General features: G+C 43.9%; 1 long non-coding RNA gene, 1 other non-coding gene and 1 pseudogene across 3 annotated transcripts; 2 read left to right on the plus strand and 1 right to left on the minus strand.

Moving 5' to 3' along the window:
• Positions 1-22,731: 22,731 nt before the first annotated feature.
• trnas-cga (transfer RNA serine (anticodon CGA)) lies at positions 22,732-22,813 on the plus strand. Its single transcript has one exon. It is a non-coding gene; the product is annotated as a tRNA-Ser (tRNA).
• Positions 22,814-32,718: 9,905 nt separating this feature from the next.
• On the plus strand, positions 32,719-47,932 carry LOC132208737 (uncharacterized). Of its 2 annotated transcripts, XR_009444869.1 has the most exons (4): positions 32,719-32,946; positions 34,586-34,761; positions 38,144-38,242; positions 43,817-47,932. It is a non-coding gene; the product is annotated as an uncharacterized LOC132208737 (long non-coding RNA). The 2 variants fall into 2 exon arrangements; XR_009444870.1 differs by lacking the exon at positions 38,144-38,242.
• Positions 47,933-48,760: 828 nt separating this feature from the next.
• On the minus strand, positions 48,761-48,941 carry LOC132208772 (U2 spliceosomal RNA; annotated as a pseudogene).
• Positions 48,942-72,089: the final 23,148 nt, after the last annotated feature.

The following is a 72,089-nucleotide window of genomic DNA, read 5'->3' on the forward strand; positions in this document are numbered from 1 at the left end:
TTAATTTTGGAAACAAAAACCATGAAATTGTTTCAGAGTTGATTTATTTGAGCTTTAATCCACAATCTCGCTTCTTTAGAGCCAAACAGTGATGTTCCCACAGTCCAAAAATGCAAGTGAGGTGGATAGGCCGCACTAAATTGTCCCCGAGTGTGCAGCTTACGTGGTTGGGTTAGCTGCGGTAAATGTGGGGTTCACGGGAGTAGGGTGGGATAGAGAGCTAGTGCAGACTAGATGCACTGAATGAAGTCTTTCTGCACTGTCGGGATCCTGTGATCTTAACCATTTGTGATCATGGTCACACTTTCCTCATGACAGGCCACACATCCCCATGTTCACTCAGCTCAAGCTTTCATGCTACCTTTGTGTTTTGAGAAGCTCTGTTGTTGGAATGGGAGCTTTCTTTGACGTGGCCTCTCCTCATACTTCCGCCCAAATCCCAGTTCCATGCGTTAATTCCAGCTTTCTCTCATTTTCCCAAATGGGGTTTTTGAAGAGCTCAAAAGGCGAGTGGACGGAAATTGATAAATTAAAGAGTCAGAATGAAAGAGGAAGTGGAAATAATAAACCGGTTTGGTAGATCCCAGGGAAATGAGGAAGGGTCACAGATGCTTCTAGACTTGCTGAGCTCTTCCACCAACTTCCATTTTGTTCCAGGTGTGAGAGATTAGAAATGTTGCTTCTGCAAATAAGGATGAATGGTGAGGTCTTGCAAAAGAAGAACATTATAGTCACAAGATTTCGTAGCAGAAGTTTATCATTAACCAGAGATTAGGTTCTGCAAAGGCGGCAGTTAGCACGACCAGAAATATTGTTTCTGCAGACAAGGACGTGATAGAGATAAGGGTGTTGTAGCAGAGGCTTATTTCTGCAAACCTGACGATTCGCATGTACAGCATGCCTAGCGCTCTTTAGGATAGCAAATAAGGATTGCAGTAAACAAGGGAATGGGGCCTTCGGCCGGCAGAAAAGGGAACAATAAACAAGGGCTGTCCGACAGGATGGGGAATGATAGGATAAGAGAAGACCAATGGGAGCAGGGAGGCATGATTCCGCAACTTGTAAACTGTATAAGAATGTTTAACATGCTTTGTAGTGTGTGCCTGTCTAGCAGACACCCTTTCTTGCAAGATCATACAGAATAAAACTATTTTGTTTCCAAGACTTTGTCTCAGGCTGAATTTGTGAGCAGGTACTGTTTCTCACACAGGGGAATGAGACTCCAGGATCCTCCTGTTGCAACTGTTCACACAGTAGTTTTTTAATTAATGTGTGGGATGTGGGTGTTCCTGGCTGGGCCAGCATTTCTTGCCCATCAGTAGTTGCCCTTGGGAAGGTGGTTGTGAGCTGCCTTCTTGAACTGCTGCAGTCCTCCTGATGTGTGGTGACCCGCAATGCTATTAGGGAGGGAATTCCAGGGGTTTGACCCAGCAACAGTGAAGGAATGGTGATATATTTCCAAGTCAGGATGGTGAGTGACTTAGAGGGGAACGTGGAGGTGGTGATCTTCCCATATATCTGCTGCCCTTGTTCTTCCAGGTGGAAGTGGTTATGTGTTTGGAATGTGCTGCCTGAGGATCTTTGGAGAATTTCTGCAGTCGAGACAAAATTCTGTGATGAGAGTCAAACCTGGGCAGGCGAAGAAGGGGCACCGAATAGTAACAGACTGAGTTCAAACACAGGAGATTTGCTCAGCCAGTAATAGCACATAGTGTAACAGTCAGGGATGTGAAGTGAAGAGTGAGGAGACATAACGCCACATGCTGCAGATGGAAAACTTTTATCGGAACAGGAGTAGACCATTCGGCCCCTCAAGCCTGTTCTGTCATTCAATTAGATCATTGCCTGATCTGTGGCTTAACTTTCAATTTCCAAAACCGACCAAACCTATCAATGAGGCTCCTCTGAAACAGACAATGTGGATATTGAAAAAATAAATTACAAAAAAAATTGCAAATGCAGGAAATCAGAAACAAAAACAGAAATCGCTGGAAAAATTCAGCAGGCCCAGCAGCACCTATGAAAGAAATCCGTGTTACCCTTTCAGGTCCAGTGACCTTTTTTGAGTGACTAGATACAGTTGACCATTCCCTCTTTCCTGTAACACTCTCCGGAACAGGTGATGGTGTGAGGGCCATGAGGTTGCCAATAACTACTGAGAAAACAGCAGGGCATGCTAAATCAGAGACAGAAAAAAAACATTTTGGTCTTTCACTTTTAAATCAATTGCACCAATTTATTCACTATTGTTCCAGAAACGGGACAAGAGACCAGAAAATCAATTCAATGCCATCGGGTCTGGGAACCATTGTTATTCTGACCTCTCTGTGAATCCGTCCTATAACCATTAGTTTGATTCTGAACCATCCTCTGGGCAGTTAGAACGGATGATAAAAGCTTGCTGATCTTCTGATGGCATGATCCCATGAACAAACAAAAGGAATGTCCAATTACTGAAGTTACTTGTGAACCCACTAGTGTTTCTTCAAGCTGTATGACTGAGTGAATTTTCTCCCATACACAGAGTAGGTGAATGACCTCTCCCCAGTGGGTATTTTCTCCTGTACAGTGAGGGTTGATGATGCCCTGAACCCAGCCCCACAGTGAGAGCACTTGAACGGTCTTCCTTCAGTGTGAGCATGTTGAAAGTACATCGGTTCCCCCTGAGCTTTTATGGCACTTCCCACAATCTGTACATTTAACTCTGTTCAGAGTGAACCTGTTGGGGTTTCAAAAGGCTGGATGACCGGGAGAAATCCTTCCCACACACCGAGCAGGTCAGTGGTCTCTCCCCAGTGTGGACCAATTGGTGTGCCAGCAGGTGGGATGGCTGAATGATTTCCTTACCACTCCCACACAAGGGAAACAGCCCCTTTCCAGTGTGAAACCGCTGTGAATGCCTTCTCACACATCAAGCAATTGAACAATTTCTTCCTGAGATGATTGCGCCGATGTGTTTGCAGCTTGTATGGGGAATTGTGACTCCTCTCACAGTCCCCACGGATCCACAGTTGGATGAAGGAAAATCCCAAGGCATTCTATATTTATGTGAGGAACAAGAGGATGGTCAGAGTAATGGTGGTGCCTACCAGGGATAGTGGGAGGGAACTTGCGCTCAGAGTCAGACATGGTAGGGGAGGTCCTTGAAAAAATAGTTTGCTTCAGTATTCACCAGTGAGACGGGCCATAACATTTGTGAGGATGGCATGATAAAGACAGATACGGTCAAACAGGTTGATGTTCGGAAGGAGGATGAAGCAAGGGAAAGAATGCTTTGCCTTTGGTGATGACTTTTGCGTCCTCACTGCCTCCTGGAGTAATACCAAATGATTGGAGGGTGGCAAATGTTATTCCCTTGTTCAAGAAAGGGAATAGGTATAATCCTGGGAATTACAGAAGAGTCAGTCATTCTGTGGTGGGCAAATTGGTGGAGAGGATTCGGACAGACAGTATTTATGATTATTTGGACATGCACAATTTGATTAGAAATAGTGTGGCTTTTTGAGGGGCATATCATGCCTCAGAAGCCTTACTGAATTCTTTGAGGATGTGGCAAATGACATTGATGAAGATCAAGCAATGGATGTGGTGCATATGGATTTTAGAGAAGCATTTGATTTGGTTCCCCAAGTTAGGCTCATTTAGAAAGCTAGGAGACATGGGATTCATGGAAATTTGGTTGTATGGGTACAGAATGGAAGCCAAAGGATTGTAATAGATGGAAATTATTCAGCCTGAAGCTTGGCGATCAGTGGTGTTCTGAAAGAATCTGTTCTGGGATACCCACTCTTTGTGGTCTTTATAAATGACTTGGATGAGGAAGTGGAAAGATGGGTTAGTACGTTTGATGATGACACGAAGTTTGCTGGCATGGTGGGTAGTGTGGACGGCTGTTGGAATTTGCAATGGGTCATTGACAAGATGAAAAGCTGGGCAAAGAAGTGGCAGATGGCATTCAACCTGAAAAAGTGTGAAGTCATTCATTTTGAAAGGTTGACTTTAAATACAGAATTTAGGGTCAACCGAATGTTCTTGCTAATGTGAAGAAACAGAGGGATGTTGGGGTCCACATCGATAGACCCGTCAAAGTTGCTACCCAAATTAATAGTGTTGTTGAGAAGGTGTATGGTATGTTGGCTTTCATTGGCAAGGGAATTGAGTTTAAAAGCCATAAGGATATATTGCAGTTGCTTAAAACACTCGTTCGACCACACTTGGAATATTGTGTTCAGTTCTGATCGTCTCATTATAGGAAGGATGCGAAAGCTTCTGTGTGGGTGCAGAGCAGATTTACTAGGATGCTGCCTGAACTGGAGGGCAGGTCTTATGAGGAAAGGTTGAGGGAGCTCGGGCTTTTCTCTTTGGAAAAAGGATGAGCTGTGACTTGATATAGGTAAATAAGATGATGAGAGACATCGATAGCATGGATACCCAGAGACCTATTCCCAGAGCAGAAGTGACTATTATGAGGGGGCATACATATAAGGTGTTTGGAGGAAGGTATTGTGGTGATGTCAGAGGTAGGTTCTTTCCACAGAGAGTGGTGGGTGCATGGAATGCTCTGTCGGCGGTGGTATTCAAGTCAGATACATTCGGGACATTTAACCGAGTCTTGGACAGTTGCGAGGATGATCGTAAAATATAGAGTAAGCAGGGTAGTTTGATCTTAGAGTAGGATAATATTTTGGCACAACATTGTGGGTGGAAGAGCCTGTGCTGTACTCATCTGTGTTCTATGTGTTCAATTCAGCCAGCCTGCATACGTTTAGGCCATGGGAAGAAATAGAAGCACTGAGACGCAGACATGGTGAGAATGTGCAAACTCCATGCAGACATCAGCTGAAGCTGAAATCGAAGCTGGGTCCGTTTTGCTGAATGGCCCCAAAAATGCTTGGGTCGGGTCCAGTAGGAAATTGAACCCTGGTCTCCTTCGTGAAAGGTGGGGAGACTGACCACAATGCTAATGAGAGCATCAGGTGCAAATGCCCCTTAAGCCCTTTACATGTGCACCAATCACATACAATCGCTTCAGTATCCAAATTCTATTCCTATTGCTTCGCCCATGCTCATCAATGCCACAGCATCACAAATTCACATCTGAATGCTTCTTAAAGTCATGAGGATCTCTGCCTCTCGGACACTTGCAGGCAGTGGCTTCCACATTCCAAATATCCACTGGCTAAAAGCGATTTTTTATAAATTTACTCAAAACTTCCTTCCTCTTACATTAAATCTATGGTCCCCGGTGGTTGATCCCTCCCTCAAGGGGAAGCGTTTACATAGTCTACCCTCATTATTTTGTACATCTGCTCTGCTCTGAGGAAAACAACCACAGTCTATTCGATCTCGCTTCGTAACGGAAACTCTTCAGCTGGGACAATATCCTGGTAAATCTCTTCAGCACAGTTTCTGTTGCTACCACATCCCACAATAATGTGAATTAATGAACTGCCCCCAATACTCTCGCTATAGCGAAATGAACAAATACAATGAATGTTGCAGAAAGCCACTGAAACTGGTCTTTTCCGATGCAGTCCATGTTGCTCATTATTGCCATGGGTCATTTTCCTAGGCCTGATGTTCCAATAATCACTGGTCCATGTCAGTAAAAGCTGCTCCATGAGTCTTGATCTTACCGTCCTAGTATCTAAATATTTCATCTGGTTTAGAGTTCCTGGTGGTGAGACAGGCCACGTTCACTCAGCAATGCAGACTACAACAAGACAGAATGAACAATGTCAACGTGGAAATGGATGTTAGATTGTGCAGTGTCTCAGTGAAGTGGAAGGAGGGACGTAAAGGAGATTTAGTGATTGTGGGAGGGAGAAAATTCTGTAAGTGGTGGGTTTGAATTCTGACACATCAAATGCAGATACGTGAGAGAGCCGGGGTTGAGAAATGATTGTCACCACCTCAAAGAATATTTTCACGTAAAAATGTTTGATACTTGCTGCATTTCTGTGGCCCGTGGCACAAGGAGTAAAGCAAAATACAGCAAGCACCCACTGCCATGTCTCAGATTCGAACCGAGGTTGCTGTGGCCACAACACAGAGTACTAACCACAATACGACCACCGCACCACATGAGTTCGCTGGTGTGCAACAAGCAATAACTACAGTGGCAGAGGATATGTTAGGAACAGCACCAGATCGACAACTGGAATTCTTTCCATGCAGTGCGCTGTAATGTGGAGATTCACAGAGGGCTGGAATCTGTAATTACGATGCTACCAGGGACTGTGGAGATGCCATCAATGATTATATTGAAGACTGAGATTGATAGGTTTCTACGAAATATCAAAGACTCAGTGTATAGTGCTGGCTCTTGTTGAAATGTACCTTTCAATAGTAATCTAGTTTAACATTGGATATTTCATCAGCTCCCTCACACAAGGAAGTAACCAGTGCTGCATACAACCATATAATCCCAGTTCCTGGGACAAGAACCAGGGAAACTCAGTGATCCAGCCATGAAGATATAACCGGAAATGGGGGTGTCAATGAGCGTGCAGACATACGCTGTGATAATAGATGACGGGATAGTCTGTGCATTATGAGCCAAGGCAATGTGACAAAATTGAGATAGAGCCACGGGGATGATGTGCAGAAGGATGAAAGATGCAATGGTGAATCAGACAGTGACCATGGGGATACAGATAGAAGTGATGCAATCGGTGCGCACGAGGCCATTCAATGGCCATAGAGGCGCGTGAAATGCCGAGTCTGTGAGCTCCAACCTCACCCGGAGCAGCTTCTGTTGACATGGAGCAGGGATAATTGGAACCTCAAGCTGTATGAAAAGATGCACAGCAATTTTAATCTGAGGCAAAATAGTTTTTGGAAGCACAGTTGTTTGTGGGTTGAGTGAGGATCTGTCCATGAAAATGTCACAATTATAATGAAAAATGCTGCAAATATTCAATTCATCAAGAGAGAAATCTGTGCTGGGAGAAATAGAGGTAACGTCTTTCCTCTCTTAGTTTTGTCATATGGCTGACCCTGCACTGGGTTGAATTGTGGGAAGGGCTTTTTTTCGCTCATTTCATATTATTCAATTTCATGCAAACATGCACAGGTCACTGAAGTCATCTAAACTTCCGGATGTTGTGATTAGGTTTGGGTTTACCTCAGGTTATGGAGGAAAAGCAGGAAAGCGGAGTTGACATTTATCAGATCAGCAGCGATCTCATTGAATAGCTGAGCAGACTCGATCAGGTGAATTGTAGCTTCCTGACGACAAATGGCAGTGAAACTCACTGCGTCACAAAGGGGAGACAATTGAATTGAAGTGGCGACTGTGATTATCTTTGCTGGTTGTGTACCTTGTGAATGTTACCCTCACTGCTGATGTCCCTGCTAACAACACAACACAAAGGTGAGTAGCCTGACTGAGCAGTGACGGCTAAGGCACCTTTCCCCTCTTCGAGCGGCTGGAATATGGACCCTGATGTTCTCGGGGTCAGGAACTGTCATTGAAAGGATTGCAGACAGAGTTGCACTGCCTTTGCGTTGTCACCAGAAGGAATAATAAAACTTGATTCCCTGACCAGGAATCGAACCCGGGCTGAGGCAGTGAAAGTGCCGAATCCTAACCACTAGACCAACAGGGATAGCGGCAGACATGTGTGCATCGTTTCTTAATGGCACAACTCTTGGCTTCTTTTTTTTTTATTTCTTCAACAGTTGTTTTTCCTCCAAAATGATTGAATCATTGTGTTTTTACAGCAGAGAAAGAGGCTCAACATCCCAGTTTCCAGCCTTGGCCCATAGCCTTGTGTGCTACAGGGTGATGGACTGGCTGTTTGAGATGTTCACGTTCCCTTGGGGAACTGGGCCACACTTTCACCCTCAGAAGGGAATACACAGACACATTTCCCAGAAGGTGACAAAGGCCTCAGCAGAGACCAACCCCGAGAAAGTAGGATTTCACCCATTTGGGTTCTATAGTCCCATTTCACACTTCAAAACCAGAATCTGACTACAGCAAAGAAATAAAGCATTCGGCCGCTCCCCTCTCCGTGTTGGTCCCCCATTGTTTCCTTGTCAACCTACAGTTTATAATACCTCACCTCACCACACTGCTGGCCTGTGGAGGAAATGACACTGGCATAATTTCAGGCAAGATTGAAAACCCTCCTTCGGATATTGGATGCGGCAGTTGTACAAACATTCTCATCTCCTCCAGTTAGAAGTAAACTCATGACTGGTGCTTAACAAGAGCATTTGTTTCAATACTGCGCTACAGAGCGAAGGCTGTGCCCTGTCAGCTAGGGTTTCATGCATTAGAAACTGCAATGTAATAGATGGCAGGATAGTCTGTGCATTATTAACCAAGACAATGCGACAACAACAAGATGGAGCTGAAGGGATCATGTGCAGAAGGATGAGAGATGGAATGCTGAATCAGGCAGTGACCAGGGTGGTAGAGGTATACGTCTTCCCTCACAGTCTGCTGATAAGGATCCAGTGCCTTCACTGCCGCGCCATGTTCATGGTTATTATTTGCAATAGTAACTATGAAATATTGACTGTTCTTTAGATGTAGAATTATGTCATAGACCAGGCGGTGTCAGTTCAATCTATATTACAGATCTGCATCAGCAATGTCAGCTACAATTTCCTGACGTGCAATTGTTTAAGACAAGAACAAGGGGGAGGCCAGGAAAAGTGAAGGGCAACGGTGGTTTGTGAGAGGTGACTGTGGGCCTAATGGAGCCAGGCTCAGTGTGGGTGCTGTTCTGGCTTTTCCTGTTTACCCTGGCATACAGGTCACTCTGGAGCAGCCAAGGTGTGTTGGGATGGCCGAGTGGTCGAAGGCGCCAGCGTCAAGAAATAGACTCTTTCCACTGTAAAGCTGGCTGTTCTGGTCAATGACTGGTGTTGTGCGTTTGAATCCCACTTCTGACAATGACTGCCCTTTTGTTTGTTGTTCTTTGCAAATATCACTGAGGTTCAGTGTCCCGATGGGATCTACCCGTTTTTAAGCAAAATTTGCTCCGGTCAGTTTTGCAGCTTTATATTAACATGATGCAGTTTTGGAGGAGAAGGAGACAACTCAGCCCATCAAGTCTGCTCTGCTATGAAATGAGCAGATAATCAGGGAATTCCTACAGTGTGGAAACAGGCTCTTCGGCCAACAATCCTGACCTGATGATCCTGAACTGCATTTTCTTAGATTTCTCTTTAACCTCTGGTACCCTTGCTGCTAAAAATCTTTCAAACTCAGCCTTAAATCTACTTTGTGGCCCAGCTTCCACAACCTTCTTCTGTAAAGGAATCCACTGATTCACAACCATCTCAGAGAATAAATTTTACCTCGACTCTGCGTTAAATGTGCGCCCTCCATTCTGATATTAGACACTCCGTTCCCAGGCGGCCCCAGAAGGGAACGGACCTTTCTGCATTCAATCGGTTACATCGCCAATAACACTTGTATGTTTCAATAAAGAACATTTCTGTAGTACTGTTTCTGAGCTAATGAAAGCAATGTATTTCAATGCTTCTTCCATTTAATTCACCTCTGATGTGAAACTCTCACTGATTGTGATAGAGATTATCATTATCACTGAGGAGGCTGTTCTGGGCAAGGTAATGTGGCTAACAGTAGACATGGGGGTCTCTTGGCCCTGATGAACTGTATCCCAGGATATTAAAAGAGGTGATTGGGGACAGAGCAAATGCACGAGCAACTATTTACGAAAATTCACTGGACTCTGGGGTGGTTCCCGCAGATTGATAACAGCCAATGTGACATCACTGTTTAAAAAAGGAAGTAGGCAAAAAGCCGGTAACTTTGGTCCAGTTAGCTTAACTTCGGCAGTGGGGAAAATGCTTGAATCTATATTCAAGGAGGAAATAGCAAGACATCTGGATATAAATTGTCCCACTTGGTTTCATGAGTTCATGAAGGGTAGGTCTTGTTTAACTAATTTGGTGGAATTCTTTGAGGACATTACTTGCAATGTGGACAATGGGGTACCTGTGGATGTGTTGTACCTGGATTTCCAGAAGACAAGTGCCACACCAAAGGCTGCTCCATCAGATAAAGTTGCACCATATTACAGGTAATGTATTGGCATGGATAGAGGATTGGTTGACCAGTAGAAAACAAAGAGTAGGGGTAAATGGGTGTTTTTCTCATTGGCGTTCAGTGGCTAGAGGTGTACCTCAGGAATCAGTGTTAGCATCACAATTGTTTACAATTAATACCGATGATTTGGAACTGTGGACTAAGTGTGGTGTGTCAAAATGTGCAGATGACACTAAGACGTGTATAGAGCAAAGTATGCAGAAGACACTAAACGTCTGCAGAGGCATGTAGATAGTCTAAGTGAGTGAGCAAAAGCCTGGTAGATGGAGTACAATGTTGATGAGTGTGAGGACATTTATTTTGGTAGGAATAACGCAAAATGGACTATGTTTTACATGGTAAAAAAATTGCACATGCTGCTGTGCAGAGGGACTTGGGTGTCCTTGTGCATGTATCGCTAAAAGTAGGATTGCAGATGCAGCAGGGAATTAAAAAGGCAAAGGGAATTTTGGTGAAAGGGAGAAACTGATCTGCAGCCAAAATGGTACAAAATAAAAAGTCAGAAGCAGTGTCGGTGAGAAAAGATACAAGAGCCTGAAGTACCCTTCCTGGTGGTGTAGCGGTTAGGATTTGGCGCTTTCACTACCGCAGGCTGGGTTCCGTTTTCGGTCAGGGAATGGGAGCTCTATTCTGCTCGTTTATTGTGATGACTGATTTTCAGGAGCAGGAAAGAAACTCTGAAGCTGATAGATGGACTGTTTTGTCCCAGAAATTATTCAAGTTAACAGAAGTCAAAGAACTGCAGATGCTGAAAGTCTGAAAGAGAAACAGGAATTGACCAAGAAACTCAGCAGGCCTGGCAGCATCTGTGGAGCAGAAGAGAGGTAACCTTTCAGGTCCACAGATCATTAATTGGAACTAGATTAGTTATGCATTTCAATCATGTCATCTCCGGCAAAAGTTATCAGGTTTATCTGTCAAATCGGGATATTTATCAAAATTTCTCTCTCTGAGTGGCTGATAAGTGTCAATTGTTACAGATCACAAAACAGCAACAAACAAAACAGCCAGTTGGGTTAAGCTCAGGTAACTGGAGTGGGAGCAGAGGAATAATAATGCATTGAGTTTAAACACAAGAAACAAGCCACTTCAGCTTTCAGGAACCAAGCAACTGGCACTATTTACAAGAGGTTTGGACAAGATACTGTCAGTCTAAGCCATAGGCACCTGTAGGACTCAAACCACAGCTATGCTGATTGTCAGAAAGGCACATTAGCCAACTAAGCCACAGCACCACACAAGCTGCTTCAGCACCACACAAGCTGCTTCAGCTCCACACAAGCTGCTTCAGCACCACACAAGCTGCTTCAGCGCCACACAAGCTGCTTCAGCGCCACAGAAGCTGCTTCAGCACCACACAAGCTGCTTCAGCTCCACACAAGCTGATTCAACACCACACAAGCTGATTCAGCTCCAATCCATATGTTCGTGAACTTCAACACCCGAACACAGAAACTTTTTTTCTATCTCAATGTTAATCAGTGAGAATTTAACTCACACACCGTTTTTTTAAAAGACAGATAGTTCACAGCTGAACATTTCCAGTAAACATGCACAGAAAGATACAATCCCCTCTTACACTGCTTTAAAACCGATATTTTCACAATTTAAAGTGGTGGGATAAAGGGGATGTGTTCATCCTCTCTGTACCCACTGACCACGTTAATACACACAGACGAAACTTCGCAAACTGCATTCAATCCTCTTCCCCCTGCTCAAGGAAAGATGAAAGGGTTTACAGCGATGTTGCCAGGGTTGGAGCAGATGATCCGGAAGGAGAGGCTGAATAAAATCGAGCTCTTTACACTGGAGAATTGGAGGCTGAGGGGTGACCTTATCGAAATTAATAAAACCATGAGGGGTAGTGATCAGGTCTTTTTCCCAGGGTAGGGGAGTCCAAACTTGAGGTTATAGGTTTAAGGTTTGAGGGTAAAAATTTTAAAGGGACATAGGGTGTAATGTTTTGACACGCAGGATGGTGTGTGTATGGAATGAACTCACACAGGAAATGGTGTAGGCTGGTATAAACACAACATATAAAAGGCATCAGCATGGATACATGTACAAGAAGGGTTTAGGGGGATATGGGCCAAATGTTGGCCAACAGGACGAAATAAATTTTGGAAATCTGGTCGGCATGGACGAGAAGGACCAAAGACTCTGTTTCTGTGCTGAATATCTCTCGGACTCGATAATTGCTTTGAGTTTAGAAATGGTTCGCTCAAACATCCTACCTGCTACACACCAGTGAGATCACACTTAGCAGATGTCAATAAATGCTCCAAGTGTTGGAAGAGATCTAGCCAGTCTTTCCATCAGGTCTCACACCAGTGAATTCACACGGGAGAGAACCCTTGCATTTGTTCTGAGAGTGGGAAAGGATTCAATCAGTCATCTCACTTACTGAGACACCTTGGTAGCCACACAGATGATAAATGTTTTAGTGGCCTTGACTGTAGTTGTTCATTTATATTAAATATTATGTACACATTCTTTGGTGACTGGAGAACTAATAACAAGACACTTGCAGACACAGAGCAGAGTAAGGAACTACACACCCATAATGCTGAAGTCTGTAAATAATCTGTGCCAAGAAAAGAATGGCTTCCGATTTTTCCTTCACTGGAAAGCCCCTTTTTTATGAAGGTGATAAATTTCAGAGAAAAATGTTTCCATAACTGTTCAACGAGGCAAAAGATGAATTTGGGGTAGGATGTGGTATGTGGCTAATTTAGATCTGGTAATGTGCAATGTGGCAGGTTTAATGAATTACATCAAGTTAAAAGATCTCTGAGACAACAGTGCCCATCAAATAGTGTACTCAAGAGTACAGTGGGTGAGTTGTGGGGTGTGGGTATTTCAACATGAAATATACCCTTTAATCCCGATTCTGTGTTTTCTGTTCATTAAACAATAGGAAGTCCATGCTCATTTATTACCCAACACCATGAACTCTGACCTTGTGCTATGACCTTTTTTGAACCCCTTTTGCGTGCTGTGGAAAATTCAAGTAGACTTCTTCTGCGGGCTCCCTTTATGAACTCTGCTGTTAATATTAACAAGCATCTCTTGGTTAATGGCTATGGCAATGGATTTCAAATCCATTTGTGTGTTTTTGCACAGATTCATATCCTGCTGACTGTGGGCAAAAGCTGGGAATGAATGCAAGGGCTGTTTGCTTCCTCCGTTTTGCTTGTGACAGGAATCAAAACAGCAGGAAAAACACATTTCACTCAGACTACCAACAGTGGGAAAAGGTAATTCACTGCCTGTCATAGCAGAACCAGCACAAACCTTCATAAAAGTTAAAGAGCTTTAAGATATCCACTTGCCGGGCCAACAGGTGAGGCTGTGAGCCATGTCCTGGGAAATAAGTCTAAACAGTCAGTTCTGAGAAAGATTCACCCAACCCAAAACAGTAACCCTGATTTTCCTTCACAAATACTACCAGACGTATTGAACTTTTCCAGCAATTTTGGTTTTGTTCCAAGAACAATCAAGGTCAAGGGATAATATTCGGGAAACTGTTTGATCCTTGGAATTCCTGAAGCATTGTGGGATGTACGTCACACGAAGCGAGTCCCAGCTGGTTGAGGATTGGCCCCTGTGGTCTACAGGTGGCTCGTTGGTCCAGGGGTATGATTCTTGTGTTGGGCCTTACAGCATTTATAAATGCCAGAAGTCCCAGTTTTACATCTAAACAACCACCCGTGTTTTGCCAAAGTACCCAATTAATTATCTCAAAAAGTGTCTTCGTGAAATGAAGTTGAAATGCTTGACTTTGGGATAGGGTAGAGGTCCCATTGCAGCGATCACGGCCAAGGGATACACTTGTTCAAAGGAATAACAAGAGTTTTAGAAGGTTCACACGGGCAATCCGAATCTGAATGAATTCTTAGGCTGAAGCGTTGCTCAATCATGAACATGAAACTTCAGAAAGTGGGAATGTGAAGTGATTGGGGATAGTGCTAAACAGGCTCATGCGAATCATAGACAAAGAGGAGACTGGAAGTACAAAACAGTCCAGGCCGCATCAAAATAATTGTTTCTGGAGGCATTGAAGGTGTTGTGAGTAAGGAGTATCGAAGATAGGTCCAAATATTGAAGGTTTAAAATGTACCTGTATGCCAGAAATGAAAATGCGTTGGAAAGTTGAGACAGTTCTCCTTGGGGAATAGAAGGCTGTAAAGTGATCCGAATGAAGCTTTCCAAGTCACGAGGGGTCTGGACAGTGGAAATAAATGCGGGAAAGTTCTACCACACCATGCCTGAAGGGATTGAGAATGATTAGGCAGATATTTGACGGCATGAGGAAAACGAAGTGAAAGTGACTTGAGGAAGAACGTTCTCACACAAGGAATGGTTCGGGTCGGTAAATCACGATCTGACAGCGACAGAGGCAGATTCAAACAACAAAAATGCAATTGGACTGTTATGTTAAAAGTACCTGTGCAGATGTTACAGGGAGAAGGCAAAAGATTGATCCTGAAAGTGATAGTCAGTTGCTTACTGGGGAGACGTGGCATAACTAAGGTGCGGTGTATGGCCTCCATCTGAGCTGTGACAAGTTTTGTGATTCTGAGTGAAATCGACCAAAAGAATGTGTGAAATTAGGCAAACCTTATACTTACACAGCTGTGACAAGTCTGTGCAACAACACAACAGTGAAGATCTTTTAACATCTTCATCGAATGGAAATGTTGCACTCCAGATGGAAAGCTGAATACTTGCCTGAGACACACATGGCTCATGGTAGCAGAGTGGCGCAGTGGAAGCGTGCTGGGCCCATAACCCAGAGGTCGATGGATCGAAACCATCCTCTGCTATTTTCTATTGGTCAGTGCTGTGGCTTGCAGTGAACTGCACTGTGCATTTTCATCAACTGTCTGCTTCCCTCAGCTTCATGTATCTGAAATAAATACCTCACGTTGATGCACTGGCCAAGGACACACAGGAGAGCTGATACACTTGTGAAGGTCTGAATGGTCTTCTCCTGTTCTCAGTCAGCCTGCTCCGAACTGAATCACAAAACTTCCTCTCTGAGATGGGAATAAACTGGTGAAGTAGAAACTCATTACTTGCAGTCTTTTTTGTCATGCCTGGCAGTAATTCCCCACGCTGTTTCAGACGTGAATGACAAAAGGATCAGGATATCAGAGACTGCATCATGACACAGATACAGTTCACCATTATCAGGACAGATATCACCGATTGTGAATAACTGCAGAGAAGTACAAGAGGGAGAGAGTCGCTGTGGACCCAATGGGCTGAACGGCTTCTATCTGCACGGGAATGACGCCATGGGTTTATGACGTCAGTCTCCCTGTCTCTGTGAGGGAGCGGGTGGGGGAGAAACAATGGCTCATTATTAACCCTCCCTTCCATGTTGTACTGTCTGCAGCCCAGCAACTCAGGGCCGTTGGGGGTGTCTCTCAGTGAGTGAGTGTTTCACTCAGATTCAGTTAATGTGGCACTGTTTGGTGTCAGTCATTAACTCCTGCTGTGGAGGTCGCAAACAAAAGGACGCCCTGTGTGCAGACAAATTCTGAACATCAAACAGGCTGCACAGACAGATCGCATTTTAAGTTACAGCTGCTCTCCGTCCTTCTGTCTGCCTCTGATATATGTCATTTGATGAAAGTTCCAAATCACCTTTAAAATTTGCTGCACAAGTCTGATTCCACCCCTTCTGCTCCTTCCTTCTTCCAGCGTTTGAGAGACAGTGAAAAAGTGTATATCACACCCCAGCACTGCCTGCCCATGGTCAAGTGGTTGAATGCATCTGCTGATGGAGAGAGCCTTGTCCCAGTGCAAGGGAGAAAATAGCTCAGTCCCAGGGACAGGGAGGCAGAGCGAATAGAAGATGTTCATTGAAGCAATGGGGGATCGGAATTTTTTTAAGCAATTGTTCAGATATGTTGTTGCATAACTCTGGAGCAGATAGAACTTGAACTATGTTCCCTACATCTGAGGTAGGGACACTATCACTGCCTGAGTGGCACATCATTTATTGTTAAGTGGGCCGTTAAGCACACTGCGATATTGGTCTGGTGGTCTGATTCTCACATCAGCTGGTTTATAGGAATGCAAGAAGTTGCAGGCCTGAATTCTGCATGAGCTGTTGTTGCCTCTGACGTTTTAGTTGTGATGTTTGGGAGAGCTTGGGGTGGTTCTTTATGAGATCAATTTCAGCCTATGTCCCCAAAGGCTGTTTGCTGCGAATATATGACAAGCACCCTCTTTACCTGATGACGGTTTAGGGTGAGTAATCGTACGAAATTATGTTTCACTACATTGGTTCGTAAACTGGCACAGTAATTGAATGAAACAATGGCAAGTCTTAGCGGAGAAACAGACGACAATGAAACAGGCATCTGAGGACAAATTTGTTTCTTTTGCAAGTGAAACTTACTGCTTCCCAAAGTGGGATCCATTGAAGTGAAGCAATGGCAGAGATTCCCTTTGCTAGTGCTCACCTCGTGAATCACATTTCCACCTTGATTCCTGTTAACATCACAACTCGACAATATGAAACTCACCTGCCATGTGCCAGTGGTGTCATGGATATCGCATCTGAGTTCAAATCAGAGGATTGTGGGATTGAGTCCTGCCTGCCTCGAGTACAGCCGACAGCTTTTCTATACTAGCAAGTTGACTCATTTGCCTGAAGTTGGAATATAGGCCGGATGTTTTTGTTGTCAGGTTCCCAGAAGCTGAAGTGATTGGAAATTGGAAGTTGCACATGAGCAGCATTGGGGGACACATCCAACTCAATGTCCATTTCATTTCCAAACTCACAATAGCAGTTCTCATTGCCTGGAGAATTTGCTTGTGGTCCATGGAAAGCTGCCTTTTCTTGGGAAACGTGTGGGAACAGAGAGTGAACGTGAAGCACCTGGAGCAGGTGTAATCCTGAGCTCCCATCAACCTCAGGGATGTGTCTGTGTGTTGCTCTCTGAGGCCAAAAACAAGCATGAGTTCCATAAGTGGGCTGTAGCACAGTTTTACTGTCACAAAAACTCAGTCCAGTTCGTAGATTACTTGGTTAATTTCATTGATATTTGCCCTTGACACATCAGAACGCCCAATATGGTGGACCAAATGCTGAAAACTGAGAGTAGAATAGGTAGATATCTGATGACACGCACCGACACAATGGGCCGGATGGTCTTCTTCCTCACGATGAAAACTCGAACGCAGGGACAAACTGATCTGTCGCCAAAAGGAACAAAATGGAAAGGCAGAAATAATATCGTTGATGAACGATACAAGCATCTCCGGCACGTTCCCTGGTTGTCTAAAGATTCAGTTTTGGCGTTTTTGGAACCCTGGCCCTGGTTTGAACTATCGACCGGAAGTTCTTCCCTCCTAGCTTTTCATGACAACAGCTTTGTTGACTCATTGTATTTTTACTCATTAACTGGCATTGTTGGCTCGGCAGCATTTATTCAATCAGCCACATTGCTGTGAGTCTGGAGTCACATGTAGGCCAGAACAGATAAGGGTGGGCAGTTTCTGTCCTGAAAGGGCATTAGTGACCGGATGGGTTCTTCCAACAATTGATTGCATGGATTGTATCGCCTCCCCTGTGAAGAAAAGGAAAGGGTCTGTGAGGTAACTAACTGTGTCCCAAATGATATTCAAGCTAACATGAAACAAAGAACGGCGGATGCCGGAAATCTGAAACAAAAACGGGAATTGACAGAGAAACCCAGCAGGCCTGGCAGCATCTGTGGAGAGATATAGAGTTAACATTTCAGATCTACTGACCGTTCGTCAGAACCAGGTCAGTTATGACCTCCTATAGTATAATGCCACGGAAATTATCACTTTTATCTATTGAATCGGAATATTTATCAAAATATTGCATGACTTTCCAGTCGTCAACTTTACAACTTTAACAGGCTTTTATCGGCTGTAATGCTGCTTGCTTCACCCTCAGGTGGTGAAAGGCTCTGCTTAAATGGTTTTATTTGCCTTTTCCTTTCAGTTAGTTAGCAGCGGTGTCGAATGGAGAATTGGCCCTTTTAGTGTCTACCCCAATATGCATCTCTATTTGTCTGTGGGTATTCACCTCACCCTCTTTTATATTTTCCGAGTCTCCGTCCGTCTATTTCCCTTATTTCCCATTGCTGCTCTTTGTAAAGTTTGAAAATCGGGGAGTGTTTGAGAGTGGAGCTGCTGAGAGGCTTCCTCACCACAAGCACCACTCCCACCCCGAGTGTAAAGCCTGGAACTGGGCTCACATTCTCCAAATAGTGTTTCTGTCACTTAGGGACTGAGACAAGGAGACATTTCTTCCCTCAAAACATGATGAGTGTTTCAACTTTGAAATAGAATTCCTAATCCACCATAAAGAAACAAAATGCTACAATTATACAATTACAGTGATGTTTTCACTGTTGGTGTAAAGTGAATGAATGGTGACAGCAGAGAATGAGAGTGATCAGTTCCTGGTGTCTGTCTCACTACCACAATATTCCACAGTAAGTCTGCAGTTAATCTGCCTCACCTTGTTATTCCTCCCAAACCTCAGGATGAATTAATTGTGAGCAGGAAACCATTCCCTGATGGGGAGAAAATAGGCGACGGGGTGCCAGCACCGAATGATAACTGTCTGCACTCAAACATAGGAACCATGCTCAGTTCTCTCCTCCAACACGGGAAGCAATGGACGAGCGGTATTTTCACTTGACTGTTTACCCAGAAAGCCAGCTAATGTTCTGGAGACCGATGTTCAAATACCTGCTCCCCTGCAAGAAGCTAGACTTTGAGTTCCAAATATATCCGGAATTTACAATGCAGTGATGACCTTGATTCCATCATCAGGGAACCAAAACCCATCAGGTTCACAAATATCTTTTAGGGATCTTTTATCCTCACCTGATTGCGCCTACATCTGACTCCAGGCCCACCGCAATAATCGTGGGTAATTAGCAACGGACAATACATGTTGGCAGAACCAGTGACACCCTCATGCAATGAATGAATAAAGGGGGAAAAATAACTGTTGTTTACATCAACAATATGGCATTTCAGAGAAGTTTAAACAAGGAATCTTCAGTGTAAAGCTCAGGCACCGCTGGGATTTTAATTCAAAATCGCCTGTTCACTACACAGTTTTTTTACCCATCCATTATGGCATTTCCTTAACCATGCAATCACAGTAACTTGGGGAACTATCCTGTATCAGTGTTACTCAGTGAGAATTTCAGTCTAACCCCACTCTTCAACACGGACCGTTCACAGCTGAATATTCTCCCGTGAAAATACACGGAAGGAGACGATCTCCTCCTGCTTTGGTTCAAAGCTGACATATTCTCCTGTTTAAGCTGACTGGATAAAGCGCATGGATTCATCCTCTCAGGGACCATTAACAATGGTAACACACGCTGAGGGAACCTAACAAGAGGAATGTGTTCATTTTGGTTAATTGAGCAGCTGTCAAGCCTGACCCATTGGAACCAATATTGAGCCTTGCACCACACTTACTTCCTGCCTCATGCCCCTGCTGCCCTTCCCAGCCATCATTGCCTTTCACTTTTATTTTACTCCCATCCTTTGCTTTTGAACGTGTTCCTGACCGTTTGTAGGTGTTCAGTCAGAAGCTGCAGCTTAAACCCTGATGCCTGGGATAGGGTTTCATTCCATTGGGTTGGATTTATTGCCCATCCCTAATTACTCCACAAATGGAGGTGACGAGTTACTTTCTTGAACACTCGAACTCCTTGGCACGTAGGTATAGCGTTGATGCCATGAGGAAGGGAGTTCCAGGATTTAGAAGCAGTGACACTGAAGGAACAGCAGCATATTTCAAACTGAGAACGGTGAGATACATGAAGGGAGTTTGTGATGGTCATATTCCCATGCATCTGTTGCCATTATCCTTCAACATGAAGGCAAACTCTCACTGGACTGACTCTGGTAGATTCAGGGTATGTGCTCTGTGCATAACCAGGGACTCATTTTCATTCCTACAGTTAACAGGAAGAGATATAAATCTTCATTTCCCGACTGGGAATTGCACCCACGCCTGAGCGATGCAAACCCTGTATGCCAACCAGTTTACTGACACTAATCCGTGCGACCTGACTTGTACACACTCCCACACCTGTTCCTACACCAGAAACACCTTCACCAGCGAACTTTCTCTCTCCAAGTTTCGAAATGATTCATATTATCGCCCTGCGTTTCAAAGTGGAGAAAGCGGGCCTGTGATAATCTGATGTTGTGCAGTAAATGTATTGCAGAAAAGTACAAAGCAGGATGCTGTTAACAGGAGATAGCAGGGACTGCAGATCCTTTATCCGTAGACAGGATGAGGGAGATGTTTGGTGATGCCAATATTTATCACCCATTACTAATTGCCAGAGAGGGCAGTAAAGAGTCAACCACATTGCTGTGGGTCTGGAGTCACATGTCGACCATACCAGCATGGCAGTTTCCTTCCCTAAAAAGATATTAGTGAACCCGAAATGACTAAATGTCCATCTCAGCCTTGAATATGCCTCGCCTTGGCAGCCTCTGTTGTCAAGAATTCCACAGATTTGCTTCTCCCTGTGTGTGAGAACATCCACTTTATCTCTGATTTAAATGGGCGACTCGTTTCCGTGAGTTAACGCACCTGGGGATAAATCAGAGCACCGGAAGCCTCCAAAGTTCAGCGTGAACTCGCTGGTGTCTCCGGTGCCAGCTGTCAGTGTTTAAAACATTTTGTTTTTAGACCCCTAATTAAACCAACAGCCCTGATTTGCACATTAGATTTGCCAAAGAGGAATCTGATCCAAATGTCCTTCATTGTCTGTGATTCAGGTGGTGGTGAAAGGTGCAATAAAAATACAAGGACATAATTCTTTCTCAATCCATTGCGCTGATAATTAATCTCTCCACTCATGGAAACATCTTTTCCATTGACTCTCTCTCCTCTATGTGTTTAGATCAATTCATTCCCACAACAGCCTACTCCATTCCGATCAAGTACAGGGTGGCAGTAAATATTAGGGTGGTGGCACAGACATCACGAATCGAATACTCACCTTTCCTGTTCGAATTGTTTCGTGAGGAATATTAGAAGGTAGCTCATAGCCGAGTGGTTAAGGCGATGGATTCAAAATCTATTGGGAGTTTCCCCACACAGGTTTGAATCCTGTAAAGAAAACCTGTTTTCTCAGGTCTGGTAGTTTGCTGGCATTCAGGAAAGACACCTTCTGAACAAGAATCTAACTGTACTCAAAACCTGAGCTCTGTTTCTCTTTCCACTGATACAGCTGGACCTGTTGAGTTTCTGCAGTATGCTGTGCTATTATCCAGAATAACTGCTGTTTTTCATGAAATATCGTCAATCCCAGTCCTCTGGCAACTGACCTTTGTCATTGGCACAATTTCTCCTGACGATCAACCTGCGCATCCTCACTCCTACCCAACCCCATCATTAGATACAGCCCCAGGAAATCTCTGGTTTTGCTCCAAAGCGAACATTCCCAGCCCCAGGATTCTGTCCACCAAATGGGACTTCCTCACCTCCTGACATGGTGCAAGAGATTTTGGGAAAACATTGACAGTCGGTGGGGAAAAAAATTATTAAGGAAGTAAAACAGAAAACCCAGCCTCCTGCTTTGCGAACCTTTAGAAACCTTTTGGGAACTGGAATCACAGGAGAATGAAGAGTGAACTTTCCGACTGAGCACAAACAGTCCAGACACCTGCCACTTCTTTGAGCCCGGGACATTGACTTGGATGTTCTCGAGACATGAACTGATCTGAGACATTGAAAGGATTCTCGTTCCTGCATATCAGGAATTCAAATCTCATCTCAGCTCCAGGACAACGAGAAAACTCAGGAATAGACAAGACACTGAAAGGGTTGAAGGGAGACGGGCCGGTTGTAGGGGAGCGGGTTCCCACTGATATGGATGGGCCTGCAGAGGGTAGGATCAGACTGTTCTCACGTCTCCTCAAGGTATGTCCCAGGTTTTATTTTGGAAAAGTACAGTCGATACAGGATAATTATCCTGCCAAGCGAGGAAGTTTGAATTCACCACAAGCTCAGTTTAAGGGCTGCTGCAAGAGCTCGCCATTTTCTGCGGTGCAATTGGCTGTTGTTTTTGAGGGTGAAATGTGAAATTGTCGCTTTGAAGACACTGCGGAGGGAACAAGTGCTGTTCTCACTCTACCAGTTCCCTTTTGACTGTACAGCTATGGGTTTTAATGTAGTCAGGAAAATGTTGCCCAAATGGAAATCTTGTCCGGTGAGTGACCACAAAGGTATTTCGATGTTGCTTTAACAGCTGCGATAAAGACCTGGGAAATGTTTGGAATCTGAAACAAAAACAGAAACTGCATGACTGAAAGGAGAAAACAGAGTTCTGAAGAAGTTCTGAACCTTTGATTCAAATTCTCTGCCCACAGATGTTCCCAGATCTGCTGAGCTTTTTTGTTTCCCTGCAATTTATATGTTTGCCGGTAAATGAACATTTATTTTATGCATTGGGATGAAACAACCTGCATCACCATGTACCAAATTTAACACTTTGAAAATCTGTGAAGTGATTGGATTCAAGCAAACCCAGAAATAATTCATCCACAGCGCGACTGGCCTCGGAAAGCCACCTGAAAAGATAAATAGCATAGCTTGTCTTGCAGTAGTCATGGCCGAGCGGTTAAGGTGATGGACTCGAAATCCATTGGGTTATTCCTGCGCAGGTTCAAATCCTCCTGACTACGGGTGAAAACGGAGAACAAATTCAAAGGCTGTTTATGTCAGGAGTCAAAGCAAGGACAGCAGAACTTTTCACTGAGATTGCAAAGAAGGGAAAAGGCAACTCACTACCTGTCATGATAGAACAAGCACAAACCTTCACAAAAGCTGACATGTTTTAGGATATACATTTGCAGGGGCAACCATAGTGAGGCGGTGAGGCGGTGAGGCTGTGAGCCATGTGCTGGAGCTCCAAACCAAACTTTCTCGTGGCGTTGAAAGCGAAATGAGCTTTGCATTCTTGATTTGCAGCAATGAAAATCCTTTCAAGGTCTCACTGAGAACAGCAAACAGGACGGGAAGGTAAAATAGTCGACAAGCTGCTCATGGCATGTGTCAATTGACCAACCCCACCGACCGAATCACTGCAGTTGCTGGGAATGAAAAAAAAACCTAGTCTCAGCATTATGAACCTTTAGAAGGGAGGGGAGAATGAAGCGTGAATCTGTCCAACTGAACAAAGACAGTCAGGCACCTTGCCCTTCTTGAAGAGGCTCACACATTGACTCTGATATTCTCGGGCACATTTGTTGCTCTGTGTACAAGTATTCTATGTATATTTCTCCTATAAGGATAACTTAAATATAAGCCATGTGTCAGCTCTCTACCACCTCCCCCTACCGTCCCCTTGATCATAACCCCACTCTGACCACCAAATCATCATCTCGCAGACCATCCAAAACATCATCACCTCAGGTGACCTCCCACCAACAGCCTCCAACCTCATCGTTCTCCAACCCCACATCGCCCGTTTCTATCTCCTTCCCAAAATCCACAAACCTTACTGCCCTGGTTGACCCATCGTCCCTGCTCCTGCCCCATCAAACTTATCTCCACTTATCTCAACTCTATTTCCTCCCCCCAGTCCAGGTGCTCCCCACCTACGTCCGGGACACCACCCACGCCCTCCACCTCCTCCAAAACGTCCGATTCCTTGGCCTTCTACACCTCATCTTTGCCATAGACGTCCAATCCCTGTATATTTGCATTCTCCATGCAGATGGTCTAAACGTCCTCTGCTTCTTCCTATCCCGCAGGCCAGGCCAATCCTCCTTTACTGACTCCTATATCCATGTAACCAAACTCATCCTTAATCTTAACAGCTTCTCCTTCAACTCCTCCCACTTCCTATGGATGAAAGGAGTGGCCATAGTGACACAAGCTATACCTGCCTCTTTGTAGGAAATGTGGAACAGTCCCTATCCCACAGCTGCACTGGCCTCATCCCTCACCTCTTCCTCTGTTACTTCGATGCCTGTATCAGTGCCGCCTCGTGCTCCCACGAGGAGCTCGAGTAGGTCATCCACTTTACTAACACCTTCCACCCCCAAACTTAAGTTCACCAGGACCATCTCTGATACCTTTCTCTCCTTCCTGGACCACTCTGTCTCCATCTCCGGGAGCCACCTGGAAACTAATATCTATTTCAAGCCCACCGACTCCCACAGCTGCCGAGACTACACCTCCTCTCAGCCATTTTCCTGCAAGAATGTGATCCCCTATTCCCAATTCCTCTACCGCTCCCAAGATGAGATTTTCTACTCCCGGACATCTCAGATGTCCTTGTTTTTCAAGGGCCGCAATTACCACATCCCCCCCAAACAGTGGTTGAATGGCATCTCTAGTGTTTCCCACACCTCAGGCCTCACACCGCTTGCCCACAATAAAAGCAAAGACATAATTCCCTTTGTCCTCACGTATCACCCCATTAACCTCTGAATTCAACGCATCATTCTCCGCCACCCGCAATCTGACCTCACTACCAAGGATATATTTCCCTCCCCACCGTCATGTGCCTTCCAGAGGGACCACTGTCTCCACGACTTCCTCGTCCACTCCACACTCCCCACTAGCCCCACCTCACCCGGTACCCGTCCCTGCCACCGCAGGAGGTGATACACTTTACCATACACCTCCCTCCTCACATCCATCCCAGGCCACAAGAAAACCTTCCACGCTAAACAGATGTTCACCTGCACATCTGCTAATGTGGTATATTGTATCCGCTGTTCCCGATGTGGCCTCCTCTGCATCAGGGAGACCAAGCAGAAACTCAGCAACCACTTTGTGGAGCAACTACACTGTGTTCATGGCAAAAAAACCTCCCAGTCGCGAACCACTTCAACGCCTCCTCCCACTCCCTTGGCGACATGACCATCCCGGGCCTCCTCCAGTGTCACAACGATGCCACCCGAAGGTTGAAGGAACAACACTTCATATTCTGCTTGGGAACACTGTAGCCCAGTGGTCTTAATGTGGACTTCACAAGCTTCAAAATCTCCCCAACCCTGACCACACCCCAAGAACAGTACCCCCTCAACCCTGCTTCCTTGGTCTATCCATGCTCTCTCCCACCTATTCGCTCCTCCCTCCTCACTGACCAACCCACATCCCCACTTCCTTCTGACACTCACCTCGACGAGCTTCATACCCGCCTCCTTAACCTGTCCATCTTCTCTCCCACCCGGTCCATTCCACTACCTACATTCTATCACTGCCCACTCTCTTTCAGAGACCCCTCTCCCTCCCCCATTTCTTAAGAAGTGTTCAGACCTGAAACGTCAATTTTCCTGCTCCTCTGATGTCGCCTGGCGTGCTGTGTTCACCCAGCTCCGCACCTTGTTATATCAGACATTTCTTTCGTCTCTACTTCTCCATCACCACTCCCCTTGATTTCACAACATGAAAACTTTTGTCAGTGAAATTCTCCCAACCTTCACCTGCACATTCCTTTGTTCACTTCCCCTCCCCACCTCTCCCCGTGCCCTTGCTCACCAACCTGAACCATTCACCCAGTTTCAGAGTCCACTGCAGAGAAAAAGATGCTTTGGCCCATCGAATCAGTGCTAGTCAAATAACTATACAAGTGTCATTACCAGCTCTTTGCCCAGAGACGTGTCCGAAATGGCATCAACGTAAATGGAAATTGCCGACAAAGCTGTGCACGTCTCTCACCATCTGCGGAGAGAATTGATCTAAGGAAGGGAAACTTGACATGAAAAGTTAACACTGATTTCTCTTCATAGATGCTGCCAGACCTGCAGAACTTTGACATCTGCAGTTCTTTCAGTGTTTATTTTACACATCTAACGAGATTGGAATGCTATGATGGTTTTCACCTCTCCCTTATTTCCAGGCAGTGAGTTTCAGATTCCCACTATCTGAGTGAAAAAAATTCCTCACATCTCATCTCAACTGCCTGCCTCTAATCATTAATCCTTGCCACCCTCAACCTGATACTGATTCCACCACCAAGCAGAAAGTTTCATTCTTGTTTACTCTGTCTATTTCCCTCATAAATGTACTAATCACAATCATGTCCTCCCACCCTCCCCTCTCCCCCAGCCCTCAGTGTATAACAAAATCAGAATTTGCTGGAAAAGCTCAGCAGGTCTGGCAGCATCTGTGAATAAAAAGCCTGTGTTAACTTTTCAGGTGCGGTGACCATTCCTCAGTCTATTCTGCTCTAAAGATTCTAACCCCAGTCTCTGAGGGCGGAGAGATTCTGTGCCGATAGATTAGACTCTGCCCTGCTGGGTGTCTCTCACATTTACTTTTCGTCTTTCAGATTTGAACCATCAGCAATTTTCTTTTGTTCTGTAATCCTAACAGACGGATTAAACATCACCAATAATTCAATTCATTACTCCATATGTCATTTATAGTTTCCTTGAAACTGTGATGAATATTTGAGGCCTTTCTCATTTGGGAGAGAGTTTAAATGTAGTTGTAATGTAACCAGCTCCCCCCAATTCGATCAGTTGCCGGCTCTGCAGGCTTCCAATGCACTGACCGATGTGAGCAGTAAAATTGGCAACAGTTTCTTAAAACAGTGAAACCTCCAGTTGTACAAAGTCTCTTCAGATTGCCGCTGAGACCCTGCACGCAGAATAGACAAAGTGTTGATCGTGTCTCGTCAGCCAAATGAGAATTCCTTACGATCTGTAACAGAAACGACTGGATTTATTGAAGCAATTTCCCAGATTAATTCAGCGTCTGACAGAGTAGTTAGCAGTCAGGTGGGCTGCTCAAAGATGAGGGCAATAACTTTAAAAAATATTCATTTAAAATCCCGGAATAAGTGCTGAAAATGGGTTTTAATGTTCCGCAGGAGTAACAAAACCATTTGGTTTTTCTCCAGCACCATCTTATTTTTTTTTATTTTCTTGTAATTATCTCCCTTTCTCCTCTGCTCGGATTATCAATCATACCTTCCCTTGCTATTCAGCTGTTAACATTTTACTCACACCATCGAACACTTTTTGATCACTGACAGAGACTTATTTTTAGACAGAGGCTCACCATTTCCGACGTGCCACGGCGAAAAACCGCAACGGCGTCCTCAGAAGACAGACACAGGATGCAACCTATCGAGTACCCTTCATCATAAAGTACTTCCCCAGAGCTGAGTGATGGCACCGTGTTCTCCGGAGCCTTCAACATGTCAATGATGATGACCAGCACCTTGCCAAGATCATCCATACACCTCCACTTCTCACCTTCAAACAAGTGCCAAACCTTAATCAGGCTGTCGTTCGCAGCAAGCTACCCAACCTTCAGGACAATATCGACCACAACACCACACAGCCCTGTCACTGGCACCTCTGAAAGGTGTCAGATCATTGACATGGATACTACCATCAGATATGGGGCCACCACCCACCATGTAAAGGGAGATACTTATGTGGCTCGGCCAACATTATCGATCTCAAACACTGCAGGCAAGAATGCCCCGGGCATGGTATTTTAGTGAGACCGTGCAGGCGCTAAGACAACAGATGAATGGACTCTGTGCAACAATTGCCAGACAAGAATGTTCCCTCCCAGTTGGGGAACACTTCAGCAGTAAAGTACGTTAAGATTCCGAACTTCGGGTAAGCATGCAACGTGACCTTTGAGATACACGACAAAGCAGAATCACTGAGTGGAAACTGATTGCCAAATTCCATGTCCATGAAGATGGCCTCAACCATGATCTTAAGTTCATGTTGTGCGACGTGTTCCTACTGTACTGTTCTGTTTCTGTAAAATCTTTCTTATTGTCCTATTTCGACACCGTCACCTTGATAAATTGTTATGACCTCTCTACCTTAATTAGTTAGTACTGTTTTGGATTATTTATTACGTTTTTTAGACTATCAGCAGACGATTTTTATATCTAACACATAATTCCAGCCATAACAAGGTGTGGAGCTGGAAGAACTCAACAGGCCAAGCAGCATGTTAGGAGCAGGAAAGCTGACGTTTCAGGCCTAGACCCTTCATCAGAAATTTCTGATGAAGGGTAGAGGCTCGAAACGTCAGCTTTCCTGCTCCTAAGATGCTGCTTGGCCTGCTGTGTTCATACAGGTCCACACCTTGTTGTCTCGGATTCTCCAGCATCTGCAGTTCCTATTATCTCTGACGTAATTCCAGCCATTTGGTTTGTGCCAAGCACGGCCTTATTTTAAGTTTGTTTTTGTAATTATCTCTCTGCCTCATTTAATCGAATTAAAGTTCATCCCTTCACCTGTTATTCAGCTGTTGACACTTTACTCACACCGTTTAACACTTTAGATCACCTGCAGAGATTGTTTATTGGAGACTGCACTCAAACCATTTGTACGATCTTTTGATCTCTCTGTCCTTGATCTCTCTGCCCATAAAATCTGGCAATGGGGATTGGAGAGCGAGGTCAAACCCTGCTGCTTGTCCCAGTCTCACTCTGTGTGGAGCTGGGGAAGAGAGAATCATTGATGGATGTGTTTTGAATCCAATCCTGTTGTAACTTTTTCTTGGGTTAAATGCAGGTCGGTGGTCACTCAAATTGCTTGATCCAAAATAACTAAAGTTGTGTGCCCGGATGGTCTCAAACACCCGACTTTTCAGTTTACCACCGAATGCTGACCGGTTGAGCCATAAAAACTGGCATCAACAAGCTATGCAAAATCCGCTAAAGCAGGGTGTTAGCGGAGTTCTGAAGGGCCGTTGTGAAGCCAGAGCTCTTGTTATTTTCAGAGTCTGTTGCCCATTTTCCCACTTTCAGCACCGAGAGGATCAGAGGCCCAAGCAGCCACAGTTACCCAGAAGAAATGTAAACATTGCAAACTTGAAGTTGCCCAGCTCCTTCGATGTTTCTGCCTGAGGTAGATCACTCATGATTTTGGTTACCGGTAAGATTCATACCCATGACTCGATAGAGACTAGAGCTTAAATGCAGTGACTTTGACCGCTCAGTCAAACTATCTACAAACAATTACTGCAGCCAGGCTATAGAAGCCCTTTCACATAGCTTCTTCATCAGATCCTCCTTCTCGATTTGATCCAAGATCTTAAAATTGTATTTCATGGCCCATTTCCCCTTGACTACTGTGAACTTATTGCTTTTATTTCCCTTACCTAAACCAATTATGAGCCTATAAGTCCAGTCAAATCTCCCTCCCATTCCAGTTGGTCCATCGCTTCACAACTCCCTCAGTCCTGAAACTTTCTGGTTTATGAATGAATCTATCTCCTCTGAGGATCCTCCCCTCCTGCACATTGTATGATAATCTCTGTTCGAGTATACCTGGTCATCCTCGGCCAGGAGGAGGGATGTTGTGAATTCCTGAAATAAAAGAGAGGTGTTGGAGCACCCAGTAGGACTGAAAACCTCTAGGGAGAGAGAAATAGTGTTAATGTTTAGAACCGGTTATTCTACTTTTATGTCTGCACTGATAGTGATTGATTTTTGAAGTTTCTTTCACTGAGGCTCATATGAGGACATACATATAAAATATTAAATCAAACAAAGGGAATAATTTGTGTGTCTGATTTCCAACCGAGACTGACACTGGCCTTACTAAACTTCTTTTACATAATATATAAAAAAAACACAGACAGGAAACTTTAAACAAACATCAAATCAAAATTTGGCATGATCAATCGATTAATCAGAAACTGGGCAGTATTGGCCTTTTGAGTGTAAGTATTCAGTTCCCTGTCATTCCCACTCACTGCATGTAATTTTTCCATTATAACCTTCATGTTGATCTAAATCTGACATTTGTATCCCATGATCCATTTCTTTTCAGTTAATGTGAACCGCTTGTTTTGCCCACATTGCCTCAACCAACAGTAAACAGTACAGCTCTGCCAAATCTCCCTTCAGCTTCCATTAATCCCTGACATCCTAAATCTTTCAATGTTTAACCTTCCTGGCAAAGGAATAGGTCTGCTCCCTCTAAGCGACCCTCCGTCCTTCCCAATGTGTGGGTGATCTCTGGTTTGCACAAACCCAGATGCTCTGTGTTCCCGTGTGTGATGTCATCATGCAGCAACAGTAGCACAGTGACGCCACCTGTTCCGTAGGGATTTCCTCAACTGAGAGATTTTTCTCTAACTCCAGTATTTCTGATATCTTTCCAGCTGCAGGTGCAACAGGAGAATCTCAAATTGTCAACAGTGACGTGGTGGAGTATTTTTGACCATTCGTCAACAATGTTGAGTTTTATTGCTGTGCCTGTTACCTGTGAGATGGTCTGTAGCTCTCGGGCTGGTGTGTCTCCTTTAGTATGGATCTGAATCCATTTCAGTACATTGCTCTGTTTCACTTCTGCCTTCCTTCTGTCTCTAATAATGTGAGTAACTGTCTGTTTAATGCTTCTGTTACTCTATCAGATTACGTCCAGATGAGCGTTCCACCACATTTCTTTGATCGAACCCTATGGGTTTAGAAGCTTTGTCTTCCCACAGTACGATTCATACTCAGAAATTATTCGTAATGCAGTCCTCTTCTGTACTGTTTCTGAGCTTATATTACCCAAGAAGTTCTGAACCATGTCATTCCTTCACCATACCCTGATACATGAACTTTGGATCACTCTCCACAGATATCAGTAACTATTGCCAATCCTCAGTTACCTCTGGAGAATATGATGTTTGACCTTTCTGAACCATTGCAGGCTGTGTGGTGAAGTCACACTTGCAATGATATTAGGTAAGGAGTTACCAAATGATCATTAAGGATTAGTGATGTTTTCCAAAAGAACAATGTAAATGTTTTCAGATTTTTGACTCAATCCAATGATCTGACATATTACACAAGGTTGTCACAAAACAATATCTGCTACCAGGAACTGATGAACATATTAGGACAAGTGACCCAAAACAGGCCAAAGAAGTAGGTTTCAAGGAATATCCTGAACAAACAAAGGGACTTTGAAACCCAGGGATGTTTAGAGAGTAAATTCAAGAGCTTATGGCCTTGGAAACTGAGGCCATGAAAAAGGTGGGAGAGTTAAAGCCAGAAATCCACAGGAAGTTGGAAGTCAGGGAGAACAAATGTCTTGAAGGAAAAACCAAAAGAACTGGAGATGCTGGAAAGTAGTAACACAAACAGAAATTGATGAAAAACTCAGCATATCTGGCAGTGCTTATGGAGAGAAAGCAGCATTATTGTTTTGTGTCCAGTGACCCTTCTTCAGATATATCTCAGAGGGGTTTGTAGCTGCAGAAGGAGGTTTGATGACAAAATTTCAAAATAAGGATATGAATTACAATACCTTGGTGCTTTGCCACCCAGAAAATGTGTATGTTAATGAGCACAGGATGACAAAACTTGAAGATGTTGAAATGGGTGATAGTAAACACACGGGCAGTAGATTTTTGGGTCATTTCAAGATTTCAGGAAAGTAGAATTAAGAAGCCGGCCAGGAGTGTGTTTGGGGAGTTAAGTCGAGAGGTAACAAAGGAATGGATGAGAGTTTCAGCAGCAGATGAACTGAGATGCTGTTGAGGTTGAAATTGTATGTGGACTTTGTGATAATGAGTGTGGGGGTGAGTAATGTGGTTGGAAGCTCATCTTGGGGTGAAATATTGCACCATGACTGTAAGCAGTGTGTTACCTGCCAGTTACCAGGGGCAGGGATGGAGTCAGTGGTGAGGCGATGGAGTTTGGCTGCCAGCCTGGATTGACATTTAGCATTGTCGATTTAAATGGGATCTATACCCCTTTTCAAAAAGGAATGGACTTGGCAGCAGAACTAATTTGTGAACCAACTATCAGCATTATTGAGACAAATTGTGGAGTTTATCTGTTAAGAAGTAAACTACAGTGAGAAACTCAGACAGCTATTTCCAGTTGAATGTGGGTTATACTGCTGATGCCAATAACTAGCAGTGAAACAACTTATAGGAGTTTTTGCAGCCTTGGTCTTCAAACTGTATCCTCCGTCTTGGGCTTTTATCTTCTGATTCTCGTTGCTTTCCGTTGCACAGACCTTTCTTGCGAATCTCCTTTATGTTTGTTCTTTTTTGATTAACCTCCCTCTCTGCCCAATCACAGTTCATATGAACAACACTCACCTCACTTCACCACGTGATGTTCTTCATGTTCATAATTACTCCCTTTACATCTCACCCGAGGACTGTTATACCTGTATTTATTAGCCTTATTTCACCGCCATTTCTCTATTCGCTGCCAGAGCGGTATCAAGAGTATCTTTAGCTTTGAGCTGCAGGAAGCCTTTTCAATCGCGACTTATTAAAAAAAAGGAACTGGGATGTTGTAAATCAGGAACAAAAACGAAGTTGCTGGAAAAGCTCAGCAGGTCTGGCAGCATCTGTGAAGGTAAAAAGACGGAGTTAACGTTTTGGGTGCAGTGCCCCTTCCTCAGAGCGACTTATTAAAGCCCCAGGATCGCTAATGTAACAATCTTTCTCATCCAGTTCTCAGTCTCATTTGTCTCAAAGTGTCAGAGTCTGATGACAATGACAACAGAAAGCACTGCGCATGCTACAGGTCACAATTGCGTCAGATTGATTGATGTCAGTGTGGGACCAATAGGAATACAGGTTTGACGTGAATGACCGGGCGGACGTCTCTGCCCTTATAACCAATCGGAATGAAGAGAGGGCTGGATCAGTGCAAACCACGTGATCCGTGCAGGTTCGCTGAGCACAGTCGGAACTAGAGACTCCGAGATACTTAGGTGTAGAGCTGGATGAATATAACAGGCCAAGAAGTATCAGAGGAGCAGGAAAGCTCACATTTTGTGCCTGGCCCTTTCGCTGAGACTAAGGATTGTGCAATTGATGTAAGAGCAGGACACGGTGAAGAAGGCAAAACGGCAGAAAGCAGGTGGGAAGTGATATTCGTATGGGCTTGGGAGTGCACGTCGGAAAACCCACATTTGAAACTCCCAGGCTCACGTTTGCAGAAAACAAATCAATGCCTCAGATGGCGATAGGCCCGTGTGACCGCCACCATCTTTATTGGGGGCAATGATCAGCGGGGCGCATGCGCGGTAGCATTGAAACTTTGAGGGCGGAGGTGAAGCTGGGCGCATGCGCAGCCGTCTCTGGCTGAAAGTGAGAGAACAAGGTGTGGGGCTGGAGGAACACAACAGGACAGGCAGCATCAGAGGGGCAGGAAAGCTGGCGTTTTCGGGCCTACACCCTTCAGAAATGGGGGAGGGGAAGGGGATTCTGAAATAAATAGGGAGAGAGGGGGAGGCAGGTGGAGAGGAGACAGACAAGTTAAAGAGACGGGGTTGGAGCCGGTAAAGGTGAGTGTAGCTGAGGAGGTAGGGAGGGGATAGGTCAGTCTAGGGAGGATGAACAGGTCAAGGGGGTGGGATGAGGTTAGTAGGTAGTAAATGGGGGTGTGGCTTGATATGAGAGAAGCGGGTAGCTGAGAGGAACAATGGGTTAGTGAGGGGGGGAATGAGCTGGGCTGGTGTTGGACTGCGGTTGGGGGAGGGAGAGATTTTGAAGCTTGTGAAATCCACATTGATACCATTGGGCTGCGGGGTTCCAAAGCAGAATATGAGTTGCTGATCCTGCAACCTTTGGGTGGCATCTTTATTGTGTTGTAGGAGGCCCATGATGGACATGTCGGTGGAATGGGACTGGAAGGTGCAGTTGTTTATTGTGAACTGAGTGTAAATATTCTGCAAAGCAGTCCCCAAATTTCCCTGATGGAGAGGAGGCCACAACAGGTACAGCAGAGGCAGTATACCACATTAGCACCTGCATTCCCCATGCACGTGGCCTAAAAGCCCGATGCCTTTTCTTGTCCTGCAGGTCTGACCGGTTCCCCTCCACTGACCCCCTTGTGTGCCTAAGTGAACTCGTCCTCACGCTCAACAACTTCTCTTTCAACTCCTCCCACTTCCTACAGACAAAGGGGGTGGCCATGGGTACCTGCATGGGCCCAAGCTATGCCTGCCTCTTTGGTTATGTGGAACAATCTCTCTTCCATACCGACACTGGCCCCGAATCCCACCTCTTCCTCCAGTTCATGGATGACTGTATCGGCACTGCCTGCGTTTTGAGTCTGGACCCTTCTTCAGAAATGAAATGAAATTACACAGAGCAAATTCAAACCAAGTTAAATGTTTGTTTCTTCTGGATTTCTTTCCCAGAATGTGGGATCATAGCAGCTAGCACTGCTAACTTAGTTCTGTGCTTCCTGATCACAGCTTTGTCGGCGACTGATCTCTCCAGTCTCTAATGATGGATATATTTGATCTCTGTTTAGTATTTTACTGTTATTTTCTTATACCTGTTGTAACTGAATTTTCCATTGCTGTCCACCTCCTAACTGTGCGCTGCTGTCTTACCAGATTAATTTTTGAATGGCGTCTTTCAAAGTCAGGCAATATTTTGGCAGAGAGTGCATTTTTCTTCCATTTCAGACCACCAAATTTGACAGTTTTTTTTATTCTGGCGTTCATTTTTGCACTACTGCAATATTTAGTCTGTTTTTCCTTCCACAGATACCAGCGATCGTTGCCAAAGCCCTGTTGCCTGTGGAAAATGTGATGTTCAACTTTCATGTGCTGCTGCAGTTCATATGATGAAGGTACTCCCACAATGCGGTCATTAGAGAAGTTACAGATCATTCATCTAGCGATACTGAAGAGCTGATGGTGTGTGTCCAAATCAACAAACTGTATGTATTTTTATCATATTTATAATTTCACAAAAATATTATCAAGGAACTTTTGATGTAAGGCCATATTAGATTAGTTGACCAAAAACATGACCAAATTCACAGGTTTTCATGACTATCTTAAAGAAGGAAAGCAAATCTGAGAGGTTTATCATAGGAATTCCAGACCATGTTGCCTGGCAACTGTAGAAACAGCCTCCAGTAGTGAAGCAATGATTAAATACATTGACAATCATTTACTTTCAGACTCCAACAGAGTCTTGAAGGTTGTGTGGTGCAGGGAAACATGGGTCATCACGGCCAGGAATTAAATCACGGGTGAGAATTTTAAATTGTTGCTTATAAATAGGAGTCTTTGTGCGTCAGGGAGTACAGCAGTGATGTGTGAACAGGTTTTGGTACAAATGAACATGAGCGCAGCAGAATTTTATGTATTCTTGAGATTACAGGGACGTTGAATGTGGGAGGTCAACTGGGAGTGTGTTTGGATAGTTAAGCCTAGAGGTAACGCAGGAATAGATGAGAGGTTCAGCAGATGAGCTGAAACTAAGGTGTCATTGTCACTGAAGTGGAACGAAATGGTTTTTGTGCAGGACTCTGCTGTTGCCTTCACCTCACCTCAGGAATTCATCTGTGTGTGAATTTGTGGATCAAGTCTGTAATAAGATGAGGAACTGAGTGCCTGGCGTGACCCAAACTGGGTGTCACTGAGCATGTTACTGCTAAGTGCTGCTTAGCTCCACTGTTGACAACACCTTCCATCACTTTACTGAAGATAGAGAGTAGACTGCTTGAGGGGAAATTGGTCAGGTTGGATTTGCTGTGTTTTTGTGCTGAACAGACCTGGGCAATTTCCCAAATTGTCAGCAGATGCCAGTGCTGTAGCAGGACTGAAACAGTTTGTCTTGGCAGGTAGCAAGCTCTAGAGCACAAGTCATCGGTACTGTTGCCAGTGCCCATAGTCTTTGCTGCACTATTCCTCCATTTATTAATATCATTTGAAATGAATCAAATTGGTTGAAAACTCACATCTGTGATATTGAGGACCTCTGGAGAAGGCCTCTGGCACCTTATTTTTAGCTATGCCTGGAGCTGCTCTTGGCATGCCCTCCTATACTATCCATTCAATCAGTGTGGTTCCCCTGGATCAATGGTAATGGTTGAGTGCACAATATGCTGGCCCATGAGGTTACAGATTGTGCTGGAAAGTTCTGCTGCTGTTGATGTCCGACAAAGCTTCAAAGATATCTGGTTTTGAACCCCTATATCTGTTCCAAGTCTGTCCCATTTAGCCGAAGTTAGTGCCACTCAACGCCATGGAGGGTATTCTCAAGTTTAAGATGATGCTTTGTCTCCACAGGACTGTGCGGTGGTTGCTGTTACCAATACTGTCACGGGCAGTTGCATCTGCAGCTGGGAAATTTGTGAGAATGAGATCTATGTTTTTCCCTTCTGTTGGTTGTGTCAGCACCTGCTGCAGTCCCAGAAAGTCAGCTTTGTCCTTTAGGACCTGACCAGCTTGATTGGTAATCCTGCTGTGAACTACTCCTGATGGAGGGCATTGAGTACACCTATTGCCATTTACACTCTGTGCTTACTCCAAGTGCTGTTTAACATGGAGTTTTTAATCAAAATTCACTCTTGGGATGTGGAAATCGCTGGCTGGACCAGCATTTATTGCCTGTCCCTGATTTCCCTGAAGGCAGTTAAGAGTCAACCACATTGCTGTGGGTTTGGAGTTGCATGTCATGCAGATCAGGTAAGTATGGCAGATTTCCTTCCCGAAAGGACACAAGTGAACCCAAATAATCAGCAATGGTTTCATGGTCGTCATTCGACTATTAATTCCAGATCATTATTTAATTCAAATTCCACCATTTGCCATGGCAGGATTTGAACCCAGGACCCCGCAATGATGTCAGTGTCTCTGGAGTAATAATCTAGGGATAACACTGTTGCCAATTTATCAACTGAGGGAGGATGGTTCATGGAATTCAGCAGGAGCCATGAGTCTTCCAGGTGGCAGAGTCAATGTTGTACTCCCAGTTCAATTACTGCGATCAGAATAGCACTGTGCTGTCACGTCTGGCCTGCTCTTGGGACAGGCCTTCACTAAGGACAGTGATGGTGGCGTGTGTCACTTGTCTATAAGGTAAATTCTATGCATACGACGCTGTTTCTTGACTAGTCTTTGAGCCCTCTCTCCAAATTTTGCCACTTGCCCCCAGATATTAGTAAGGAGGAGTTTATGGAGTCGATAGGGCTGATTCTGCAGTTGTCTTTCCTCGTGCCTTGGCAGATGCCAAGTGTTCCACCCAGCATCATTCCTTTGTTGAGGCTTTGCAGTGATTTGCAACTGAGTGGCTTGCTGAGGTTGGCAAATTTCTTTCCCTGAAGGACATTAGATTTTCTCCTTTTTCTGCCATTAGCAATGGTTCCATGGCAACCAGTTGATTCTTAATTCCGTTTTTTTTATTTAATTCAAATTCCACCATCTGCTGAGATGGGATTCAAGCGCGGACTTCTGTTGTAAATTTTAATATACTAGATAAAAGTTAAATCATTAGGTTTGTTCAGCCTAACACTGGCGAGTCATCTATTCTAATATCTCCTTTCCCGAGAGGGAAAAAAACATTGCTTGAACTATTGCTTGGCATCTTCTCTGTGAAGTGTCTCGGAGGTCGTTGTCCATCATCCTGTCTCCTCCATCCTCCCCTCCAACAAGTGAGGGAGACACATAGAAACTCCATATCATTAAGATTGAGGCAATCCAAATCAGATGCCTCTGCTGCTTCCCTCTCTGCCACTAGCCCACCAAACCAAATTGCCTTGCATGTTGCTCGGCGTTTTAGTCCTAAACATGCATCTTTCTCCAGTCTTGTGTCAAGCCTTATCAGAGCTCGTCTTAATCCTTTGCCCTACTCCTGCTAAATCACAAACATTCTGCGTCTCTCTTATTTCTCCTCCTCTTTGCCTCTTCCCCCATGCCAGTTCAGATATTGTCCTAGCACTCGTCTGGATTGTGTTGGAACATTTTGGTGGAGTGGGATTTTCTAATGACAGTGAAGTCAAATATTGGTTTTAATATTTGACTTCACTGTCGTTAGAAAATCCCACTCCATCTCTATTCTCTCTTTCCTGTCACTAAATCTTGGCCATTCTTTGCCATGTGTCAAAGATCTGCAGTTCTGGTTAGTGACATGAAGTCCCAAGGTGGAAATTCCTAGAAACCCAAATAGATTTCTCCCTGAATCGATGACTGGCCTCCACATTGGATAACGTGCATTAGGGACAATGCACAGTTATCTTCGGCCAGGATGAGGGGATGTTGTGAATTTCTACCCGGACTGACAGTGATGGATTTTATGAATTTGTGTTACAGGATATTACAAGTGGACTTTCAGGTGGGGAAACTCAATAATTGTAACACTAAACTCTGACAGAATTACTCAATTCATCAACATCTGGATATTCGTATTGTGTTCCTGCTCACTTCTCATTTGCCGTGTAATTTTTTTCTCTTAAATCACCCCATTCTCTCAATAGATCATTCCTAAAATTTTCAGTATATGTCCTGTAATCATTTTTATGATCAGTCATGAGTGTACATTTTATCATCCTGAACTGTTTCTTTTGTCAACACCTCTATCAAAGGTCCCTCAAAATCCTTTGTTACAAGGAGAACAATCTCAGTTTCCTCAAACATCTGATTCCCCAATGACTGTTTGCTGTCTATAAGGCACTCGTCTGGATTGTGTTGGAACATTTTTCACTTCCCTGCATGAGTACAGCCCCAACACTGTTAGAAAAAGTGAACATCCTCCAGTTGAAGCGCACTGTCAGAGTTGTGTCCCAGCCACCACATTCAACATTCCCCTCTACACCACCGAGGCACAGTGGCATCTCTGTGCCAAAAGTAAAGTCACCATTTTCCGACCTGACCATAGGGCTGGTTTAACCTGAAGATTACCACACCCCAGGCGAGGGGAGAGTTTGAGAAGGAGAGTCCACCTATTATAGATGGATATTCGCTCTGTACCAGCAACGCCCAAGTCACATGAAAGAAGAATGTTAAAAAAACAGCCCTAACCATGCAACTCTTCTTTACAAACCATTCTGTTAAGTCTCCTCTGCCCCCTATCAGGGACCCTCCCGTCCTTCACGGTGTGTGGGGGATCTTTGGTTTGCACAGACTCAGCTCATCTCTGTTCCTGTCTGTGATGTCATCATGCTGTGACAATGGCACTGAACCTCACTGTCTGTGAGGGTGGTAGGCACAGAGATCCTCATAGCGTTTAAGGCATATTTAGATACACACTTGTGGTGCCAACGCAGACAGGTCTATGGGCCAACTGCTGGAAAATTAGATTAGAATAGTTAGGTGGTGGATTTTAACTGGCAGAGGCTGGATGGGCCACCATCCGAGACACTTCACAGAGAAGATGCCAAGCAATAGTTCAAGCAATGTTTTTTTTTTCCCCTCTCAGGAAAGGAGATATTAGAATAGATGATAATTGAATAGATGGTTAATGTTTTTGGGAGACAAGTGAGGTATAGAGATGAAGCAGTTTACCAAGAAATTCTGGAGCTTGAAGCCCAGGAAATTGCACGTGCTGCTATCAAGTGGAGGAATAAAAATGGGGCATCATCATTAGGACTGTATTAGAGGAAGGGACATGTTGAGATTTGTGAGGCTGGAGGATATTAGAGACTGGAAGGGTTCTGAGACTGGAGAAGATTACGAAAATAGGGAAAAGTGTGAGATTGGAGGAAGTTGCAGAAATGGTGAGGATTGAGAGGCTGGAGGAGACCTCAAACAGAAGGAGGTTTGTGAGGGTAAAGGCAATTACACATCTAAGGAAGTTTATACGGGCTGGAGGAATTTACAGAGATAGGAGGGTGTTGAGGCTGGAGGAGATTCGAGATAAGGAGGCTTGAGAGACTGGAGGAATCTACAGAGACCGTGAGAGTTCTGAGGCTAGAGGGGGATTCCAACAGTAGGCAGGTTGTGAGGCTGGGGAGAGATTCCAGTGATAGGAAAGGTGGTAAGGCTCGAGGGTGGAGCCTGCAATAGTGCAGGCTCCAGGGTCATTTTCATGATAGGGAGGGTAGTGAGGATTGAGGTATGATTCTTGCGATAGGGAGTGAGGTGAGGCTCCAGGGTGGATTATCATCTAAACGACACAGTGGTGCACTTACAGTACACGGAGTGCATTAGTGAGAGAAAGTGGTTCACCGCCACTTTCTCCAAATCAAATAAAAATGGACAGTCAATATTAGTCTGGGCAGCAAAGACCACATCCCATAAGTAAGTTACAATTATGATGGGTGATGATGGGAACTGCAGATGATGAAGAATCTGAGATAACAAAGCGTGGAGCTGAATGAACACAGCATATGCTGCTGGGCCTGCTGTGTTCATTCAGCTCCACACTTTGTTATCTAAAATTATGATGGGTTTCTGGTTTGGAGAGAGCTAACAGAAGCTCGGATGATTCTCCTTGGGGCTGATTAGCAATGATTTAGTTGAGTAGTAGGTTTGTTTCCAGGATATTAGTTTGCAGAGAGAGAAAAAAGATTAACATTGTGGCAATGTTTGGTAACTGCAGAATACAACATTCAGGTAATTGGCAAATAATGCAGTGTGAAAACTTGAAGATTACTTGACTCAGCAAGTTCCCAGGATCTGGAACAGTCTGAATGGCAGCTGGATGAAGATTCAGCAGTTATTCCCAAAGATTTGGGATTTAACTTTTCAAGGAATGATCAAGAGGGCCATGGACAAATGGCAGGGGACTTGGGTCAGATTTGCAACACCTCTAGAATGAGAGTGAAGCTTTTGTCAGGGTTGCACATGGTAGACTAATCTGTAAAGTTAGATCACATGTGATTCAGGAAGAACTTGCTAATTGGAAACAAAATTGGTTTAGTTATAGGAGAGAACGTGGTGCTGGAGGATTTTTCAGAGTGGAGTTCTGTGACCAGCGTGTTCCACAGCAATCGGTACAGGCCACTTTTGTTTCTCATTTACACTAACGATTTGGATGAGAATTTAAGGGACAAGATTACTAAGTTTGCAGATGATACTGAATTGTTGGTATAGTGGTTAGTGAAGGTTATCTCAGATGATGGTGACATGTTAATCAATTGGGTCAATGGGTTGAGGAGTAGAAGATGAAGCTCAATTTGAATAAATGTGAAATATTGTATTTTGGTAAAATGAACAAGGGTAGGAATTACACAATTGATGGTTACACCCAGGGTAGTGTTGTGGAACAGAGAAATGCTGAGATTCACTGCATAATTCTTCGAAGTTTATGGAGACAGGCCGACAGGGTGGTTAGTAAATTGTTATGCACACTTGCCTTCATTGCTCACTCCTTTGAGTATAGGAAATGGGATGTTATGTTGAGGTTGTACAGGACATTGTTGAGGCTTCATTTGAGGTATTGCGTGCAGTTCTGGTCGCCCTGTTACAGGAAGGACATTATTATTAAACTGGAGACAGGTCAGAAAAGACTTGCTGAGATGTTGCCAGGAATGGAGGGCTCAATTATCAAAAGAGACTGCCAAAGCTTAAACTTTTCTCACTGGTTACGGGGTGACCTTACAAATCCTCATAAAAAACATGAGGGGCACAGATTATGTGAATATTAAGGGTTTTTTCCCCTAGGTTGGGTGATTAAGACAAGGGGACATGTAAGGTGAGAGGAGAAAGACATATTTGAAAAAAATATGAGGGACAATTTTTCTTTTACAGTGTGGTTCATGTGTGAAACAAATTTTCAGAGGAGGTGGTGGATGCAGGTACAGTCACATTGGTTAAAAGGCATTTGAATTAGGACATATATAAGAAAGGTTTAGAGGAATATGTGCCAGATGCAAACAGCTGTGATCAGTTTAAATATAAAAGTTGTATATTTCATATACATTTCTAAATTGGAGGAAGGCCAACTTTGACAGTATTGGGCAAGAACTTCCAAACAATGATCGGGAGAGGTAATATGCAGTTAACGGTATACTTGGAAAGTGGAAGGCCTTCAAAAATAAAATAGGGAGAGTCCAGAGGCAGTATGTTCCTGTTCATGTGAAGGGCAAGGCTGGTAATTGTCGGGGCTATTGGACGACTGAAAAAATTGAGGCTGTGGTTAAGAAAAAGAAGGCAGCGCATGTCAGGTAATGACAGCAGGAACTGGGTCAATCCCTCAAAGTATAAGGGCAGTAGGAGTATACTCAAGGGAAATGAAGATGGCAAAAAGGAGACATGAGCTATCCTTATCCAAGAGATTCTGACACTTCATTTGGGACAAAAAAGCAACTTGGGACAAAACAGGGCCCCTTTAAAGATCAACAAGGCTGTCTGTGTGGAACTGCAGGGTGAGATGTGAATGAGTATTTCACATTAGTATTTACAGCAGAGAAGGATATGGAAGCTAGAGAACTTGGAGAAATAAATAATGAGTTGACAAGTGTCCATATTACAGAGGTCTAGGTGCTGGACGTCTTAAACTGCATAAAGGTGAATAGGTCCCTGGCACATGATCAGGTGTTATCCACAAACTGTGAGAAGCTGGGGAAGTAATTGCAGGCCCCTTGCTGAGATATCTGCATCACTGAGACACTGGTGAAGTGCCAGAAGGCTGAGTGGCTAATCTGGTGCCATTCTTTAAGGAAAAGCTAGAGGACCATTGACCATTGAGCCTGATGTCAGTGGTGGGTAAATTGCTGGAGGGGAATCTGAGGGACAGGGTTTGCATGTGTTGAGAGAAGCAAAGACTGATTAGGGATAGCCAACATGGCTTTGTGAGTGGGAAATCTTGAGAAACTAACTTGATTGAGTTTTTTGAGGAAGTGACAAAGAAGATTGAAGAAGACAAAGCAGTGGACTTTGTCTAAATGGGCTTCAGCAAGGCATTCACCAAAACTACACATGACGGACAGGTTAGCAAGATTAGATCAAGTGGAATCCAGGGAGAGTTAGCTATTTGAAACAAAATTGGCTTGAAGGTAGGAAACAGGATCGTGGTGGGGGTGCTTTTTTTTTCTCAGTCTAGATGACTATGAACAGCAGTGTGCTGCAAGGATCGGTGCTGGTTCCACTGCTTTTTGCCATTGATACAAGTCATGTGGCATGCATATTGGAGGAATGGTTACTAAGTGTGCAGATGACACAAATTGTTGGTGTAGTAAACAGCAAAGAAGTTTATCTCCAAGGACAATGGGATCTTAGTCAGATGGGTCGATGGGCCGAGGTGTGACAGCAATCAGTTCAGTTTGGATAAATGCGAGCTATTGCATTATGGTAATGAAAATCAGGGCAGGGCTTAAACAGTTAATGGTGAGGCCCTGGGGACTGTTACACGACAGACACTCCTTGAGGTGCAGGTGCACAGTTCCTTGAAGGGGGATTGCAGGTACAGAAGGTAGTGAAGATGATATTTGCTATGCTTGCATTTATTGGTCAGTGCATTGAGTGTAGGAGTTGGGAGGTCATGTTATAGGCTGAACAAGGCATTGATGATGCTGCTTTTGGAATACTGTGTTCAATTCGGGCCTCCCTGCAATAGGAATGATGCTGTTAAACTTAGCAGGATGCAGAAAAGATTTACAAGGATGTTGGAAGTTTTGAGCTGCAGGGAGAGGCCGAATATGCTGGGGCTATTTTCCCTGGAGCGTTGAAGGCTGAGAGGTTACCTTAGAGGTTAATAAAATTATGGTGGGCATGGAGTGAGTAGCCAAGTTTGTTTACCTGGGGTAGGGGAGACTAGAACTAAACACATTGGTTTAAGCTGAGAGGGAAACTTTTTTAAGGGAAAGTGGGTGGTGCCTGTGTAGAATGACCTGCCAGAGGAACTGGTGGAAGCTGGTACAATTATGACATTTAAAAGGCATCTGGATGGGTATGTGAATAGGAAGGGTTTAGAGGAATATGGGTCAATTGCTTGCAAATGGGATTAGATTAATTTGGGACATATGGTCAGCATGGACAACTGGGATGAAAGGGATTGGTTTATGCTGTACAACTCTGACTAAGCATTTTTTGTTTTCATTTCAGATTTCCACAATTTTACTTCTGCACTGTTCTTAACCTTTTGATCCCTCTGAAAGACTGAGTTACAATGCCTGCCCTTGCTCCCTGGCTCTCCCACCTCTCTTTCAGCAGTTTTATGCAAATACTGACTGGATCCCTTACCTGGAGGATATTTATTTGAATTTGTTCTAATGATGATCCAGCATATTTCCCAAGTGTCGCTCCATAAATGTCCAGAGGATTTCTCGATTTCACAATCTGTGGTTGTTCTTCTGGTTCTTCACTCACTGCACTTACTTTCTGTTTGAAAGCTTAGTCTGCAATTGGAGAATTCAAACAGGTCCACATCGAGCTCTGACAGTCACTTTGTTTATCACAAACCAGTTACCTCAGGATTTTGAACATTGGAGGAAAAAGCAGCATTCACACTGGGGAGAAATGCACATGGTCTGTAAAGAGTCTGTGAAGATTCATCTGAAATGTCCGAACACCAGCGCAGTGACACTGGGGAGAGACTGTGGAAATGTGCAGATTGCAGGAACGAATTTTTTAATCCATCCCAGCTAGAAACTGACCACCAGAGCCACACTGGAGAGAAACCATTCACCTGCTCTGATTGTGGAATGGGATTCACTCAGTCCTCCAGCCTGCTTAAACACCTGTGAGTTCGCACTGTAGAGAAACCATTTACATGCTTGAAATGTGGGAAAGCATTCACTCAGACATCTCAACCGCTGATGCATGAGCAAATTCACACTGGAGAGAGACCGTTGGCCTGTTCTGCGTGAGGGAAAAGCTTTGCTGACTCGAATTGCCCGCTGATACACCAGCGACTTCACTCTGGGGAGTGACCATTCATCTGCTCCCAGTGTGGGAAGGGATTCACTTGCTCACCTCACCTACAGAGCGTTCACACTGGGGAGAAACCATTCACCTGCTCTAAATGTGAGAAAGCATTCACTTGGTCATCCTACCTGCCTGTGTTCCAGCAGGTTCACACTGGGGAGAGCCCATTCATGAGCTCTGAGTGGGGAAAGCATTCACTCAGTTATCCAAACTGTTAACACACCAGTGAGTTCACAAAGAAGCACATTTGAAGGATTTTGCTGTCACTCTCACTATCAAGTGAACCATGGTTTTGGGCTGTTTGTACTGGTGTTACTGATCCCTGCTCAATTAAAGGTACAGGTATTGTGGATAAAATGTTAATATCAATTGTGTATCTGTCAGGTAGAGTTTGGGAATAGTCAATTTATCACGACACATTGACACATTCTCACTGACTAAAGACTAGCCGCCCGCACAGTATGTGAAAAAGGATTTCCTGGTTCATCGGGACTGGTTAACGAGCAGCAAATTTCTGAGTAACTGTGAAGTTGGTTTTTGATTCTCCTGTTAGCTATATCCAAACCATGCTTTTTGGGCTTGCTTCTGGAGATCAGAGAATCCCTCCAGTCTGGAGGCAGACCATTTAGCCCATCGAGTTCACACTGAACTTAAAAAGGTGTCCTACCCAGACCCTGCCTGCGTGGGTTTCCTCCAGGTGCTCTAGTTTCTTCCCATAGTCCAAAAATGTGCAAATTCGGTAGAATGACAATGCTAAATTGCCCATAGTGTCTTGTGTGCAAAATGCAGGGCAGGGTGTGAGACTGGGTTGGATGTTGCTTGGAGGGTTGGTAATGGACTGAATGGCCATCTTCCACAGTGTAGGGATTCTATGTTGATCTTAATGGCCCTTTATTTGTTGTGCCCGGTCAATATGTTTGCACACCTTTTACAATTATGGATTCTATTGCTCTCCACAGACATGTTTCAACTACGAATAGATATTTGTTTATTGGAAACAATCAAAGGAAAGTTTTAAATTGAAACAAAAGATTGGGATGAGTCATGTTCTATATTCCTGATAGCCGATTGCAAAAATGCAATGAAACCTGGTGACCCGTCCATGGGGAATGCAGTCTCTTCAGATCTTTACCAGGTGTCCATAGCAGTGACGGATCTCGTGATGAATACAAAAAACAAGACATGGTGTGATATCTGGTGTATATTTTCTATTTAGTCTGCTGTCCATTACTCCACATGTCAAGTTTGTTTTCGGAGACCCTCACGGACTTGCTGCAATCACAAGACACTGACCTGTTTAGAAAAACACAAATCCTTTTATTACCAAGCAAGTACAAGCTGTGGAGCATTACTGTACTCAACCCGGCACAGAGTGCAGAGTCTCGCAAGTAATTCTCCCCGAGCAGCAGACAGTGCCCGCTTATTATACTTCACAAAAGATATGATACTTAAAATGATCTCACAATTTATAATGGCATGATGCATAAAACAATTACTACAACAGACAAAAATAGGATACCAAGCAATTATTACATCAAAAACATAAAAGACCAGCTTATAGTATCGATTGCTAGTGAAGTAGCTGCTAATGGCAGTAGGCGATTTTTGAGTTGTTGCCCAAGATCGATTGTGATTTCAAGTTGCTAGTGTGTCTGGCTAGAACAAAGTCAGTGCCCTGGCCCCTTTGCCAGCGACAGAAGTTACATGCTTTAGAGGTTTCACACCCTTACAAATTTTCCCCACCTAACCCTATTTGAAACAACAGTTTGATTCTAATTTCAATTCAGTCAGGAAGCTTAAGACAGTGTCTGCATACCGATGTGTGAGAAGAAAAGGAGTTACAAAAGCTTTACACACCGCATTCCTGGCTGGGCAGGAAGCTTCAGGGTAGTGTCTGCATACCTATGTGTAGGTAGATAAGAGTTTACTTCTGTAAATTAAAGTCTTTTATCTGCATTTGATTCCTATACAGAGACTTTAATTTATAGAAGTATATAAATCAATGGGATGTCATCACATTAACATCTCACACAGAGACTGAGATATGGGCTAGTGACCTAGATTTGAATCACACCATTCCAGACGGTGGAATTTGATTTTTTTTTAAAATCTGGAATTAAGAATCTAATGATGACCGTGAATCTGTTGTCAGTTAGAAAAAGCCATCTGTTCACCTCTGTCCTTTTAGGGAAGAAAACTTCCATTCTTATCCAGTGATATCAAGATTCCATGAATGATTTTTTTTGAACAAAAAAAAACTCCTGCAAATACATTTATCTCTGTCTTAATTTATTTAGCAACCGACAGTTCAATCTGGTTGATGGTCACTTTCACTTCTAATCAAGTTGTGGCCGTTTCATGGTTGAAATAAAAACAATGCATGAATGGAACCACAGCTGTTCTCATAGGAACAATACATGCTCGAAAAAAATACCTCATCTCACTTATGAGCCAGATATCAAAGCTGACCAGATCCTGATGCAGTGTACCATGAAAGTGAAATTCTTCACCATCTTATCTACTTGTGTTGCGATTTCAGGGAGCGATGGACTTGAACCTCCCAATCTCCTGAACACCTTTGAGAATTTCATCAAACTGACCCCCAGTGGCAGGAATGGATAGGGTCAGCTTGGATTGATGCTCATAATTCAGGCTCAACAAATCTACTGGAGCATTTTGGGAATGTAATTAGTGGTGAGTGTGGCCACCTCTCTGTACTGTAGTGACACAGATCCCCTGATCCCAAATGGCTGACTGACAGTGTCGAAGTCCCTGGGCTGATATCGAATGATTCCTTGGCCATGCTGTGTCAGGACCTCCTGACTGAATACTATCTCCCTTGCCCTGACTGAGAACTGTTTCCCTGAGAATTTGAGACGTGCCCATTTGGTCAAAACACATGTGTTTGTTGCCATAGCTGCAGACCAGCCCTTGACTGACTGCTGGTAATAACAATGCTAAGCTGCCTGGCTTATGCCTGTGATAAACACCAGGCAAGACAGGAGCACTGTGAGACATTAAGTTCTAGTTGAAACATCAAAGTGCAAAAATGTCAGGGAAGGGCAGAGATATTGCGGCATAACTCGTGTCAGTTGCTGAAAAGCTTGTAGAGTTCTTAGAGCAAGAATGTAATTTGTGGACAGGCAATTCTGCATCTTGATTTAGCATTTTTATTTAACTCTGGCTCATTTCGCTAGATTTGCAAATATCTCAGAGTCTGGCTAATGTGAGAGTTGGCTTTCGGAATAATGTGCCACTGACTGTCATTCACAGTTGTATCCCACATCAGTGAATTGGTAATCTGATTAAGCTCACAGGCCTTGGCATGTGAAAAATAAAGCAGTCACATGCACACTTGTTTGATTAGTTGCTCTGCACTCAAATGAAAAACGTGTGTTGTATATGCCATATCCTTTCCTGGCTTCACAGTGTTTCCAAAATCTCTAGTTCAATACATCCCAAGTCATCATGAAAGTCAACACTAGTGAATACTTCGACAGCTTCATTTTTTTTTCTGAAATGCTATTTGTAATGAGGTAGTGTTGGCAGGCGATTTTCTTTTACTGCTGATGCCATGTGTGGATATTTGGGGATGGTGTTGGTGGGAAGGTGCAGCATTACCAGGGATGAGGCACTAACATCAGAGCAAGTGTTGAACATTCAAAAAAGGACAGATTAACAGTTACCTTGGAACAAGAAATTTGGAGAAAGTTGGGTGAGAGTACTGAGAGAAAGCACTTTGGCGGCATGGTGGCTCAGTGGTTAGCACTGCTGCCTCACAACGCCAGGACCTGTGTTCGATTCTAGCAGACTGCCTGTGTGGAGTTTACACATTCTCCCTGTGTCTGTGTGGGTTTCGTCAGGGTGCTGCCACAATCCAAAGATGTGCCGGTTAGGTGGTTGGCCATGTTAAATTGCCTGTAATGTTTAGGGAGGGGTAGATTAGGTGGGTTGTAGGTCTGGCTGGGATGCTCTGAGGTTTGGTGTGGACTTGTGGGGCTGAAGGGCCTGTTGAGCAGATGCAGGAGAATCCGAGATAACAAGGTGTAGAGCTGGATGAACATGGCAGGAAGGCTGACGTCTCATGCCTGGACCCTTCCTCAAATTTTGATGAGACTGTTTTTAGAATTGGTTCAAAGAGACTATAAGCAGTCCTGGAAACACAGCAAATGGAGCAAGCTCCTACTTCTTACTCCAACAATCAGTTTAACACAGGATCTTTAAATAAAGGACATATCAGATATTAAAACTGACAAGAATAAGTACGACACACTGAGGTCAACCAAATAGGCCAAGAGGCAATGCCGTTATAGTGCTGGACTACCTTAAGTCCCAGTTACCTTCCATATTTTCCATCAGCCTGACTGTGTGCAAAGACTTGTAAATCACTGCTGTCAGTTTTTACTGTTCCCAAACTCCTGGGCTTCCAGACCAGGGCAAACAGTCAGTTTACACCAACACTTTTTCAGCACCTTTTCTATAAATCTCTCTTCGCAGTGAATGTAGATCATCGGAAAGGTACCAATCAGATGAGATAGGGCAGAGCTGACGTCACCAACAAGCCTCATCAACCAGTTCCCCGACTGGTGGAGGGTCAGTGAGATTGCAGCAACAACCGGCACAGAACCGCACACTCAGAGAATGTCCCAGCACAGGGGAAGGTGCTTCAGCCTGTCACTGTCTGCATCAGCGATAATGTGAACTGCAGATGCTGGAGAATCCAAGATAACAAAGTGTGAAGCTGGATGAACACAGCAGGACAAGCAGCATCTCAAGGGCACAGAAGCTGGTGTTTCGGGCCGAGACCCTTCATCAGAAAAGGGGGATGGGGAGAGGGTACTGGAATAAATAGGGAGAGAGGGGGAGGCGGACTGAAGATGGAGAGAGGAGAAGATAGTTGGCTGTTGGTTTGTTCGCCGAGTTTGGCAAATGAATTGCAACCGTTTCGTCTCCAGTCGAGAAGACATCATCAGTGCGTAGCTGCTGCTGTGTAGGAGAAGATAGGTGGAGAGGAGGCAGTCAGGTCAAAGAGGCGGGGATGGAGCCAGTAAAGGTGTGTGTAGGTGGGGAGGTAGGTAGGGGATAGGTCAGTCGGGAAGGACGGACTGGTCAAGGAATCGGGATGAGGTTTGTAGGTATGAGATGGGGGTGCGGCTTGAGGTGGGAGGAGGGGACGGATGAGTGGAAGAACAGGTTAGGGAGGCGGGGACAAGCTGGGCTGGTTTTGGGATGCAGTGGCGGAAGGGGAGATTTTGAAGCTTGTGAAATACACATTGATACCATTGGGCTACAGTGATCCCAAGCAGAATATGAGTTGCTATTCCTGTAACCTTCGGGTGGCATCGTTGTGGCACTGCAGGATGCCCAGGACGGACATGTCATTTTCAGAATGGGAGGGGGAGTTGTTTAGTGTGAACCGAGCATGGGTGATCTGCAGAGTTGTCCCCAAGTCTCATTTGGTTTCTCCGATGCAGCAGAGCCACAACGGGAACAGCGGATGCAGTATACCATATTAGCAGATGTGCGACCTGGGATTGAGATGAGGGGGGAGGGGTAGGGGAAGATGGAGCACTTTCTGCGGTTGCAGGGAAAAGTGCCAGGTGTGGTGAGGCTGGAGGAGAGTGTGGAGCGGACCAGAGAGTCACGGAGAGAGTAGTCCATCCGGAAGGCAGATAAGGGTGGGGACGGAGTGTGAGGGATGAGTTGCGCAAAATGTGGGAGACACGGTCGAGGGAGTTCTCGACCGCTGAGTGGGGGGAGGTTGCAGTCCTTGAAAAACGAGGACATCTGAGATGTACAGGGTGTGGAATTCCTCATCCTGGGAGCAGATCTGGCGCAATTGGGAATAGGGGATGGCATTTTTGCAGGAAGGTGGGTGGTAGGAGGTGTATTCCAGGTAGTTTGGGAGTCAGTGGGCTTGAAATGGATATTGGCTTCTAGGTTGTTGCCGGAGATGGAGACAGAGAGGTCTAGGAAGGAGGGAGAGGCGTTAGAGATGGTCCAGGTGAACTTAAGGGGGGGGGGGGTGGAAGGTGTCAGTGAAGGGAATGAACTGTTTGAGCTCCTCGTGGATGCATGAGGCGGCGTTGATGTAGCCATCACTGTAATGGAGGAAGAGGTGGAGTTTAGGGCCTGTGGAAGTATGGAAGAGGCATTGTTCCACATAACGTACAAAGAGGGAGGCACAGCTTGGGTCCATGCAGGTACCCATGGCCACCCCCTTTGTCTGTAGGTAGTGGGAGGAATTGAAAGAGAAGTTGTTGAGGGTGAGGGAGAGTTCGGCAAGGCGGATGAGGGTGTCAGCGGAGGGGGACTGGTTGGGCCTGTGGGAGAGGAAGAAGCGGATGACCTTTAGGCCATCTGTATTGGGAATGCGGGTTCATAGGGACTGGATGTCCATGGTAAAGATGAGGGTGTTGGGGCCTGGGGAATTGTAAGTTTTGTAGGAGATGGAGAGCATGGGTGGTGTCACAGACGTAGGTAGGGAGTTCCTGGGCGAAATGTGAAAAGATGAATTCCAATGAGGTGGAGATCCGTTCGGTGGGGCAGGAGCAGGCAGAGATAATGGGTCAACCAGGGCAGGCAGGTTTGTGGATTTTGGGAAGGACATAGAAACAGCCGTTGCAGGGTTGGGGAATGATGAGGTTGGAGGCTGTGGGTGGAAGGTCACCTGAGGTGATGAGGTTGTGGGTTGTTTGGGAGATGATGGTTTGGTGGTCGGGCGTGGGGTCATGATTAAGGGGGCAGTAGGAGGTGGTGTTGGAGAGTTGGCGTGTAACCTCAGCGATGTAGAGGTCAGTGTGCCATACAACAACTGTGCCTCCCTTGTCCATGGGTTTTATGGTGAGGTTGGGATTGGTGCAGAGGGCTGTACGTTCTGCAGGGAAGAGGTTGGAGTGAGTGCGAGGCGTGTAGAGGTCTGAGAGAGGGAGGGTCTGAGCTTGGGTAGGCTGGATTGTATTGCCTGGAGTTGCCGTCGCATTGCTGCGAGTGTGTGTTTCAGGAGTTGCAGGGAAAGATGCTTCTGAAGTGTCTTAATGTTCTGGATGTAGACATTGTCACATCTGGGGAAAAATTGGGAAGGCTTGAATGTGGACTGTAGTCCAATGGGGATGATCTGGTTCCTTAGGCAGGTACTCAGAAAGGTAACGTGGCTGTAGTACCTGGTTTGCTGCAGGATATGGTCGAGCAGTCTCAAGGCCGAATAGAGCGGTTTTTGGCCACTTTTCCAGGTTAATGGTGAGACTGCATGAGGCTGTGGGCACGATGAAATCAGAAGCCATCCAGAGATGATTGACTGAAGTGGTTCTTTTGAGAAGTATTTATCTTCAGAGGAAATCATGACCAGACTGGCCCTAGATTTATTGCACTTTAGGCGAATGACACATGATCTTGTTTTGAACGCAAAATATTCCGAGCAGTCTTTTCAAGTTGAATGCTGAAACAATATTTCCATTTGTGCACGAGATTACCACCAGTGGATGGACTGTAAAACTGGACAATATCTCAGTTAGACAATGGTGACTTGTTTATTTTACCCTTTCAAAGGATTGTGTGTTTATGGAAGTCTTTCCAGAGAGAGATGGAAGATAAGTTATTGAATATTCGTCAGGGAGTGGCAGACAGATTCATGACTCAGAATAACACACCAATTTTAGCAGGGGTGGAGAGGAACGTTTATTTGAGGCCACATCATTCAAGAGCTCACCACATGGCTAACTTGGTTTGATTTTTCTAATCACTTACTCCTGATCCAAGTTTTCACATGGCCATGAAGGCTCTCCCTTTCAGAATGATGGGTACAACTTCCAAATACGATTTTTAAACGACACTATGAAAATGCTCAGGAAAGCTTCATGGTTTTTCAGAAAGATCAGAGACATAGAACAAAGCTAAAATCTCAATAAAACTGCTTTAGTAAACAGATTGGGCTGAATATATGTCTTTAATAGGACAGATTACTTTTATTTGTACTGTTGAGATGACTTTTGTTGGCAAGACCTGCATTTCTTGCCTCTGTCTAATTTCCATTCAGAATATGATGGTGAAACCCAGGGACACTAACATATGTTACATGGAGGCGTTCAGGATTCTGAAGAAGTGTCAGTGAATGGACAATGATATAGATTCAAGCCAGGATGCTGTGTGGTCTTTGAGATTGTAATCCTCATCACTTGATGCTCACATCACATGGAAATTGTGATCAGAGATAATGGGAACTGCAGATGCTGGTGAATCCAAGATAACAAAGTGTGAAGCTTGATGAACACAGCAGGTCAAACAGCATCTCAGGAGCACAAAAGCTGACATATTATGGAAATTGTGAGACTGCTTTTTCTGTTTTCAAAAATTAAGGTCAGAGAGCCATTCAGCAGAAAAACAGAACCTTCAGCTCACCGTATCTATTCCAATCAAAAAAACAGAACTACATTAATCACACTTATCTTGAAGTCGACACCCACGAGGCATGGCATTTTGAGTGCTCCTGCAGCTGCTCCAAAAGATGCTGCGTTATCTTAAATGATCTGTGACCTGAGCTGTGATTTGTCTTTTTCTTTCACATTATGCATGAACTGCATTTTGCAAATATATCCCATGACATCAAAGACAGCAATTCGCTCTATAGATCAATAATTTTTCTGGAAAATCAGACTTTTTTAAAAATTCATTTGGGATTCTAGTGTAGCTAGACCGGCATTAATTGACCTTGAAAACTTCCAGCTAGAAGTTCACCAAATTGGAAATGTAGTGGACACTGAAAAAGGTTACTTCAGAGTACAATGGGATCTTGATCAGATGGGTCAATGGACCAAGGAATGGTAGGCAGATTTAATTTGAATAAATCTGAGGTGTTGCATTTTGGAAATCAAATTGGGGCAGCACTTGTACTCTAAATGGTAAGGCTCTGGGGTGTATTGCTGAGCGATGAGTCCTGGTGTGCAGGCGCTTTGTTCCTTGAAAGGGGATTCAGAGATAGATAGGATAGTGAAGAGAGCATTTAACATAGAACATAGAATATTACATAGTGCAGTACAGGCCCTTCGGCCCTCGATTTTGTGCCAAAATGTGAAACAATCTGAAGTCCGTCTAAACTACACGATTCCATTATTATCCATATGTTTATCCAATGCCCATTTAAATGCCCTTAAAGTTGGGAGTCTCCTCCTGTTGCATTTGGTACAACTTGCCTTTATTGGTCAGTGCGTTGCGTGTAGTTGTTGGGAGGTCCTGTTGTGGCTGTACACTGGTTAGGCCACTTTTGGAATATTGCATGCAATTCTCGTCTCCCTGCTATCGGAAGGATGTTGTGAAATTTGAAAAGGTTCAGAAAATATTTATAAGGATGTTACCTGGGTTGGACGGTTTGAGCTGCAGGGAGAAACTGAACAGGCTTTTTGCCTGGAGATTCGGAGGCTGAGGGGTGACCTCAGTGAGATTTATAAAGTAAGGAGGAGAATAGATAGGGTATCCAGACAAGGTGTTTTCAGCGGGGTGGGGAGTCCAAAATTAGAGGGTGCGAGTTTAAGGTGAGCTGGAAAAGATTTAGAAGGAACCTCAGGGGTAACTTTTTCACACAGAGGGAGGTGAGTGTGTGGAATGAGCTGCAAGGGGAAGTAATGGAGTTTGGTACAATTACAACATTTGAAAAGATGAGTATGTGATTAGGAAAGGTTTAGAAGGATACGGGTCAAAAGCTAGCAAATGGGAGAAGATTTATTGGGTATATGTAATTGGGATGGATGAAGTGAACTGAAGCCTCTGTTTCCATTCTTCACAACTTTCTGACTCTGATTTGGTGAATTTCAGATGAATAGTTACACACAGGATATTTGTCACTGGAAGTTGATTATCTCTTTGAATATCAAGGTGGTGCTTTTGGATTGCGTCCTGTTGGAGATAATTCCTGCCCGGCAACACTGAAGAACTGTTCTTGTTCGCCATTCATCAGCTCAACCTGAATAGTGCCTCATATTTTGGAATAACGACATAGACTACTGCAGGAACTGAGGACTGTGAAACGGTGCTGAGGAATATGATCTGTTAGTTTGTGAGCATTCACAACCTTGGCTCAAACAGAAACATTCTCTTTGGAAATGCATATTCGAGTGGCACAAACATGGAACCAGATCATGGAAGCAGCACTGGAGGGGAATGGGGTTTAAGAACCGGCAGGAAAACAAATACATCCCAAAAATATGCACATGGGCAGAAGGAGTTTGTTCTTCTTTTGAGGAATGACACCATAACAGCTAAAATATTTTATTCTAATGAAGGGAAAGCTGTATCCATTTTATTGGTTTTGTTAAAATAATGGCGATAAACAGCTGGAATAATCTTGCACTGACCATTTGAAAAATCCTGTATATCTTCAGAGATAGCTGGGCTGTCCTCGGCTGAGTAAGTGCTGATACTGTCTGAGTGATGCTGTTTTGAAACACATTCTGAGCACACTTGATGGAACCGACAAACAAGTACCATTGGCCAGTACTTCAGAATACATCAGACCTTTCATGGCTGCTCCCACACAGAATCATACAATTGAGAAAAGGCCCATTGAGACTACACCACCAGGTGCTGATCAAAGTGCTTTTAAAGTTTGGGATGTTCCCTGCCTCAACCACCCTCCTAGCCGTGCATTCCAGACACCAACTAGCCACATCACAAATAGGACAAACATCTGCTGACAGAATCGGAAGTCCGTACCGAAAAAAAGCTTTGGAATATTGTGAGAACAATGAGCACAGTGTTCTGTACTTTCACTCTTTAGTGTTTTAGCTCATGTTCCAACATCATTTGAAGTGAGATCAGAGTAACTTCCCATGCCACCCATGTTACTTCATTCATTGTGGCATTATGGACCCTGAACAAAAATGTGATCAATGCAAATTGGAGACAATCCTGCACTGGTAATGTCCTCGACTGGACAATGGGAAAAACAATCTCTGAAAGTTGGCATTCAAGTCACTTCTCATCCTGGATCGGCACTAAATTGCTGTTCCTTGACTATAATGTATTGAAAAAAAATCCTGGAATCCCTAACAAACAGCTCTGTGTGCGCGTCTGCAGCATTTGGTTTGGAAGTGTTTCAGGAAGGTCACTGATACTTTCTCCAGAGCTATTGGTGATGACAAATAAACTCAACCTTTGCTAGCGCCTGCTAAAACGCATGGTTGAGTGCATCCTACTAAAAATATCAAGATATTTTATGTTTTCAAAATTGAGCCCAAAGTCTCAGAAAGGTAAGACTTTGCTGGATGAATGTATCCCCAGCGACATCAGGAGCATGGCTTGACATTGAGTTAAGGATCCAAATCGTTTTCAATAAGATGACTGATCGTGCGATATCAGTGCCACTGAGTTCAAACTTTTCATGACAATTTATCTCAATGTAACATGCCATCGATACTTGGGATCTTTGTGAAAGAAACTTTGCAATGTCTCCTTTAGTGACCATTCACAAATACTTGAAGGTCAACTCAAATGGCAGCTTCACTGTTCTGATTCAGATCAGACAAATTGTGACAGTGAAAAGAAAGAAAAGAAATGCTGGAATAAAAAAAAATGATCAGATCTAGCAGTATCTGCAATCTGACTTTTTCAGAACAGATTCATAACAGACCAGATCTGTTAACTCAAAATCTGTCTCCAGATGTTGCCTCATATATTGCGTTTCTCCAGTAACTTCTATTTCAGGTTTCCTTAATCTCCAGAATTTTGCTTTTCTTGATAGGTCCAGATGTTGAACTTGGCTATATTTGGACAATATCGTCCATTCCTGATTCTGTGAGAGCCACTAGGCTGGTTACACGTGTATTACACCACGTGTCTGTTTCTTTATTAAAAACATTTTGTGAATATCGTCCTCAATGCAGGAATTTCAGGGAATCGATTTTGATTGAAAATAAATTTCCAAGGCAGCTGCACTTCATGAGACAACAGAAATAGATTACTCATGACGGCACAATCCGTGCCCTTCACTGAAAGTGTTTCCGCTCAGGCTCTGAAACCTTTTCACACAAATCTCAGAATACTTACAGCAAAGATGGAGGTCACTCAGCCTGTCATCTCTGCAACAATGAGGGTGAACTATATCTCTACTATTATTATCCTGTAAAATCCCTATACACCTAACATTTTGAAATCCCAAAATGTCAGCTTTTCTGCTCCTAAGATGCTGCTTGGCCTGTTGTGTTCATCCAACTCTAAACCTTGTTATTTTGAAATCTTTGTCTGCTTTTATTTCTGAAAAGCCTGTGCGTATATGAACAATTCATCATTCTGCATACACCATGATTAAACAGTGTTTACATAAAATATAATTTCCTATTATATTTAAAATTATCATGGTGTGTTCATATTGTTGTTTGGCATTCCATCTCCCAAATATAATCTGTTTCTTTGCTCTGCATTACATTTCATTCCGTCTGTCAGAATAAGTGCTCGCTAAATACTGATGACATTGGGATATCACTGTATTCCTCTCCAGTCTCTATAGCCACTGCCCCCATTCCTCTCTGTGTCCGAACCAATGTCACATTCATTCTGTCCCTGGCTCTTTAGTCCATGGGCTTTAATGAACAACATCTTTTTGCACACCACATTTGATTTTAGTTTTGGTCAATTGAATCAAGAAATGTAAATGTTACTGCTTTAAAGCATATGAACTGCAATGAAGTATTTTGTATCTTCAACATACAATGTTGTTTTATTACAGCAGTGAGAAATCCACACTTTCTCTGCAAGGCCAACCCAATTTTGCTCAGCATTTTTTTTATACAATCAGCACAGTAATGACATTTTGCTTGTCTTTTTTGGGGGGTGCATAGTGTATTGATGCAGGTGTTTCCAGCATTGCACGTGGACAACAAGGCAGAGCCACTTAAACTGCAAAATGCAAACATCCATCATTCTACCTCACCACATACATCTTTAGAGCAATTGGTGATGGAATATACAACAAATAGACAACGATGTTAAGATCCAATCCAGCCCAGTTTCAGTTGTGAGCCAAAGGTTCACTGAAGGTGTATTGAAAGGGGTTAACTGGAACTATTTGTTCAGTGACTGTGATTGATGTCAGTCTCTATGGATTCTAACTGCGTCACAGAAAGCTTTCCCTCTCCTATAACTAAGGCGCTCTGTTCAATGTCTTATCCCATAGTATAAGCAGGAGCATCAGCGACAGCACTAACAGGGATCGACAGCTGCAGAGAGAGTGGGTGGAGAGATCAGAATCTGAGGACAATAGACTGGAATGTTACAACAATGGATCAGAATCTGCGAACAATAGACTGGGATGTTACAACAATGGATCAGAATCTCAGAACAATAGTCTGGAATGTTACAACAATGGACCAGAATCTGCGAACAATAGACTGGAATGTTACAACAATGGATCAGAATCTGAGAACAATAGTCTGGAATGTTACAACAATGGATCAGAATCTGAGAACAATGGACTGGAATGTTACAACAATGGGCAGGGGTTTATCCTTGGGTCTTATTTTTCTTACTGCATCTTGGTCAACGTTACCACTTCGAATAGAAGGTGTACTGATGATTATTCAGGCTGGTTACTATCCCTTTCTCGCTGTTGTTGGTGTTCCTGGTAAGCCTTTCTATCTCTGTCCAGTCACTACTGCCGCAATGCATATACAACTTTGTTGCTGTTTCTGTTACCTGTATTTGGAAAAGCTGGAAACAACTATCTTCAGTTTCAATTAAAACCTCGCTTCATTGTCCATGAATTTTAGACTCATCCTTCGCAAGCATCTGAGAACAAGGCTTGTTCACAACATTGAGGGCCTTTTTTGATTTATGCCTTACTGTTGTCTCCATCACCAAATTTGTCCAACACCAGCTCCATAATATCTGCAATCTCCCGCTCTGCCTCTGTGCTGTGCTGGATAAACCATTATCTATGCCTTGGTAAAATTCAGGCTTTATGGTTCCAGCTGTCAACTGACCAGTCTTCCAAGTTACAAATAATTTGATCACACCCTTGTTCTTGTTTTCAAAGTAACTAGCGATAGGGACACCATGTTAGAGTAGTTCAGTCACTCAGCAGGTAATGCAGAGACACTGGTTGTTACATGATAGATACTGTTACAAATCCTACCACAATTGGTGGTAGGACTTTCATTCTAATGATAAGAATTGTAACCAAGGTCAATTTCACTAATAGCAACCATAAAACCAGCAGCAATTTGTCAAAAAACCTGTCTCATTTCACTGATCTCCTCTGGTCAAGAAATCTAACGTTATTACCTGGGGTGAATTAAGTGTGAATTCAGACCCACAAAATGTTTCTCGCTTCAAACTGCCGTGTAGAATGGTCACAGCTAAAGGTAATTAATGATGGGCATTAAATGCTTCTTTTGCCAATGATTTTGTCTTCCCGTGAAATTTATTTTTAAAAAAAAACAAAGAATGAAATATGTCAGAGGTCTGAAACAAAAATAAAACTGAGGAAGTGAACAGTGCTGAGGAAAGTGAACAGTTTGGCAGTTTCTGATTAAATAAAAGCAGAGTTAACATATTTGAAGTCGACTGAACAAACATCAGAACTGAAATCTGCATCAAATATTGTGATTTATGCTGGTGACAGGGATATTTGTTTTGAAGGGGGAAGGAATGAGTTGAATAAATTGAGAAAGAGACAGCGAGAGAAAAATATAAACAAAAAAGGGGATTGTTGATGATCAGGTCAGATAGAAATAAAATGTGGAATTAATTACTTTTTTTTGCCTTTTCCCATATTCCTGAATATCATGCCCATGTAGATATACTTCTAAGTCCCTGCTTAAAGTAAGCTGTGTCACCTCAGTCTGTCTTTCGTGAGTGTGGGCATCTTCTTTGTGCATTAATGGTTTGTGGGCGTGACTGGCTGGGCCAGCATTTACTTCCCTTTCCTCGTTGCCCTTGAGAAGGTGTTTGTGAGCTTTTTTCTTGCATCTCTACCCTACACATGCTGTATATTGCTGTAAATAGGTCTGTCCTGTGTCATTTCTGTGAGACTTTGTGGCGATTGATATAACTGAGTGGCTGGTTTGGTCATTCCAAATAGCAGTTGAGAGTCAACCACATTGCTGTTGGTCTGGAGTCACATGTAGGCCAGGCCAGGTAAGGATGGCAGATTTCCTTCCCTGAAGGCCATTAGTGAGCCAGGTGTTTTTTTTTCCCGAATGATCAATGATGGCTTAATAGTTTCATCATTCCAGTTATTTCAATGAATTCAAATTCCACAATCTGCCATGGCGGGATTTGAATTGGGGTGTGGGTCATTACCTGGGTCCTTGGATTAATAGTCTAGAAATAATTCCACAAGGCCATCTCATCCCCAACATCCCCAGTCACCTCCAGCAGCAATAGTGGTGTTGCTGTTACTGTGACTGTGGTACAGAAAATTGTGCAATTACAATGTCAACTGCTTCTATTCAGTGTGGGCACATTAAAATTTCAGTTCATTGTGACCGCGCAGAGCTCTAACGGTTTATCAGCCAGGAAATAAAGAAAGGAGAGGAAGGCATTTTCAACACTGAGAGAGTGCGCCATGTATGCACCAGGGAGAGGCCAGTACTGACAATGGCCATCAAGTGAACTGGTTTCATTCCAGAACTTCCTCAGAGATAATAGGAACTGCCGATGCTGGAATCTGAGATAAGAAGGTGTAGAGTTGGATGATCACAACAGGCCAGGCAGTATCAAAGGTTCAGGAAAGTTGATGTTTTGGGATTCGAAAGGATAGGTGTATATTCTGGCTGGGAGGTTTGCTGCTGTCACTCAGGAGGATTGAAATTAGCTTGGCAGGGGTGTGGGAATCAATGCAAAGTGAATGGACTGAAAGGGAACTAGAGAATAGGGCCAGTAAGACTCAGAGAAAGAACAGACTGCGTGTAGTTGCTAATCAAAGCGGATCTAGTAGACTGAAGTTCACCTGTTTCAATGCAAGAAGTGTAACAGGTAGGGCTGGAGAACTTAGAGCTGGGATTAGTACTGAAAACTGTGATTTTGTTGCTATTACAGAGACTTGGTTAAGGGAGGGGCAGGATTAATCGCGTAACATTCCAGGATACAGGTGTTTCAGGCAGGATTGAGACAGGAAGATAATGGGTTGGGGAGTTGCACTACTTGCTAAGGGGAATATCACAGATGTACCATGGGAGGACAACTTGGATGGCTCACACAGCGAGGCAATATGGGGAGAACTCAGGAACAGGAAGGGTGCAATCACAATGTTTGGGGTTTACTATAGGCCTTCATACAGTCAGCAGGAGATAGAAGAACAGGTTTTTACCCAGACTTTGGCAAGATGTAAAAGTAACAAAGTTGTTGTTGTGGGTAATTTTAACTTCCCATACATTGACTGGGACTCTCTTAGTGCTTGGGGCTCGGATAGGGCAGACTTTGTTAAGAGCATCCAGGAGGGCTTTTTGCCTGACGATGTAGACAGTCCATCTTGGAAAGGGGCCGTACTGGACCTAGTATTGGGGAATGAACCTGCCTAGGTAGTCGATGTCTCAACAAGGGAATAGCTCAAAGACTGTGATCACAATTCAGTAAGCTTAGGGTCCTGATGGATAATGATAGTTGTAATTATCGAGTGAAGGTGTTAAATTGTGGAAAGGCTAATTATAACAATATTAGGCAGGAACTGAAGAATGGAGATTGGGACAGATGTTTGAGGGCAATTTCACATCTGGTATTTGGGAGGCTTTTAAGTGTAAGTTGCTGGGAACTCAGAACAAGTACATTACTGTAAGGATGAGGGAAAGTATGTCAAGTTTAGGGAACCTTGAATAATGAGAGATATTGTGAGCCTAATTAGAAAGAAAAAGGAAGCATTTATTAAGGCTGGGAGGCTGGGAATATACAACGCGAGGGTGGAATATAAGGAAAGATTAAAGAAATTTAAGCGAGGAGACAGGGCGGCTATAATGTGGTCATGAAAAGTCATTGACCAACAAGATTAAGGCAAATCCCATATATACATACAAAGAGCAAGAGGGTAGCCAGGCAGAGGGATGGCCCATTAAAGGACAGGGAAGGGAATTTATATGCGGAGCCAGAGGAATATGGCGAGGTATTAAATAAGCACTTTGTGTCAGCATTTACCACAGAGAAGGACGTGGTGGATGATGAGTCTGGGGAAGGCTGTGTAGATAGTTTGGGTCATATTGAGATCAAAAGTGTGGCATTCCTCAGGAGTCAGTGTTAGGACCTTTGCTATCTGATAGATATATATGAATGATTTGGAGGAGGATATAACTGGTCTGATTAGTAAGTTTGCTGATGACACAAAGGTTGTTGGAATTGCGGACTATGATGAGGACTGTCAAAGGACAAAGCTGAATATCGATAGGTTGGTGACTTGGGCAGAGAGATGGCAGATGGACTTCAATCTGGAAGCATGTGAGGTAATGCATTTTGGAAGGTCTAATCCAGCTGGAAAATATCCAGTAAATGGCAGGACCCTGAAGAGCACTCATAGGCAGTGTGATCTGGGTGTCCAAGTACACAGATCAGGCTACGCAGGTGGAAAAGGTAGTCAACAAGGCATATGACATGCCGACCTTCATTGGCCTGGGCATTGAGTATAAAAATTGGCAGGTAATGTTGCAGCCTGTCCTGTCTCAGAGACCATTGAAGAATTCAACACGGGTCTGGAGTCACTTTTAAGACATACCAGGAAAGGACAGTAGATTTGCATCCTGAAAGTACATTGTTGAAGCACATTGGTTTTTACAATCGATATTGGTTTCAAGGCCCACTTTTACTGACATCAGATTTGAAATTTTGGTATTTTGTTAATTGTCTTCACATTCCTTGGCTGCCAAAGCATTAGCCTGGTCTGGATTAGTAATCTAATGATATTTCCACAACAGCACTATCTCCACATGGGGACCCATCAGAAACCACACTGAGCAGGTTATTTCTGTGCTGCCTGACAGCTCTGTCAAAAACAACTTCCAACAATTCGACCACCCTGATGAGACTGAGGGTGTGGCAGTTGGTCAGATTGTAATTATTCTCCTCGTCGGGGAGTGGGCACAGCTGAGTGTTTGTCCACATTGCCAGGTAGGTGTCAGAGTTGTGGCTAGAATGAAACAGCTTCCCAAGGGGAATGACTTGTTGTGCAACACAAGCCTTCAGTCCCATTGCAAAAAATGGCGACTGGGCCAGTTATCTTCTTCGTGTCTTTAGTTTATCATCTTCTTCTTGGTATCATCTGGAGTGAATCGAATTGGTTGAAGACTGGCATCTGTGATTTTGTAGGGGGTCATGATGAGGGTGAGCTCAGTCATCCACTCAATACTTCTGGCTGAGGATGGCGCAGATATTGCATCCTTGACTTTTGTACTGATGTGGAGGGCTGCCCCATTGTTTCGGATGGGGATATTTGTGGATCCCTCTCCTCCAGGGAATTGTTTAACTGTCAATCACCATTTATTACTGGTTGTGGCAGGACTTCTGGTCTGTTGCTGTTGCAATCACTTTGCCCTGTCTGTAATTTGTTGGTTCTGCTGTTTGGAATGCAAGCAGCCAAATCTGACATTTATAATGGACTGGCATCAGTTTTTGGTTCAGATGGTTCTGACCCCGGCGTGTTTGCCTGCACTCATCACTGAACCATTGATCAGCTTGATGGTAACCACAGACTGAGGGATTCTCTGGGACAAAAAGTCACAGATTGTGGTTGAACACAATTCTGCTTCTGCTGTTGCTGTGGTTGACATCACCACATGAATGCCCAGGTTTGAGCTGCAATATGTGCAATGTAATTGTACTGCCTGTCCCCCAGTTCAGTCCGAGTCCCCATCGCTCCTGTACTCAGTGACCTACTCTGGGTTCTGATGTGGTAACACTTCTATTTTAATGTTCTTATTCTTCTCAGAGTCTCTCCATGATGTCACGCCTCCAATTTGTCACATTCCTCAAAACACATTTAACATATTCATCTGAATCTTTTCGCTTCCCACAGTGAAATCCTTTGATTTTAAAGTGAATGTGCTTCTCCCTGTTTATCTGCCTGACTGTGATTAAGTGCTCTGTAGTGCCAGTGATGCCAGCCTTAACCAATGAATGAGTGCACCTTGATGTGCCATTCACTTCCCAGTGTGTAGTGCTCCATGTTGGACAGGGCGTTTGTGCAGCTTTGACACACATTTTTGGAATTTATTTGAAAATAGAAATTACCGAAGAAACTCAGCAGGTCTGGCAGCAGCTGTGGATTGAAAGCAAAGTTAATCTGTCGGATCCGGTGACACTTCTTCAAAGCTCTCAGTTTCATTAGCAATTTTTGTTTTTGTTTCAGATTTCCAGTGTCCACAGTTCTATGTTTTGTTGAAAATGTATTTTGTGCTGATTCATTTCTGGAGAAACTAAGGAGGTCTGGACGCATCTGTGGAGACGGAGAAACAGGGTTAAGATTTGAATTCCAGCATGAGCCTTTTTCAGAACTGAAAAGGATTGAAAAAGTACCTTGACAGATGTGGAGGAGGAGTGACAGAAAACAGAGGGTGTGGTGTACAGTGCAAAAGACAAATGGACATTTAGTTGTGGTGAAAGAGAAACAGATGCAAAATGGGAGTCAATGCAGGTGTGAATGGCGGAAGATGGTTTCCTTCCATTGAGTGCAAGTTAAACAAACATGACAAGGTCACAGTGACGCCGGGAGGAAGAACGTACTAAAAATGGACAATATTCCCAATGGTGTCAGGCTGTGAAGTTATGGAATTGAATATTAAAGCCTACAAGCTATAAAGCACAAAGCGTAAAATGAGGTGTAACTCGAGCTTGGGATGCCCTTCGTTGAAGCTTTGCAGGAACCCAGGATCAAAACGTTAGCGTGAGAACAAGGTATATTATCGAAATTGGAAGCAACAAGGAGGTTAGGTTTATTCCTACAGAAAGAGTGGAAGTGTTTGGCAAAGCAGTCTCTCTTTGGTCTCGCCAGTGTAAAGCAGGCGGCATTGTGAGCAGCAATGACAGTAGACTGGATTGAAAGAGTACAAGTGACATGCTGCTTCTCCTGGAAGGTGTGCTTTGGGTTGCTGAGAAAGGAGGAATGAGTCTGCGATCTTTTCAAATACCCGGCTTTATTTCGTCTTCAATATTGACGACATTGTTGTACATCGGGACCTCTGCAGCAACAGCTTTCATTGTGCTTTTTAGACTTTTTTATACTCAATTTACTCACAGGCTGTTCCTGACATCCTTAACTACAGGGCCTCGGCAACAATTTGTTTGTCATGTGCGCTCCTGTATGCTTTAAACCGTTTTCCTTCATTTCAACCGCACTTTCAAGTCTTCTGTTTGTCATACAATTTGTAAATTTAACCCTTGTCATGCTGTAGCTTAATCAAATATTGTTTCAATATACTCCATCACTTCCCTGCTTTTATACTCTGGACCTCTACTCATAAATCTAAGGATCCACGCAGCCTTATTCAAAATATTTTTCATTGCCCCATCACCTATAATTTCCTGATTTCTGTGTCTCTCTCTCTCTTTAAACAGCGCGGTGATATTTGCCAGTCTTCTGGGACCCTCTCTGACTCCAGTGATTCCTGAAAGATCACAAGCAAAGCCAAACAAACTCGTCCGCTATCTCCTTAGAACTATGGCACGCAGTTCATCTGATCTGGTTAATTTATCTACCTTCAGATCTTTCAGCTTCCCCAGCACCTTCTCCTTACTGATGGTCACCTCACTTACCTCTGCCTCTGATTCGCTTTATGTTCTGGCTGGCTGCTGGTGTCTTCCACCCTGAAGACTGATGCAAAGTCCCTATTCAGATACTCTACCATTTCTATGTTTCCCATGAGGACTCCAGCCTCATTTCCAGCAGTCCCGTGTTTGGTCATGCTTCCCTCTCTTCCTTGTTATATATCTAAAGACCTCTTACAATCTTCTTTTATATTATTAACAAGTTAGCCATCATATTTCATCTTCTCCTCCCTATTGTTTTTATCATTTACCCTAAGATGGAGTTTCAAGTCTTACTAATCCTTTGGATTTCCAATAGTCTTCACCACTTTGAACGCTTTCTCTTTTGCTCTTATGCTGTCCCCAACTTCCTGTATTACCGACAGCTGCCTTGTCCTCCCTGAGTATGCTTCTTCTCCCTTGGGAGGAATTTAAAATGTGCCTCCGAATTATCCCAAGAAACTTCTGCCATTGCTGCTCCACTGTTCGGCTTCATTTCCTATCAACTCTGGCAACTTCCTTCCTCCTTTGTAGTGATGTTCCTCAATTATAATCACATCACATCCACAAATGAGCAATAGATATAACTGAAAGAGGGAGGTTTGAGAGATGTGATACTGGGCACTATTGGAGGATTTATTAACAAGATATAAATAGAGAGGGAGAATGAAACAACGAGGGAATATGGACGAAGAGGTGTAAAAATAGAGAAAAATAGATTGTTGACAGAAGTAAATGTACTTCGCTACTCTGGCAATTTCTGTGTGCTGTGTTCCTCAGTATAACGAATGTGCAACAGAGTGACATGTTGGCATTCTCTGTCTGATGCCAGAACTTTTATCTACAATAATATGACAGATGCCAGCCATTGACAGAACCCAGCAGGTCCGTATATTTATTTCCTTGCAGTGTGTTAATTAATTGGAATAAGGTGGGACACACGCAGCAGGAATTTATAACACACAAACTGATAAGAATGAGAGAGGAGAGCATGGAAACCCAGTGAGGGGAAATTCTTGAGAGAATGGGAACAGAACAACATCAGCTGAGAATCAAACAATGTTTAAATGTTTTATAAATTTAGCACACCGTCTGCATCATATTTTCTGAACTATGTCTCAGTAGTTAACTCTGAATGTCTCGTGCATACATGAACAGTCTTTTCTATCTGCACACACTGGCAGAGTACATATCAAATCATTTCTCCTCTATTACAAACTATTGTGTTTTGTTTACATTGTCACTCACCATTCCTTCGGCCAAGGATATTCTTTTTCCTTCTCTGCACTTCATTTTATTCTAACTATAAGAAGATATTGGTGTCTGGGGGATATCGCTTTAATCCTGCCCAGTCTGCATTTCCTATTCTCCAATTCCTTTATATTTGCTATCCAATCAAATAGATGCTGCCTCTGACTCTTTAATCCCAATAAACACAGCAATTGGAAATGTAATGCTTACTTTTAAGCTCAGGCCAAAGGAAACGGGAAAGAAAATGTGTATAAACTGTGAAAATATGATTGCAACTTTAGAGGCAAATTATTGAATGTATTGTGTTAAAGATAAAATGTTGCCTTACCAGGGAAATGAGAGGAAAGTTCAGCATTTCCTGTCTTTCTTCAGGGCAATTGTGTCCAGAGACAGGGCTTACATTGGCACTTATAGTGGAGGAGACTTCAGCGCAGTGACAACCTCTTGAATGGCTCTTAGGGATGTGGTTATACCGAACGCCTCATGTGGAGAACACAGCAGAGTCATCGAGCCTGTGAAAAGAAGTCTTCACCTTTCCCCTTTATGTCTAACAGTGTGAAAGTAATTGGAGATGATCACTAAGACCAATAGCAGGCAATGTCAGCTTCCCACCCAGAACAGGTATTTATGTTACATTTAAAGTGTCAGGGTGAAAGGGGTTAACTGGAGCTGTTTGTTCCGTGAATCAAATTAATGTCTGTCCCCATGGATACTGACTGTGTCACTGGAGGGTTTCCCGCTTCTATTAATAAGTGGTTTCTTTCAATGTGTTATCACATAGTATCAGAGGCTGTGTCATCCTCAACACGATTGGGATCAGCAGCCCCAGAGATGGGGGAGATCAGAATCTGTGACCAGCAGATTGGGATGTTCCAACAATGGCTCAGAATGTGATAACAATGGAGTGGAAAGTTACGACAACGCACCAGAATCTGAGAGGAATAGATTGGAATAGTCCAACAATGGACAGGAGTTTATCCGATGGCCTTGACTGGCTTACTTTCAATTGGATACCATTAACATTGCGAATAGAAGCTGTCCTGATAATTATTCTAGCAGGTTACTATCCCATTCTCGCTTTTGTTGGTGTTCCTGGTAAGTTTCTCTGTGTCTTTCCATATATTAATTCTGTAAGTCTTTGTGAACAGCATCTCGATTTCTATTTTCTGTATTTGGCAAAGATGGAAACTATTGTATTCACTTTCAGTCACAAACTCAATTCTTATGCCATGGCTTCACTTACAAACATCTGAGGATGAAGAAAAGTATTCAGAACCACCATTGGCCCATTTTGCCCAGAGCTGATCTGTATCATAATATTCACTTTATCACCAATAATATCCCCAGTCTTCACTTCTGCCTGAGTGCTGTTTATGAATAAAGCATAATCTGCTCCTTTCCAGTTTCAGTTCTCTTCTGGCCACACTTGCAGTTACTAAAATTTTGACTGGAGACTGATTCTTGTCTCTACCTGGACCTTTGCCAGTTGCAAAGTGTGAAGACAGTTTGATTCTAAAATGAGGTGGTCACGGCTTTGTGTGTCTGTTTTCAGCATAACCCAACAATGGTCATCAAATGGCAGTTTCATTAAACTAATTAGATTCTGGATCTCTCCGAGCAGGAGTGGGTGCCATGTCCATCATCTCCTGAGTGCAATGCTCCGATGTATTCACTTGGTGACAGAGGCCGTCTCTCCTCACCCCACCCCCACTGACCCACTGTTGAGTGAAATACATTAATTCTGTCTCCACAGAAGATGATACAGAAAATCTTCCAGAAATTCTACAGGACAGTGACTGTGAAAATGAGAAACTGTGGGAGATTAGAATTAATAAAGAGGAATTGCCCAAAACTAATTGAACTGAAGTTTGGTACTTTGCTCTGGTATGTCCCAGAGAATACATGGAGGTGGGAATAGAGCGTGTGAAAGAGTTGCAGGGTCAGACAGCTCTTCAGTCCAACTAGTCTAAATCAAACATAATCCCAAACTATCCTAGTCCCACCTGCCAGGGCTTGGCCAGGCTTGGAGTGCCAAATTTTCTTTGTTCTTTGATCTTTGTAAGTTCACTTCTAAGTTGTTCCCCTCTGTTAGCTTTGAACTTCGCACTTAACTTTTGGCCAGCCCTCCCCCTGAGAAATGGACCTTGGTTATTCAGAATATTCATGGAATTGAAATTTTATAAACCTCTATCATGTCACCCCTCAGCCTCTGACACTCCAGGGGAAAACCTTTCAAACTATTCGGTCTCTCCCTACAGTTCAAACCCTCCAGTCGAGGAACATCCTTATAAATCTTTTTTCTGCACCCTCTCAAAAACAACAACTTTCTTCCTTTAGCAGAGCCAACCGATATGTGCACAGTATTCTTAAAGAGACCTCAGCAATGTCCTGTACAGGAGCAACATGCCATCCCAACCCCTATACCCAATGTTCTGACTGATTAGGGCAATCATGACAAATGTGTCCTTCCCTACCCTGTCTCACATGCTACTCCACTTTGAAGGAACTATGTGAGTGCACTAAAGGTCTCTTTATTCAGCAACAGTCCCAAGGGCCTCAGATTGACTGTATAAGACCACAAGACGATAAGACATAGGAGTGGAAGTAAGGCCATTCGGCCCATCAAGCCCACTCTGCCTTTTAAATCTGGCTGATGGGCATTTCAACTCCACTTCCCTGCACTCTCCCTGTAGCCCTCGATTCCTTGTGCAATCAAGAACTTGTCGATCTCTGCCTTGAAGGCATCCAATGCCCTGGCCTCCACTGCACTCAGTGGCAATGAATTCCACAAGCCCACCACTCTCTGGCTGAAGAAATTTCTTCTCATTTCAGTTTTAAATTTATCGCCTCTAATTTTATGGCAGCGCCCACGGGTCAAAGATCAAAAAACAAAGAACAAAGAAAGTTACAGCACAGGAACAGGCCCTTCGGCCCTCCAGGCCTACGCCAATCAAGATCCTCTGTTAGCGAGTTTTGAGAAGATTTGTAGCTCAAGTTGAGTTTCTGGATGTGAGTTTGCTCGCTGACCTGGAAGTTTAGTTTTCGGACGTTTCGTCACCATTCTAGGTAACATCATCAGTGAGCCTCCGATGAAGGGCTCGTGTTATGTCCCACTTTGTATTTATCTGTTTAGGTTTCCTTGTGTTGGTGATGCCATTTCCTGTTCTTTTTCTCAGAGGATGGTAGATGGGCTCCAAATCAATGTGTTTGTTGATGGAGTTCTGGTTGGAATGCCATGCTTCGAGGAATTCTCGTGCGTGTCTCTGTTTGGCTTGTCCTAGGTTGGATGTGTTGTCCCACTCAAAGTGGCATCCTTCCTCATCTGTATGTAAGGATACTAGTGATAGTGGGTCATGTCGTGTTGTGGCTTGTTGATGTTCATGTATCCTGGTGGCTAGCTTTCTGCCTGTTTGTCCATTTGATTGTCCATTTGTCCTGTTTGATTTGGACAACACATCCATCCTAGGACAAGCCAAACAGAGACATGCACAAGAATTTCTAGAAACATGGCATTCCAACTGGAACTCCATCAACAAACACATTGATTTGGAGCCAATGGAACCATCCTGTGAGAAAAAGGTCAGGAAATGACATCACCAACACAGGAAATGACATCACCAACCCAAAGAAACCTAAACAGATCAAAAGAAAGCGGGACATAACACCAGCGCTTCATCGGAGGCTCACTGATGATGTTACCTAGAATCGTGATGAAACGTCTGAAAGTTAACCTTCCAGCTCAGCGAGCAAAGTCACATCCAGGAGATCCTCTGTCTAACCTGTCATCTATTTTCTAACGGTCTGGGTCCATTTTCTCCGTGCCCATCCATGTACCTGTCCAAATATATCTTAAAAGACGCTAACGTGTCTGCGTCTACCACATCCGCTGGCAACGCGTTCCAAGAACCCACCACCCTCTGTGTGAAGAACTTTCCATGCATATCTCCCTTAAACTTTCCTCCTCTCACTTTGAACTCATGACCCCTAGTAATTGAATCCCCCACTCTGGGAAAAAAGCTTCTTGCTATCCACCCTGTCTATACCCCTCATGTTTTTGTAGACCTCAATCAGGTCCCGCCTCAATCTCTGTCTCTCTGATGAAAATAATTCTAATCTACTCAACCTCTCTTCATAGCTAGCACCCTTCATACCAGGCAACATCCTGGTGAACCTCCTCTGCACCCTCTCCAAAGCATTCACATTCTTTTGGTAATATGGCGAGCAGAGCTGTACACAGTACTCCAAATGTGGACAAACCAAAGTCCTATACAACTGCAAAATGACCTGCCAACTCTTGGACTCAATACCTCGTCCAATGAAGGAAAGCATGCCATATGCCTTCTTGACCACCCTACTGACCTGCATTGTCACCTTCAGGGAACAATGGACCTGAACACTCAGATCTCTCTGTTCATCAATTTTCCCTTGGACGTTTCCGTTTACTGTATAGTTCGCCCTTGAATTTGATCTTCCAAAACGCATCACCTTGCATTTACCCGGATTGAACTCCATCTGCCATTTATCTGCCCAACTCTCCAGTCTATCTATATTCTGCTGTAATCTCTGACAGTCCCCTTCACTATCTGCTACTTCACCAATCTTAGTGTCATCTGCAAACTTGCTGATCAGACCACCTGCACCATCCTCCAAGTCATTTAAATATATCACAGACAACAGTGGTCCCAGCACAGATCCCTGTGGAACACGACTGGTCACAGGACTCCAGTTTAAGAAATGCCCTTCCACTACAACTCTCTGTCTCCCGTTGCCTAGCCAGTTTTTTATCCATCCAGCGAGCACACACTGGACCTCATGTGACTTCACGTACTCCATCAGCCTGCCATTGGGAACCTTATCAAACGCCTTACTGAAGTCCATGTATATGACATCTACAGCCTTTCCCTCATCAATCAACATTGTCACGCCCTCAAAGCATACTATTAAGTTGGTAAGACATGACGTTCCCTGCGCAAAACCATGTTGCCTATCACTGATATGCCCATTTTCTTCCAAATGGGAATAGATCCTATCCCTCAGTATCTTCTCCAGGAGCTTCCCTACCACTGATGTCAGGCTCACCGGTTGATAATTACCTGGATTATCCTTGCTGATGTTCTTAAACAAGGGGACAACATTACCACGTCTCCAGTCCTCAGGACCTCACCTGTGTCTGAGGATGCTGCAAAGATATCTGTTGAGGCCCGGCCTATTTCCTCTCTCGCTTTCCTCAGCCACCTGGGATAGATACCATCCAGACCAGGGGACTTGTCCAGCTTAATGACTTTTAGGATACCCAAAACTTCCTCCTTCCTGATGTCAACTTGATCTACAGTAAGCAAACATCTATCCCTAACCTCAACATCTGTCATCTCCCTCTACTTGGTGAATACCGATGCAAAATACTCGTTAAGAATGTCACCCATTTTCTCTGAATCAGCACATAACTTTCCTTCTTTGTCCTTAAGTGGGCTAATCCTTTCTCCAGTTACCC

This window comes from Stegostoma tigrinum, unplaced genomic scaffold (assembly GCF_030684315.1).
Source record: "Stegostoma tigrinum isolate sSteTig4 unplaced genomic scaffold, sSteTig4.hap1 scaffold_53, whole genome shotgun sequence".
In the NCBI taxonomy this organism is placed as follows: domain Eukaryota; kingdom Metazoa; phylum Chordata; class Chondrichthyes; order Orectolobiformes; family Stegostomatidae; genus Stegostoma; species Stegostoma tigrinum.